The following is a 72,089-nucleotide window of genomic DNA, read 5'->3' on the forward strand; positions in this document are numbered from 1 at the left end:
ACAAGTTGGTATCACAGGTCTAGGTTCATAGGTGTCACGAATCACAAGCCTATTTATTAAAGTCTCGTGGATCGGTATGGAGATGTTTGTACTTATCTGCGAGAGGCTATGTAACCGTTAGGAAAATTTCACTTCATTTGATCTCCCTGTCGTGCGATATTTTTGACATCACAATCCTAAACCTCTATCTTCTACTCTCTCACAGATGGTGAGGACACGTACTACCTGAGGTGATCCGGCACCCGCACCCCCTACTATAATTTTCAGAGGTCGGGGATAGGGTAGAGGCCTAGGACGCACACATGATGCAGCTAGAGCACCTGCGCAACCTGCCGCCGAGGTACCACTAGCAGATCCAGCCGGAGTCCAGGCACCTGACACACCTACTGTTACTACTACTCTATCCCTTTAGGATACTTTGGCACAGTTCATGAGCATGTACACATCTTTGGCTCAGGCGGGGTTGCTTCCCCTTGCTGCAGCCACATCCTAGGCCCCAGGAGGAGCACAGACTCCCGCCACCCGCACTCTTGAGCAGCGAGTGCATGTCGAGCAGGTCCTTGAGATTATTCCTGCACCGTCTGCAGTACCAGTTCAGCCCGAGGGCATGGCAGCAGCTTCCGAGCAGGAGCAGCTGAGGCTTGAGAGGTTCAAAAGGTACAAGCCTCCTAAGTTTAGTGGTCAAGCATTGGAGGATGCTCTGGGATTTCTTGATGAGTGTTACCGCATTCTCCGTACTATGGGTATCTCAGGATCGAGCGAGGTTTCTTTCACTACTTTCTAGCTTCGAGGAGCCGCCTATGATTGGTGGAGCACCTATGAGTTAGACAGTCCAGACGAGGCAGCTTCACTAACCTGGACCCAGTTTTCAGATATGTTCCTGAGAGAGTTTGTCCCTCAGAGCCTCAAGGATGCATGGCGCGCGGAGTTTGAGCATTTGCGCTAGGGTACTATGATTGTCTCGGAGTATGTTGTTCGTTACACCAGCTTGGCTAGGCATGCCCCAGCCTTGGTTTCTACTGTCCGCAAGAAGGTTCTCGGTTCATTGAGGGGCTTATTCCTAGCATCAGGTCTAGCATGGCTCGTGAGTTGGAGATGGATATTTCTTATCAGAAGGTGGTGAACATTGCTAGGAGGATAGAAGGTATGCATGCTAGGGAGAGAGAAGACAGGCGGGGTCATGAGAGAGAGCAGATGAGATCAGGAGAGAGAGTTCGAGGAAGCGAGGAGATCTCGTAGACCGGGGAGATATAATGGTCCTTATTTTGGAGGCAGGGTGCATCATGGTAGAGGTTTTGCAGGTCAGCCAGTTCAGTTCGCGCTTCAAACCTTGCATGGTGACTCAGGTGTTCATGGGTCTCGGAGTACCCGTACCGCACAGTTCCCACCGCCTCGTCAGCAGAGAGGGTTCTTTGAGTCACTACAATATTTTTGGCCTATAGCCACACTAATCATAGACAACACTCGAAAAGTGTTGCCAAAAGTAGGTGCCCAAGAGGGGGAGGCCCGGCTCGTTGACGTATTTCATATAGTAGGCTTGAGGCTGCTACGCCAGTTGAATGTCATACATGTATGAATTTGGTCTGTTATAGAGGGGCATTATCTGTAGTTCATTACAGTTCTGCTTAACGGGGTGAGTTCCCTTATTTGTTCTCCATTTATGGGTGCGTTTCATGATTTGCACTCTGTTTATGTGATTATCCTGTTGGGAGGTGCTATGAGTGATAGCCGTGTCTATCGTCTGTTTCTAGCCGTTGTCGGGAGTTATGAGACAAGTAGTAAAAATTCCTGTCGTCCGTTCCGGTAGGTTTGATGTGATTTCGGAGTATTCTTGGTTGCGAGCTGTGATTTGTTTTTATGCTCCACCGTTGTGGGAGCCAGTCCGTGTTGTAATTTTGTCGATGGAATTGATCTAGTGAGAGTTTCTAAATGCCTTGATGTGTACCCTACTTTTGATTTAGAGTGGAGGGCGGGACCCTCGTGATTTCATGTGTTTTGATGTGTCGAGACCAGGTTGTGTACCGCGATGGGATCCTTGTGATTCTTTTATACACTTCCATTCTTTCTTGTTAGATTTTTTTGTAGATTAGTGTATTAGAAAATTTGTGCTTGTCCGACTTGTTTGATAGTCCCTTTATGTGTTTCCATTCCCATATTCAGTCATTTTCGTTCTGTGCTTCTTAAGTTTTCGTTTGTGGGGTGTGTACCCGTTGGTATTAGCTGAGATCTATTGATTCGGGTGTTTGTTATGTGGCTTTCTTGGTTATTGTATCATCGCTAGTATCGTGGAGGTTTGAAACGAGTTCCTTCTGAATATGAGGCTTATGGTCGGCGCTAAATTTGATTTCCGACGAATATTCTGATCAGGAATATTACTGTGGGCCTATTTATGATGTGTTGTGTTGTAAGGTTGCACTATATGGGCGTTGGTATGAATTGATGCAATTGGTTGAGACTGATACTGGGTATGGATTTAGAATCGGGTCTTTTGGAAATGGATGGGAGGTGAGAATTCTGGTTCTAAGGCTTATTGGTATTGCTAGGAAGGCTAAACTTCAGTTGAGTTGATGTCGTCAGGTTTATGTGGAATAGGGTGACGCGGGAGCACCCGCGGGTGTATGTTGGGAGTGTGCATTCAGTGACTTGAGGACTTCGACACGAATCTTAGCACGTTCGAGGGCGAACGTTGGCTTTAAGAGGGGGAAGATGTAATGACCCGACCGGTCGTTTTGAGAAATTAAGCTCCGTTCAGTGGCGTAAGGTCTGGACAGCTTCAGAATATGAGTATCGACTTACGTGCATGGTGGAATATAGTTAACGGATGGTTTAGAGTCAAATTGGAAGAAGGAATCTAGTTTTGGAAGTTTGAACGGTGAAAATTTGACCGGAGTTGGACTTTTGAGTAAATGGCCCCGGTATGGGTCGTGGATGATGTCAACAGCTTTGTATGGTGATTTTGGACTTAGGCGCGCGTCCAGATTCAGATTTGGAGGTCCATAGGGTAAATTAAGGCATTTCGGCGAAAGTTAGAAAAATTGAAGTTTGGAAAATGAAGAAGTTGACCCATAGTTGACTTTTGTGATATCGGGGTCAGAATGCGATTCCGAGAGAAGGAACAGCTCTGTTGTGCCATTTTGGACTTGTCTGCAAAATTTGGCATCATTCCGGATTGATTTGATAGGTTTCGGCACGAGTTTAGAAATTTGAAGATTTGAAAGTTTATAAGTTCGATTTATGGTTTGATTCGTTGTTTCGGTGTTGTTTTATGTGATTTGAAACCTCGAGCGAGTCTGTGTTAGGTTATATGACTTGTTTGTGTGATTAGATGGGGTCCCAGGAGCCTCGGGTGTGTTTCGGATGGGCTACAGATCATTTTTCTCCTATTTTAAACTGTTGTTTCTGCTTCTAGTATACCTCTTCCGCGATCGCGAACCTCATGTCGCGTTCGCGATGTGTTGTTGCTGGTCGCCTCTTTTCCCTTCACTGTGTTCGCATATAATCTCTCGCGATGGTGAAGGTCTGTTTTCCTCTACTTTGCGATCGCATCTGTATTCCCACGTTCGTATAGTAGAAATTAGGAGTTGGGGGCGGTTGGCTATTTTTCTCTTCGTGTTCGCATGAACCACCCCGCGATCGCGTAAGCCCTGCCTATTGTTCATCGCGTTCGTGTCCCATTTCTCGCGATTGCAAAGGGTATTTCTTGAAAGCTTCAAATTTTTTCTACGCGATCGTGACTCTTTTCTCGCGATCGCGATGCACAAAAACCTGGGCAGACAGAATATATCCCAAAGTCGAGGGTTTCAACCTTTTCACCATATTTTGACTTCTAGAACTCGGTTCTTTGCGATTTTTGGAGGGATTTTCACCTGGGCGACTTGGGTAAGTGATTCTTACTCGATTTAGACTAAATTCCATGAATCTTCTCTTAAATTCATCCTTTAATTTCGGAATTTGGTAGAAATTGGGGGAAAAGTTCTTAGACCTAGAGACTGGATTTTGATTGGGTATTTGACATCGGATTGGGATAATTTTGATGTGGTTAGACTCGTGAGAGTGTGACAATTCTGAAGATATAAATTTTATCCGATTTCGAGGCATGGGCCCGAAGGGCGTTTGGGTCATTTTACATAATTCCGGATATTAGCTTAGAATTTAATTATAGAATCATTTACTTGAAGTGTTATTTACATTATGAAATTGAATTGAATAGATTTGGGCCATTTGGAGTCGAGTACTCGTGGCAAGAACGTAGTTTCTAGTTGATTTTGAGCCGGTTCGAGGTAAGTATCTTGGCTAACCTTGTATGGGGGACTTCCCCTTAGGATTTGAGTCTTCTCTGTTGATTGTAATCCGTGTGCGCGAGGTGACGAGTGCGTGCTCAGACTTATTTGTGGAAAAGTTGGCTTTTTAGGTTCTTAGGTCCTTATATTCACCGAGTATGAAGTTGTTCTTAATATGATTGATTTCCCTATTATTAGTTTCACCTCTACATGTCTTACTTGGAATTAATTGCTTTATGGTTCATTCTTATTACCTAACTGACTCTTAATTTGCTTAACTAAAGATCTTTACCCCTTCTATGGTCACGTTATCTTTCATAACTGCTTGTCTTTACTAGAAATCATTATTATCTCTCATGTAATTATTTAGTCGTAATTGAGGTCTCGATTATCTTCCCGCTGCTCATCCTTAATTAAAATTGTTGTATATCCTTGGTAACTTGCCCAACTTTAAAAGAAATTTAGATATCCTATGTTTAGTTGACACTTCCTTATTTGAAATTATTTGATTCATGTTAACTTCCTTGTTGTTGAACTACATATTATGGAATCGTTGCTTCATATTGTTTTCTCCTTTGTTGGGTTGTTCTTATTACACTTAGTATTCTCTATTGCGGTTATTCCTTATGAGTTAGTTTTACTGTCCCCTGGTGAACGAAAGTTCTTGAGTTGATTCACTTGTCGTGCTCTTGTATTTATTGCCATTGTTGTTGTTGTACTTGTGATGGTGGTGCACATGGTTTTTGTCGTGCGGTTGTTTATATTGTGATGCACGAGGTTTCTGCCGTGCGGTATGCACGAAGTTTCTGCCGTGTGGTTGTTGATATTGTGATGCACGAGGTTTCTACCGTGCGGTTGTTGTTGAGAGGTTCCACGAGGTCTTTGTCGTGCTATTGTTGCTATTAATATATTGCACATGCGGCGTAACAAGGTGGGATATGTTTATATGCTTATATGTGGGTTGCGCATGTGGCGAGATAAGGTGGGAACATTATGATGCACGTGTGGCGAAACAAGGCAGGCACTTATTATGTTATTATTTGCACACGTGGCGGAACAAGGTGGGCTGTGTCAAGGATTGATTGTAAGTTTTGTGACGGCCTGTGGAGGCATTCCTATTTTGTTTAATATTGTGATTGTGGGTTGTTTACCTGTATGAGCTTTATCTCGTGGAAGTTGTGAGGAAACATCGTACGTGCTGCCCGTTCTTCTTCTTACGTTTATTAGCTGGTAGAATTCTTGTTAAAGCACTTGCACAAGAATACACGTAGTTGAACACTCCTATTGGATGTGAAGTCCTCCTGATTTTTCTAAGTATAGACGTACGCCATCGTTTACTTATTTTATATGCGAGAGTGGCCCTAGTTAGCAAGTGAGTTGTCAGTATGATCGTGAGACTGATGGGGCACAGGATGTCAAGTGTTAGATTTCACGTACTGGGACTTGTGAGTTGTAATTTGTCCGAGATTCTGTATTTCGTGGAAATTGTTAGATAAGGCCTGATGTGAAACATTGTCGTAGGATCTGAGTTATTGTTTTGTTTTCCTTTACTGTATTGTGACTTTAGAATTTGGGTTGTGTTTTTGCTCGCTCTTATGTGTCATTACTCGTAGTATTTTCGTTGTTACTTGTTGTTCTCTTCCTTTATTGTGAGTGTAGCATTGTCAGTCATTTCGTGCAGTCTTTATTTAAATATATATCATGTTCCGTTGCTCCTATAATTGTACTGTTTATTAGACCGGTAGGTGCCTTGACTATTCCTCGTCATTACTCTACCGAGGTTAGTCTTGATATTTACTGGGCACTGCCGTGGTGTGCTCATGCTACTCTTCTGCACATTTTTGTTGTGCAGATCCAGGTATTTCTACTCAGTTCCATCAGCCTTGGAAGGAGGCGTTTCTGTAGAGACTTCGAGGTATATCTGCCACGTCCGCAGACCGAGGAGTTCCTTTCGACCTTTCTGTAATAAGTATAGCCCTTTCAGTATTTCCCTTGTTTAGACTTTTTCGGAGTTAGAGCTTCTTATGTATCTCTAAGCTTGTGATTTGTGAGATTTCGGGTTTTGGGAATTATTATTAGCTTCGAGAGTTGTTATTGTATGTACCGAGAGGCACCTTACACACTGTTTTATTTTACTATTTCGGTTTTAATTATTTTTTCCACAATTATTGTTTATATTCCGCATTGTTAGGCTTACCTAGTCGTAGAGACTAGGTGTCGTCACGATGGTTCACGGAGGGCGAATCGGGGTCGTGACAGCTAAGCTCGCATTTGCGAAGTGGGAATTGCGAACAACATGTCGCATTTGCGACAACTGGCTACAAACTGGGCGATTGCATTTGCGATAAATCCCTCGCATTTGCGAGGCAAGCTGGCCTGGGCTATTTTTTGCATTTGTAACAAAGCCTTCGCATTTGCGAGCCAGGCTTCGCAAATGTGAAACCTGCAGGCCTGCAATGCAACAGCTGAAGTCTGCAATTTACCAAGTCCAAAATCCACCCTGTGGCTTATCCAAAACTCACCCGAGCCCTTAGGGCTCCAAACCAAACATGCACACCAACCTAAAAACATCATACGGACTCGCTCACACATTCAAATCACTAAAATAACATCAACAACTATGAATTTAACATCAAAATCATGAAATTTCCTAAGAACTTCAAATTTTCCAATTTCTCAAATAAGGTCCAAATTCGTGTCGTTTCAAGTCCGTTTCTTACCAAATTTCACAGACTAATCTTAAATCACATATAAGACTTGTATCGGGCTCCAGAACCAAAATACGGGCCCAATACCAATGGTTTCAAACACATTTCATTTCCAATTCTCATAAATAATTCCAGAAAACAATTTTTCTTTAAAAATTTTATTTCTCGGGCTTGGGACCTAGGAATCCGATTCCGGGCATACGCCCAAGTCCCATATTTTCCTACGGACCCTCCGGGATCGTCAAATTACGGGTCCAGGTCCGTTTACCTAAAATATTGACCGAAGTCAACTTAAATTTATTTTAAAGTCAAAATTCACCATTTTCACAGATTTCCACATATTGGTTTTGCAGCTACGCGCTCAGACTGCACACGCAAATCGAGGTGATGTATAAAGAGGTTTTTAAGGCCTCGGAACATAGAATTTGTTTTTAAATTAAGTGATGACCTTTTGTGTCATCACATACTCCACCTCTAAAACAACCGTTCGTTCGAGTCCTCGAACGGACAGAAGAAGGAAGTACCTGAGTCAGGAAAAAGATGGGGATAACGGCTCTGCATATCAGACTTGGACTCCCAGGTCAATGCCTCAGCAGGCTGACCTCTCCACTGAACACGAACAGAAGGAAAGCTCTTCGATCTCAACTGACGAACCTGCTGGTCTAGAATAGCTACCGGCTCCTACTCGTAAGACAAGTCCTTGTCCAACTGGACAGTGCTGAAATCTAACACGTGGGATGGATCGCCGTGATATTTCTGAAGCATGGACACATGAAACACTGGATGCACGGCTGATAAGCTCCGCGACAACGCAAGTCTATAAGCCACCTCTCCTACTCGATCAAGAATCTCAAAGGGGACAATGAACCTAGGGCTAAGCTTGCCCTTCTTCCCAAATCTCATCACGCCCTTCATAGGCGGCACTCGAAGCAATACTTGCTCACCGACCATGAATGCCAAATCTCGAACCTTACAGTCGGCATAACTCTTTTGCCTGGACCGAGCTGTACGAAGCCTATCCTGAATAATCCTAACCTTGTCCAAGGCATCCTGAACCAGATCCGTACCCAATAACCAAGCCTCCCCTGGCTCAAACCATCCAACCAGCGACCAATATCGCCTACCATACAAAGCCTCATAAGGAGCCATCTGGATTCTCGACTGGTAGCTGTTGTTATAGGCAAACTCTGCTAAAGGCAAAAACTAATCCCACGAGCCTCCAAAGTCAATGACACAAGCTTTGGAGCATATCCTCCAAAATCTGAATGGTCCGCTCGGACTGCCCGTCTGTCTAAGGATGAAATGTTATGCTCAACTCAACCTGTGTGCCCAACTCTCGCTGAATTGCCCTCCAGAAACGTGAGGTAAACTGCGCACCTCGGTCCGAAATGATAGACATGGGCACACTATGAAGACGAACAATCTCCCGAATATAGATCTTAGCTAACTTCTCGGATGAATAGGAGACTGCCATAGGAATGAAATGCGCTGACTTGGTCAGCCTATCAACAATGACCTATATTGCATCGAACTTCCTCCAAGTTTGTGGAAGTCCAATAACGAAATCCATAGTGATCCGCTCCCACTTCCACTCGGGAAGCTCAATCCTCTGAAACAAACCACCAGGTCTCTAATGCTCGTACTTAACCTGCTAACAATTCAAACACCGAGCCACATACGCAACGATATCCTTCTTCATCCTCCTCCACCAATAATACTGCCACAAATCCTAGTACATCTTCGCGGCGGCCGGATGAATAGAGTAACGGGAACTATGGGACTCCTCTAAAATCAACTCTCGGAGTCCATCCACATTAGGCATACAAACTTAACCCTGCAATCTCAGAACTCCATCATCTCCTAAGGTAACCTGCTTGGCACCTCTGTGTTGCACCGTATCTCTAAGGACACACAAATGGGGATCATCATATTGCCGATCTCGGATACGCTTCAATAAAGAAGAACGAGCGACTGTGCAACCTAACACGCGGCTGGGCTCAGAAACATCCAACTTCACGAACTAATTGGCCAAAGCCTGAACATCCAAAGCAAGCGGTTTCTCACCGATCGGAATATAAGCAAGACTGCCCATACTGGCTAACTTCCTACTCAAAGCATCGGCCACCACATTGGCCTTTCCCGAATGATATAAGATGGTGATATCATAGTTGTTAGTTAGCTCCAACCACCTCTTCTGCCTCAAATTCAACTCCTTTTGCTTGAAAAAATACTGAAGACTCTTGTGATCCGTGAATACCTCACATGCCACGCCATACAGATAATGCCTCCAAATCTTCAACGCATGAACAATAGCTTCCAACTCCAAATCATGAACCGGATAGTTCTTCTCATGAATTTTCAACTGCCGCAAAGCATAGGCAATGACCTTTCCATCCTGCATCAACACCGCACCAAGTCTAATACGAGATACATCATAATAACCTGTATAAGGCCCTGAACCAGTGGGCAAAACCAACACCGGTGTCGTAGTCAAGGCTGTCTTGAGCTTCTAAAAGCTCGCCTCACACTCATCCGACCACCTGAACTGGGCACCCTTCTGGGTCAACCTGGTCATCGAGGTTGCAATAGATGAAAACCCCTCCACAAATCGATGATAGTAGCTTGTCAAACCCAAGAAACTCCGGATCTCTATAGCTGATGCGGGTCTAGGCCAGTTCTTGACTGCCTCTATCTTCTTCGAATCAACCTGAATACCCTCTACGGATACAACATGACCCAGGAATGCAACTGAACTCAACCAGAACTCACATTTCGAAAACTTGGCATACAACTGACTATCCCCCAAAGTCTAAAGAACCACTCTAAGATGTTTCTCATGCTCCTCCTAGCTGCGGGAATAGAACAAAATATCATCAATGAAGACTATCACGAACGAATCCAAGTAAGTCATGAATACTCAGTTCATCAAATCGATAAAGCTGTTGGGGCATTTGTCAACCCCAATGATATCACCAAGAACTCATAATGCCCGTACCGAGTGCGGAAAGCTGTCTTAGGGACATCGGATGCACTAATCCTCAACTGATGGCAGCCAGATCTCAATTCAATCTTCGAAAATATCTTAGCACCCTGAAGCTGATCAAACAAATCTTCAATCCTCGACAATGAGTACTTATTCTTGATGGTAACCCTGTTCAACTGCCGGTAATCTATGCACATTCTCATCGATCCATCATTCTTCTTAACAAAAAACACTGGCGCACCCAAGGCGAAACATTAGGTCTAATGAAACCTTTTTCAAGCAAGTCTTGCAACTGCTCCTTCAACTCTTTCAACTCAGGCGGGGCCATACGATACGACGGGATAGAAATGGGATGAATTCCCGGGGCCAAATCAATGCAGAAGTCAATATCCCTCTCGGGTGGCATACTCGGCAAGTCTGAAGGAAATACCTTAGGAAACTCAGGAACAATAGGCACAGAATCAATAGAAGGAACCTGAGCACTAGAATCATGAACATAGGCCAAAAAGGACAAACACCCCTTCTTGACCATACGCCGAGCCTTCATATAAGAGATAACACTACGGGTAGAATGACCAAGAGTCCCTCTCCACTCTAAACGAGGTAAACCCGGCAAGGCTAAGGTCACAGTTTTGGCATGACAGTCCAAGATAGCGTGGTAAGGTGATTGATAACAACATGATAGGGGATTCAAGAATTACTAAAGAAAAACAAGAAAATCAAGAAACGTGCGGAACCTAAAAGAAAATAAAGAAACGAAAAAAGACGGAAAATTAAAAATAGATTGAATTCAAGAAATGGTTTCTTGAATTCAAGAAGTCTATTCTTGTAATTGAATTCTAACAACAACAATTAGCTAACAAAGAACTAATAGCCTTAGGTAGAGAATTAAAAAACAAGAGATAGATTGTGAAACCCGACCCTTTAGAATAACAAGAACAACAATAAGCCTAAACTTATCACCTTTCTTGAATACCTAGAAGTGATCTAAGATTTCAAAGAATTCATCTTACCACCTTAAGTTGAGTCTTGAAGGTTGAAGAATAAATCCAAGAGTAGCCATACACAAGAGTGCAAGAAAAATCTCACAATTTTTATTGATAATAGTCTGAATAATCTAAGTCTAAAAACAAAAAAGACACCCCTTAATATAGATAGGGGGTCACGAAATTGTACCAAAGAATTAGGAAATAAATTCCTAAACTACTTTGGACAACAATTCCAACTACCTTAGGAAAAGAAAAATACTAGGAAGCAAAAACCAAGTCCTTTTTGGAAAATAATTCCAAAGATCTTAGAAAAAGGAAAATATAACCTTAACTAACTAGGAAAGCAATAAATATAGTCCCATAATATATGAAAATAAGTCCCAAACCAATCTTGGATAGAATTTTGGAAATCTTGAAGGAAATTTACAAGCAACTTGGCACCAACTTGCACTCAACATCTAGCATGACTATTGTACCATTCTTGGACATAAAGTAAGTCCTTTTTATGCTATAACAACGTGGCTTTATGTAGTACTTCATGGGCTGCAAGTTTGGACACATTTTATGTGTTAAATTGGTCCAACAGTGGCCTGATTTGGGACCTTCTTCAGAGGATGTTTATTGGGATCTAATCCACCTCTTGGACATGAATTTGGGCCATAAAATAATTATAACACCTAGATAACTCATATACTTTATCCTTAAGCTCTTCCTCTCAACTAAAACTTTTTTGATCGATCCTGAAGTCCAATGACCTTGTTTTGCAGCTTTTTAGTTTGAGATCTTGTTAAAGGCCCTCTTTGAGATTCCAAAGCTTCATCCTTGTCCTTGAATGGATTTGATCTTCCTAGGATGCTATCAGTGATAACCAGTCCATCCCCAATATGACATCAAAATCAACCATGTCCAGCAGAAGCAAATCTACACGAGTCTCAAGACCCCTAATCACAACTATACATGAACGATGGACTCGATCTACCACGATAGAATCACCCACCGATGTAGACACATAAATAGGATCACTCAAAGAATCACTAGGCATGACCATATACGGTGCAAAATAAGACGACACATAGGAGTATGCAGATCCTGGATCAAATAAAACTGAAGCATCTCTACTACAAACCAGAACAGTACCTGTGATAACTGCATCGGAAGCCTCAGCCTTGGGCCTGGCTGGAAGAGCATAACATCGGGGTTGGGCCCCACCACCCTGAACTACATCTTAGGACAGCCTGATGTTGGCCGGCCTCCACCTTTAGCAACCTGAGCTCCACCTCTAATACCTCTACCTCCACCTCTAGCACCTCTACCCCCACCTCTAGCTGGATGGGCGGGCTATGGAACACTCGGTGCCTGAACCATGGCACGGGAACCCTGCTGCTGAGAACTACTCGGTGCTCGAGGGCGATATTTAGCAATGTGCCTCGTGTCGCCACAAGTAAAACAAGCCCTCGGCTGGTGGGGCTGGCGACCTTGAAAACTCTGAAGCGGCGGTGCACTGATAGGAGTTGGTGGTGCATTATAGGACTGCTGATAAGAATACTGCATATGAGAACCACGGCTACCTGAAGCACCGTGAGAAGCCTGAAATGCTCACTGAAAAGTCTTAGGAGTATCACCTCTACCATACAAATCCCTACCTCCAGACGAGGCGCCACTGAATTTGCCTGAATGACGAGGCCTCTTGTCAGACCCCTGACCACCTCCCTGCGACAGAACTGATAACAACACGATAGGGGATTCAAGAATTACTAAAGAAAAACAAGAAAATCAAGAAACGTGCTGAAGTTAAAAGAAAATAAAGAAATGAAAAAAGACGGAAAATTAAAGATAGATTGAATTCAAGAAATGGTTTCTTGAATTCAAGAAGTCTATTCTTGAAATTGAATCCTAACAACATTAATTAGCTGACAAACAACTAATCGCCTTTGGTAGAGAATTAAAAAACAAGAGATAGATTGTGAAACCTGACCCTTTAGAATAACAAGAACAACAATAAGCCTAAACTTATCACCTTTCTTGAATACCTAGAAGTGGTCTAATATTTCAAAGAATTCATCTTACCACCTTAAGTTGAGTCTTGAAGGTTGAAGAATAAATCCAAGAGTAGCCACACACAAGAGTGCAAGAAAAATCTCACAATTTTTATTGATAATAGTCTGAATAATCTAAGTCTAAAAACAAAGAAGACACCCTTTTATATAGAGAGGGGGTCATGAAATTGTACCTAAAAATTAGGAAATAAAGTCCTAAACTACTTTGGACAACAATTCCAACTATCTTAGGAAAAGGAAAATACTAGGAAGCAAAAACCAAGTCATTCTTGGAAAATAATTCCAAAGATCTTAGAAAAAGGAAAATATAACCTTAACTAACTAGGAAAGCAATAAATATAGTCCCATAATATATGGAAATAAGTCCCAAACCAATCTTGGATAGAATCTTGAAAATCTTGAAGGAAATTTGCAAGCAACTTGGCACCAACTTGTACTAAACATCTAGCACGACTATTGTACCATTCTTGGACATCAAGTAAGTCTTTTTTATGCTATAACAACGTGGCTTTATGTAGGAATTCATGGGCTGCAAGTTTGGACACATTTTATGTGCTAAATTGGTCCAACAGTGGCCTGATTTGGGACCTTCTTCAGAGGATGTTTCTTGGGATCTAATCCACCTCTTATTGGACATGAATTTGGGCCATAAAATAATTATAACACCTAGATAACTCATATACTTTAGCCTTAAGCTCTTCCTCTCAACTAACAACTTCTTTGATCGCTCCTGAAGTCCAATGACTTTGTTTTGCAGCTTTTTAGCTTGAGATCTTGTTAAAGGACCTCTTTGATATTCCAAAGCTTCATCCTTGTCCTTGAATAGATTTGATCTTCCTAGGATGCTATCATTCCTTTCTTCTTGAAGAAAATTCGTCCCCGAATTTCGACCTTGCAAGAAAACGAAGACATGCACTAGTAAATGGCATCAACTAATCTGAAAAAATGGTAAAAATAAAACAAGATAGTGACCATGTGTTCGCTTAACCCAATTAAGTATAATAGGTGTAAATACTCTTTTATAAAGCATATGGACATCATCATCCCAATAAAATTTATGCCTACTTAGATTTGTCCCATAAAAACCTCTCTTAAGATAGTCAAAAAATCTGCATGATAATGAAATTACAAAAGATTGTTCACGCGTCCATTTAAAACAAGTATCTCTACCACATGTATCAAATAAGACACTTTTATGATATAGCCAAGTATCAATTATAAATTTAATGGATTCCTCTACATGTAAGCTATTTACGAAGCACATAAATTCACAAGAATGTCAGAAGAACCCATAATTCTCAAACTAAAAGTTTCAATACATTCAAGCTCATGAATATGACTCTGCCCAATAATATCTCCCACATCAATAGATTCTAAACAATTGCTCAAACTATCACATAAAGAGTCATAGATAGGTTCATGGAAATGTATTTAATCACTAGTGTCACAACAATCATGCATATCCTCATTACTAGTAGAAAACACTTTTATAAACTCACAATCAACATGGCTTAAAGAATGACTCACCATCACACAATAAAAATTTTGATCTAGCAATTTATCATATGAAAGCTCACTAGACACTTGAATAAGAGAATAAAGAACATTTAACTCTTTACCAAGTCTCTTCTCATAAATTTTATGCCACTTTCCACCAAGTTGGAATGCATAATCATCTATGTCATACTAAATTTTAAATGGAAGCAAATTACTCTTGCACTTGAACTTAGATATTACAGCTAATGACTTGATATGCATCAAAATATCATCATCCACAAAAATTATAAAGTCACTAACATAAGAAATTAGAGTATAGTTCATTACCTCCAAAAATACCTTAGGTGTCCTAGAAAGGCCAAGAATTCAAATAAACCAAATATACATACCATACTTGGACTTATTTACCAATGGAACATCTTCACCTTGTATTCTTTTATGCAATGGTTCCAACTTAGCAATGCATTTAGGCAACTCCATGTCATAAACCTGTAAATAAGGATCAAAATAGTCAAAAGGTTCAACAACAAATAAATTAATCAAGTTTTTATCTTCCACCATCCAACAAGAATTAATTTCGCCTAATTTATGTTGGAATCCAATGGGATCCTTTACCACTATCTCTTGCACCTCACCTATTCTTTTAGAAGGTCTTTCAACATGTGGCTGCACAAAAACACAAGAACTAAAACAAGAAAGAGTTAATGGGTTAGGAAGTAAAGAACATGTTTTTTTACTTACACTATCTTTGGCTTTTATCTCAAGACTAACTTTTTCCTCACCCTTAGCCTCTTTTCTCTCACTAAAGTTTTCTTCCTTTTCTTCACTCAAACCCTCATATTTTTCCCTCTCTACCTCACATACTTTTGTTATCTCATTGCCTTTCCTCTTTTCTTTTCCCTCAATCTCACTCTTTTTCTAACTTGACATCCCATTCTCTTCACTTAACACAACCTCTCCTTTTTCCTCTCTTGGGATGTCGACATGCACTCCCTTACTCCTCTCATTATTTTCTCTATCATATTTTTCCATATTCTCTTTAACGGTCTTTTCATCTTCACAAATTTGTGAGGGAGTCAAAGGTCCAAGAATGAATTTTTTCCCGTTAATCTCAAAAGAATATCTATTTTTTCCCATGTTATATGAAGCTCTTTTGTAAACATACCATGGCTTTCCCAACAAGACATGATAATTATTCATGGGAATCACATCACACCAGATTGCATCCTCATACCTTCCAATAGAGAATTGTAATAACACTCTTTTATCTACCTTTACTCCTCCAAAATGTGCAGTTCAATATGCTCAACATAAGGCAAGTTCAATTTCTCAACCATATAAGTGCTAATTGAGTTACAGCCAAACTCTTTGTCAATTCTAAGGGCACAAATTGCAGACATCACTTTAGCTCTTGTTTGAAAAATAACTTTACCATTGTCTTCCTTTCATTCGGTATACTGTAAGTTCGACTTTTCAAGTTGTTGAATCATAGCTCGCCTCCTTTCACAATAACTACCTGTTTAAAACATCTTGAACAAAAATTAGAAGAATTATGTCTCTCTCAAATATTGCTTTTTCCTTCTAATATTCTCACCTCTCTTGCATTTTTCACTCAATGCAACTCTTGGTCATTAATCTTTAGATTTATTAATAAACCTACCTAGTCACAACCCTTAGTGATAAGAATATGGAATTAGAAAAAGAAAGAAAAGTGAATGACCAAATCTAGGAAGAATAGGAATTGGTTAGTAGAAAAAAATTAAAGAATTTTAGGAAACCCAAAACCCACAAGAATAAGGAAAGAAGTTTTCTTAATCTTCAAGAACAAGGATCCCCTCGTCTTGTTTCCTTTCTTGACTTGGAAACCAAACAATACTTGAATTCTAAAAATAATAATAAGCAATAACACCTTTTTTGGGGCTAATTTTCATTTTTTTTTTTTGGTTTTTTTTGTTGTTGCTCAAGAACCTCTCAAGATTATCAAGATTGAAATCTTGATTAGTCTATGCTCTGATACCACTTGATAACAACACGATAGAGGATTCAAGAATTACTAAAGTAAACCAAGAAAATCAAGAAACGTGCGGAAGCTAAAAAAATAAAGAAACAAAAAAAGACGGAAAATTAAAGATAGATTGAATTCAAGAAATGGTTTCTTGAATTCAAGAAGTCTATTCTTGAAATTGAATCCTAACAACAACAATTAGCTAACAAAGAACTAATCGCCTTTGGTAGAGAATTAAAAAATAAGAGATAGATTGTGAAACCCTACCCTTTAGAATAACAAGAACAACAATAAGTCTAAACTTATCACCTTTCTTGAATACCTAGAAGTGATTTAAGATTTCAAAGAATTCATCTTACCACCTTAAGTTGAGTCTTGAAGGTTGAAGAATAAATCCAAGAGTAGCCACACACAAGAGTACAAGAAAAATCTCACAATTTTTATTGATAATAGTCTGAATAATCTAAGTCTAAAAACAAAAAATACACCCCTTTATATAGAGAGGGTCACAAAATTGTACCTAAAAATTTAGGAAATAAAGTCCTAAATTACTTTGGGCAACAAGTCCAACTACCTTAGGAAAAGAAAAATACTAGGAAGCAAAAATCAAGTCATTCTTGGAAAATAATTCCAAAGATCTTAGAAAAAGGAAAACATAACTTTAACTAACTAGGAAAGCAAAAAATATAGTCCCATAATATATAGAAATAAGTCCCAAACCAATCTTGGAAATCTTGAAGGAAATCTACAAGCAACTTGGTACCAACTTGCACTCAACATCTAGCACGACTATTGTACCATTCTTGGACATCAAGTAAGTCCTTTTTATGATATAACAATGTGGCTTTATGTAGTACTTCATGGGCTGCAAGTTTGGACACATTTTATGTGTTAAATTGGTCCAACAGTGGCCTGATTTGGGACCTTCTTCAGAGGATGTTTATTGGGATTTTATTAGACATGAATTTGGGCCATTAAATAATTATAACACCTAGATAAACTCATATACTTTATCCTTAAGCTCTTCCTCTCAACTAACAACTTTTTTGATCGCTCCTGAAGTCCAATGACCTTATTTTGCAGCTTTTTAGCTTGAGATCTTGTTAAAGGCCCTCTTTGAGATTTCAAAGCTTCATCCTTGTCCTTGAATATATTTGATCTTCCTAGGATGCTATCAAGAACCATCTTCACTCTCCTAGCAACATTGGCCGCCTCCTGGAAAGAAATCTCACTCCCCATGTCCTTGTCCATCTGAAGTGGAATAGGCTGGATAAGTCCCTCTCGGTGGAAAGTATGATAAGAACATGACGAGTCAAGTCGATGAATCTGGTCTCATACTGAGTAACGGTCATAGAACCCTCCTAGAGACGCTCAAACTGCCTCTGATAGGCCTCTATCTGAGTGATAGGGAGAAATTTCTTCAGAAATAGTTGAGTAAACTACTCCCAAGTCAAAGTTGGTGATCCGGCTGGTCTATCTAAGCAATAATATCTCCACCAAGTCTTGGCAGAACCAGACAAGCGAAAAGTAACAAAATCGACCCCATTGGTCTCCATTATCCCCATGTTCCTGAGAACCTCATGACAGTTGTCTAGATAATCTTGGGGATCCTCAGAAGATGCACCGCTGAAAGTAGTAGTAAAGAGCTTGGTGAACCTATCCAATCTCCACAAAGAATCGGCAGACATAGCTGCTTCATCACTGGTCTGGGCTACCACACCCGGCTGAACTGCTCCAACTGGCTGAGTTGCTGGAGTCCGAAACTGGGGATCCATCTGCTCCGGAGTGCGAGTAGCAAGAGTTTGGGCTCCTCCTCCAGCCTGAGAGATGGCTGGTGCTACAGGGAGCAAGCCTGCCCGAGTGACACTCTCCATAAGGCCCACTAAACGGACTAGAGCACCCTGGAGTAGTGGGGTAGCAATAAACCCCTTTGGGACCAGATCTGGGCCCACCGGAACTGTCTAGGCCAGAACCTCATCATCAAAGTCAACCTGAGGCTCCGTTGTTGGTGCTGCTGCTCTAGGATAAGCTTTGACCCTACCTCGGCCTCGCCCTCTGCCCCACGTGGGAGCTGATGTTGGGGGCTTGGGCTGCTGATCGGTAGATGAGGAAGCGCGTGTTCTCTCTATCTACAAAAGAATAGAGTAGAAATTCAATTAGCATTGAGAAACCAAACCGCACGACAAGAAGGAATAAATGTGAAGTTTTTCCTAACTCCTCCAGGGGATAAATACAGACGTCTCTGTATCGATCCCTCAGACTCTACTAAGCTTGTCTGTGAATTGTGAGACCCATGTAACCTAGAGCTCTGATACCAAATTATCACGACCTGAATTTCCCGCCCGTGGGAGTCGTGATGGCGCCTACTATGTGAGCTAGGAAAGCCGATTTTTTTAACAAATTACCTTTTTACCCATTTTATATCCTTTAATAGCTATGAAGTAATAACGTGTAGACAACGAAATTTACAATAAGCGGAAGTAAAATAATAAACTATCTGAATATATATCCAATACAACCGTTTGAGCATCGCCTACCCAGAACTGGTGTCACAGTTTCATAGATGGTCTAAGAATACTATATACAAAATCTGAAAGATAAAAGGTACATTGTTTCTGAAATAAGTAAATGAAACAGGATAAAGGGGTAGAGGGAGACGCCAGGGCCTGCAGACGCCTGCAGAACTACCTTGGATCTTCGTGTGGACTGAAGGTAGCCACCCAAGCTACGGTCCAAAAGTTGCTACTCCAAGATCAGTATCTGCACACAATGCAGAGTGTTATCAGCACAACCGACCCCATGTGCTGGTAAGTGCCTAGCCTAACCGCGGCGAAGTAGTGAAACATGGGCAGGGGAAACATGCTTCGGGGAATAACAGATAACAACAAAATATCAAGAGAATATAAAGAAACCAAAATCCAATTACTAACAAGGACAAGGAAAACAAATGCAGAATTCACTTTCATTTCACATCTTGTTGCAGGCGTGCAACCCGATCCCATTTTGTGTATCTCGTTGCAGGAGTGCAACCCGATCCCATTTCACATGTCTCGTTGCAGGCGTGCAACCCGTTCCCATTTCATATATCACGTTGCAGGCGTGCAACCCACACCCATTTCATATATCACATTGCAGGCGTGCAACCCGCTCCCATTTCATATATCTTGTTGCAGGCATACAACCCGCTCCCATTTCATATAACTTGTTGCAAGCGTACAACCTGCTCCTTTTTCTTTTATCAACACCAATCATAAAAGGGTCCCGGCAAGGGAACAATGATATCAAAACAAACATCCCGACAAGGTAATAATAATATGACGATAACATCCCGGCAAAAGAACAATAATGATAATAATATCCCGGCAAGGGAACAATAATGATAATAACATCCCGGCAAGGGAACAATAATGATAATAACATCCCGGCAAGGGAACAATTATGATAATTCTCATATGAAGCGCAATAAACCACAATGGAGTTATAACAAGTACAATACAAGACCCACGGGCATGCTCGACACCGACGTATAGATACTCGTCACCATGCCTATACGTCTTACTCCACGATTAACATGTAGAAAATAAGACATGACTCCTAATCCCTCAAGCTAAGGTTAGACCAAACACTTACCTCGATGCCACGAACACAGTTCAAGCCTCAACTATTGCTTTACCCCTTGATTCTACCACCAATTCGCTCGTATCTAGCCATAAGTTACTTAATTACATTAATAAATGCTAAATGAATCGATTCCAATGCATGAAAATAGATTTTCCAAAGTTTTTTTCCAAAAAGTCAAAAATTGACCCCGGGCTCACATGGTCAAAACCCGAGGTTCGAACCAAAACCCGATTACCATTCCCCCACGAACCCAAATATATAATTTATTTTTAAATCGGACCTCAAATCAAGGTCCAAATTCCCAATTTTTGAAAACCCTAGGTTCTACCCAAAACACTCAATTTTCCCCATGAAAATCATTGATTTTGAGTTGAAATCATGTGAAAAGATGTTAATGATTGAAGAAAACGAGTTAAAATTGACTTACAATCGATTTGGAAGAAGAATTGTCTTTGAAAAATCGCCCAAAAGTGTTTTAGTTTTGAAAGAGTGTGAAAAATGAAAGATTTTCGACTAAGTTATAAAATTGCAGGTTGCAGATGTCGCAATTGCGACCAGGGTTCGCAATTGAGAACCCAGAATTCTGCTAAGCCCGCATTTGCGAAGTGGGAATTGCGAACAACATCTCGCATTTGCGACGACTGGCTACAAACCGGGGGATCACATTTGCGATAAATCCCTCGCATTTGTGAGGCAAGCTGGCCTTGGCTATTTTTGCATTTGCGAGCCAGACTTCGCAAATGCGAAGCCTGTAGGCCTGCAATGCAACAACTGAAGTCTGCAATTTTCCAAGTCCAAAATCCACTCCATGGCCTATCCAAAACTCACTGGAGCTCTCGGGGCTCCAAACCAAACATGCGCACCGAGATGATCAGGCACCCGCGCCCTCTACAGCACCTGTTAGAGGCCGGGGTAGAGGCCGAGGAAGCACACGTGGTGCAGCCAGAGCACCTGCGCGAGCTGCCACCGAGGTACCACCAGTAGTTCCAGCCGGAGTCCAGGCACCTGATACGCCTACTACTACTATTACTCCAGCATTTCAGGAAACTCTGGCACAGTTCATGAGCATGTGCACCACTTTGGCTCAAGCAGGGTTGCTTCCCCTTGCTGCAGCTACGTCTCAGGCCGGGGGAGGAGCACAGAATCCTGCCGCCCGCACTCTTAAGCAGCGAGTGCATGTCGAACAGGTCCCTGAGATTATTCCTGTACAGCCTACAGTCTGAGATCAGCCTGAGGACAGGGCAGCGGCTTCCGAGGATGAGCAACTGAGGCTTGAGAGGTTCAAAAAGTACAAGCCTCATGTTTTCAGTGGTCTAGCATCGGATGATGCTCTGGGATTTCTAGATGAGTGCTATCGCATTCTTCGTACCATGGGTATATTAGGATCGAGCTGGGTTTCTTTCACTACTTTCCAGCTTCGAGGAGCCGCCTATGAGTGGTGGCGCATCTATGAATTAGACAGTCCGGATGAGGCTGCTTCACTGACTTGGACTCAGTTTTCATATCTGTTCTTGAGGGAGTATGTTCCTCAGAGCCTCAGGGATGCATGGCATGTAGAGTTTGAGCACTTGAGTCAGGGTGTTATGACTACCTCAGAGTATGTTGTCTGTTACACTAGTTTGGCTAGACATGCCCCAGCCTTGGAGATGGACATTTCTTATCAGCAGGTGGTGAGCATTGCTAGGAGGATTGAGGGTATGCATGCTAGGGAGAGAGAGGAGAGGGAGGCCAAAAGGTCTCGAGAGTTGGGCCATTTCTCTGGTGCCCGTGCCCCAATATTAGGTTGTTACAGTAGGGGTTATATAAGTCGCCCTGTTCATTCAGCTCTTCCAGTAGCCTGTGGTATTCCAGCTCCTCCTAGACCTCAGGAGCCTTATTATGCACCTCCGATATCTAGCGTGCCTCCTGCGCGGGGTGCTTTCATAGGTCAGTCCAGTAGATCTGGCCCGAGCCAGTCACAGCCACCACATCCTCCCAAATCTTGTTTTGAGTGTGGTAACACATGCCATATGGTGAGGGATTGCCCTAGACTTGAGAGGGGTGCACCTCCATAGACTTCTCAGCCACAACATGCCCCGCAGAGTTCTCAGGCCATAGTTACAACTCCAGTTGCTACCCCACCTGCTCAGCCAGCTAGAGGTGGAGGTTGGGGATGTAGAGGTCACCCTAGAGGAGGAGGACAGGCCAGATACTATACCCTTCTTGCTCGTACCAAGGTTGTTGCCTCTGATTCTCTCATCACAGGTATTGTACTGGTTTGTCACAGAGATGCATTTGTTCTATTCGATCCAGGCTCCACTTACCCTTATGTGCCTTCTTATTTTACTCCGCATTTGGGCGTACCTCGGGATTCTTTGAGTTCCCATGTCTATGTTTCTATTCCTGTGGGAGATTCTCTTGTAGTAGACCATATTTATCGGTCGTGTTTGGTTGGTCTTAGTGGTTTTGAGACCTGAACCGATTTATTGTTGCTCAGCATGGTAAATTTTGATATTATCTTAGGCATGGACTGGTTGTCACCCCATTATTCTATTCTTGATTATCACGCCAAAATAGTGACGTTGGCTATGCCAGGTGTACCACATATTGAGTGGAGGGGTACTTTAGATCACACTCCTAGTAGAGTTATTTCTTTTATTAAAGCTCAGCGTATAGTTGAGAAGGGGTGTGACGCGTACTTAGCCTATGTGAGAGATGTTAGTATTGATACCCCTTCAGTTGATTCAGTTCCAGTAGTATGAGATTTTCCCGATGTGTTTCCAGCTGATCTTCCAGGCATGCCGCCTGATAGAGATATTGATTTCGGCATTGATCTGTTGCCGGGCACTCAACATATTTCTATTCCTCCGTATCGTATGGCTCCTCCTGAGTTGAAGGATCATTACAGTAATTGCTTGATAAGGCTTTTATTTGGCCTAGTGCATCACCTTGGGGTGCTCCTGTCTTGTTTTTAAAGAAAAATGATGGTTCTATGCGTATGTATATTGATTATCACTAGTTGAACAAAGTTACAGTTAAGAACCGTTATCCTTTGCCTCGTATTAATGGTTTGTTTGACCAGCTCCAGGGCGCACGGGTGTTTTCTAAGATTGACTTACGCTCAGGTTACCATCAGTTGAAGATTCGGGTGCCAGATATCCTGAAGATTGCTTTCAAGACTCGGTATGGTCATTATGAGTTCCTTGTTATGTCATTTGGGCTGACCAATGTCCCAGCAGCGTTTATGCATTTGATGCACAGTGTGTTCCGGCCGTATCTTGACTCGTTCGTCATTGTCTTTATTGATGATATTCTGGTGTATTTATGGAGTCGAGAAGATCATGAGCAGCACCTGATGACTATGCTTCAGACTCTGAGAGAGAAGAAGTTATATGCTAAGTTCTTGAAATGTGAGTTTTGGTTGGACTCCGTGGCATTCGTAGGCCACGTGGTATTGAGTGAGGGTATTCAGGTGGATCCAAAGAAAATAGAGGTCGTGCAGAGTTGGCCCAGACCATCCTCAGCTACAGAGATACGTAGTTTCCTTGGCTTGGCGGGTTACTACCGTCATATTGTGGAGTGGTTTTCATCGATTGCAGCCCCTATGACTAGGTTGACCCAGAAGGGTGCTCCGTTCCAGTGGACGGAAGAGTGTGAGGCGAGCTTTCAGAAGCTCAAGACAGCTTTTACTACAACCCCAATTTTGATACCGCCTATAGGTTCGGGGTCTTATACAGTCTATTGGGATGCCTCAAGGGTTGGCCTCGAAGCGATATTGATGTAGGACGGTAAGGTGATTGCCTACGCGTCCAAACAGTTGAAGGTGCACGAGAAGAATTATCCGGTCCATGACTTTGAGTTAGCCGCCATTGTTCATGCCCTGAAGATCTGGCACCATTATTTATACGATATGCCTTGTGAGATTTATACTGACCATCGGAGCTTGCAGCACCTGTTCAAGCAAAAGGATCAAAACTTGCGCTAGAGGAGGGGGTTAGAGTTGCTGAAGGACTATGATATCACTATTTTGTATCACCCGGGCAAGGCCAATGTGGTGGCTAATGCTTTGAGTCATCGGGCGAAGAGTTTGGGGAATTTGGCTTATTTACCAGCATCGGAGAGGCCTATGGCGATGGATGTTCAGGCCTTAGCCAGCTAGTTTGTGAGATTGTATCTTTCGGAGCCCAATCGGGTTCTAGCTTACGTGGTTTCTCGATCTTCCTTATTTGATCGTATCAGGGAGCGTCAATATGATGACCCTCATTTTCTTGTCCTCAAGGACAAGGTTCAGCACGGTGATGCCAGAGATGTGACTATTGGCGATGATGGCGTATTGAGGATGCAGGGTCGGATTTGTGTACCCAATATTGGTGGGCTTCGGGAGTTGATTCTGGAGGAGGCCCATAGCTCGCGGTATTCCATTCATTCGGGTGCCACGAAGATGTATCAGGCTTTGAGGCAGCACTACTGGTGGAGGCGGATGAAGAAGGACATAGTTGGATTTGTAGCTCGGTGCCTCAATTGTCAGCAGATGAAGTATGAGCACCAGAGACCGGGTGGATTGCTTCAGCAGATAGAGATTTCGGAGTGGAAGTGGGAGCAGATCACTATGGACTTTGTAGTTGGGCTCCCACGAACTTTGAGGAAGTTCGATGTTATTTGGGTGATTGTGGATCGACTGACCAAGTCCGCTCACTCTATTCCTGTGTGTACTACTTATTCTTCGGAGCGATTGGTGGAGATTTACATCCGGGATATTGTACGTCTGCATGGTATTCCAGTGTCCATCATTTCAGATAAGGGTACTCAGTTCACATCACGGTTCTGGAGAGCCGTTCAGCATGAGTTGGGTACTCGGGTAGAGTTGAGTACAACATTTCACCCTCAGACGGACGGACAGTCCGAGTGCACTGTTCAGATTCTTGAGGATATGCTTCGTGCATGTGTGATCTAGTTTGGAGGGTCTTGGGATCAGTTCTTACCATTGACAGAGTTTGCTTACAACAATAGCTATCAGTCCAGCATTCAGACGACACCGTATGAGGCTTTATATGGTAGATGGTGTAGATCCCCAGTGGGTTGGTTTGAGCGGGGTGAGGCTAGATTATTGGGCACAGACTTGGTTCAGGATGCTTTGGAGAAGGTCAAGGTGATTCAGGATAGACTCCGTACAGCCCAGTCCAGACAAAAGAGTTACGCGGACCGGAAGGTTTGTGATATTTCTTATATGGTTGGAGAGTGGGTTCTACTTTGGGTTTCGCGTATGAAGTGCGTTATGAGATTTGGGAAGAAAGGAAAGTTGAGTCCGAGGTTTATTGGCCCTTTTGAGATATTGAGGCGTGTTGGGGAGGTCGCTTATGAGCTTGCCTTACCTCCCAGCTTGGCAGGAGTTCATCCGGTATTTCATGTTTCGATGCTCCGGAGGTATCACGGTGATCTGTCGCACGTATTGGATTGCAGTTCAGTCCAGTTGGACAAGGATCTATCCTATTTTTAGGAGCCAGTGGCAATATTGGACAGATAGGTTAGAAAGCTGAGGTGTACATCATCGTTAGCTTCTCTGTGATATTCTCCATCGGCTTCTTCATCATCATCATCATCTAAGTGCACAGCATTGTTGAAACTGCCATAAGAATCAACATCGACCCATTCGTATTCATTCAACAAACTATTGTTCGATGCCATCCCTAAATATCTGTACAACTCGTCCCTAACTCGATCAAACCTATTATCTTGGTTGATATTCATGGTTGTTGTATTTGTGTTATGTTCATTTGGATTCATATTTTGTTGCACCACTAAATTTTTTTGGTTTGAATCCATTTTTAGAGAAGGATAAAGTGTCCATTGGTTTAGGGATTGGCAAGGAGGAAAGTGTCCGCTGGTTTAGGGTTTGGTAAGGAGGAAGTATACAAATATACCATATTTGTTTTTAAGAAAGGAAGAAAATGCAATAATTTGTTAAAAATTAAAAAACGTATAATTTGTATAAAATACAATTAAATACAAGGGAAATACACAAGACTCTTCATCTCCCAACATTTAATTTTTGCATACTTCAAGACTTGGAATTTAATTTTGTATTTTGGAGGGAAAAATGTAGGGTAATTAGTTAGAGGATCATTTATGTCTTTTCACTGGTGTGGCCAAAGTTGGGTCACACCAGTGTGGTCGTTTAGCATCACCCTTAGTCTAATTAATTTACTGGGCAAGTTGTGATTGCACAATTAACAAAATCATAAATAAGTAGTAGTGAATGCATTCTGCAATAAAATTATAAAAATAATTGTTTAGTTTGTTGGAAGAATTTTGGTATTCATGCGAAAGAAAGAAAGAAAGACGATCGCATTTATGACTCTTGAGAAGACCCATTAGGTGAGTATCTATCATGCAAATTCAATATACGAGTGGTGGACATATTTTAAATTTATTTTTTAGATCTGACTCTACTAATGATAAGAATAACAAAGCAGGAGGATGGAAAATAGCTAGCGAAGTCTCTTTTTTTTTGTGATAAAGATAAAGTTGCATTAAACATAATCAAAATAGGTACAGGGAGGTAGATGCAGAGGCATCCATTCAAAGTAGTTTGTAATGCAGGAAATAGTAGTAGAAACAACATGTGCCCTATTTTGAGTATCTAGTACAAAAGGTAGGCAACAGCCATGCACATAGTGTTTATGTTTTGATTGCCAAAAGCCTGGTCTTCATCAGTCATATGTTGCAAAACGCAGTGTGTCTTCCTTATACAAGGGACACCAGTTTGGTCCTTATGCAAAAAAGTTTCAACAAAATCCGGTGGTTCCTCAAAAAATAATTGTGTAGCTGTTCTTGATAGATTGCATCCAGCTTTAGCTAAACCATCAGCCACCTTATTACCCTCTTTGTAAGTGTGTTCCACAATGGTATTACGCAATAGCCCCAGGAGGTACCTGCAATCAGTAATCAAGTTAGCATAATGCATATTATCACAATGTAATAGATGCAATACCCGCACAACATCAATGTTAACTTCTAGGGGCACCAAATTGCGTTTAAGTGCCAATTACAGTCCAAAGTATAGTGCACGGAATTTTGCTTGGATGGTAGTGGCATTTTCCAAGTTATCAACAAACCCTACGATCCAGCGACCATGGCTATCACGTATAACCCCTCCCATACCTGCTATGTTGGTTGATGATGACATAGCCCCATCCGTGTTTAGTTTATAGAAATTTGGCTTGGGTGGTATCTAGGTAATATGTTGCACGACATAGTTCCTTTTTGGTGAGTATTTGGCAGCCAAGTAGGTATATTGTAACGCACTATTGGTTATTTGCCTAAAAGATAGAGTCCTTTTCACATAGTTCCTTTTTGGTGAGTATTTGGCAGCCAAGTAGGTATATTGTAACGCACTATTGGTTATTTGCCTAAAAGATAGAGTCCTTTTCACATTGTTAAAGATGTTATGGTTTCTATTTTTCCAAATATGCCATAATGTGTATGCTACAAATGTTTTTGCATTAATAAGGTGGGGCATTGGAAAATTATTTTTGTTGATTAGTGGATCTAGCCATTGATTGGGGTGACTATGAGGGAGTATGAAGTTAGTAATGCTAGTCATGCCCAATTGGTGTCATATGTGGACTATGGTTGGACAATGTAGAAATAGATGAGTAGTAGATTCAGTTTGTGTGTGACATAGTGTACAAAGATCATTTTGAATTATGCTAATATGGTGTAGGTATTTAGAAGTTGGTAATTTATTGTGCAGGAGTAGCCAAAGGAAGGTTTGCAATTTAGGAGGTATTTGTATTTTCCAAATCCAATTGTAGGGAGGTAAGGCGACATGCAAGACAGAGTCATAATGAAGAAGCTTTAAGTACAGGGACTTGGTAGTGAAAACACCCCGAGTTGAAAGGCCCCAATATATAGTGTCTACTGTGTGAGTTTATATTGGAATATGGTTCCTATTAATAGTATTTTTTAGCTTTTCAGGCAGATGGAAGGGGAGGTCTTCCCAATTCCATTCGTTTTGGCATCGATAGGTTGTAGTCTGTCTAGTATGATGTTCTAGAGGAATTGGACCAACTAGAAGAGATCGTAGAGTGATGTTTGGGGCAATTCATGCCGAATTCCAGAAAATTAGAGTAGAATTCATGCCAACTTTCCATTGAATTCCATGTTGATAGTTACCCCAGCCCTTAATAATGTTGTTCCAAGTGTGTGAATAGTTTGGTCGAACACATTTGTCCTTATATTTAGTGATAAGAGTTTGTGAAAGAGTGTAGGAGTGGAATACCCTCCATGCTAATCCTGCCAGAATTGCCTCGTTTTTCAAATGAAGTCATTGGATACCAGACCTCCTAAATGTTTAGGCAAAGTAATGGTTTTCCAATTTACAAAATGAAGTTTCTTTTTTTGTTGTGTAGTACCCCATAGGAAGTTGCGCATATATTGGTTCATTCTATTTAAAATTTGTTTGGGAATAACTATGTATTACATGATGTGGTCAGGTAGAGCAGACAATGTTGATTTAATAAGTGTAACTCTACCCGGAAAGGAAAGGAATTTGGTTTTCCTTCCGGCAAGTTTAGCCTTGAAATTGTTAAGCAAAAATTGGAAGTTAGATTTCCTTGGTCTTTGTTGGAACATTGGGAAACCTAGGTATTTGCCAAAACGAGTTCCTTCCTTCATACTAAAGCAGGAGAGTATGTGGATTTTTGGGTCTTCATTGCAGTTGTTAGAGAAAAAAATGCGCGATTTGTGAAAATTTATAGATTGGCCTGATATTTGGGTAAAAAGATTGAGGATATCAATTATTGCTCTACAACTCTTGTCAGTTACTTTGGAGAGAAGGATTATGTCATCCGCAAAGAAGAGGTGGGAGAGTTGAGGTCCCTTATTGGAGATTTGTATGGGGTTCCATAAGAGGTAATCAATTGAATTGAAGATGTTGATGGAGAGTCTTTCTAGGCACATTATAAAGATGTAAGGAGATAGTGGGTCTCCTTGACATATACCCCTAGATAGTTTGAAAAAAATCTGTGCGTGATCCATTTATTAAAATAGATATGGAAGAAGTTGTAATGCAAGACATTATGAGGCTGATTATTTTTTAAGGGAAATTAAAAAAATGAAGGGTGTCCTTTATAAAGGACCATTCGAGCTTGTCAAAAGCTTTTTCCAAGTCTAGTTTGAGCATCATTTGACCCATTTTCCCTCTCTTATTATATCTAAAATGATTGAGAATTTTTTAAACAAGGATGGCATTGTCTGAAGCATGTTTTCCTTGTTGGAAGCTGGATTGTGTAGGTCCAATGAGTTTATAAAGGAAAGGTTTTAATCTTGCGATAATAATTTTGGTTATCACTTTATAAATAGTGTTGCAAAGACTTATGGGGCGATATTAAGTGATTTGTACAATATTTGGTACCTTTGGAATAAGGCACAAATAAGTAGTATTTATTTCTTCAGGAATCTTCCCCTGAGTGAAAGCATTGTAGCAACAAGTGATTAGCGATTGGCTTATATTTTGCCAATATTTTTGGAAAAATAAGGGTGTAGGTCATCCGGCCCTGGTGACTTGAAAGGTTGAAAGGAGTGGAGAACATTTTTAATTTTCAATTAATCTTAAGGGTTGATTCAGATGAGTTTGGTCTTCAGAAGTTAGATAGTTAAGCACGTGGGGTGACTTTTTATCTTGTGGGAAAGAGAGTGTTGGGTTTGGAACAATGTAATGTAGTATTTGTAAATTTGGTCTTGTATTTCCACTGAGTCGTAAGTCCAGTTTTCTACAGTGTTTTTCAAAGCATTTATACGATTACGTCTTCTTCTTTGTAACGTGGACATGTGGAAAAATTTGTGTTTGCATCACCGTCATTTAACCACTGGATTCTTGATTTGAGTTTCCAGTAGTCTTCTTCTTATCTAAGTATGTTACTAAATTCATTATGTAATTGGATTTCAAGGTTTTGTAAAAAATTACTAGTAGGATAGTGTATTGATTGTTGTATCCCATTTATTGTAGCTAGAAGTTTTCTTTTCCTTGCAAAGAGATTACCAAAAGTTTGTTTATTCCAGTGTAACACATTGGTTTGAAACTTGCGCATGGCCTCAATTATTGAGGGACAATTGAGTCAGGATTGTTTCACTACCTCATAAAGTGAAGGGTCAGAGGTCCAGATTTTTTCAAAACGAAAAATATTCCTCCTAGGTAGCTGTCTGGGGTTTAATGTAACTAGTAGAGGGCAGTGATCGGAATATGTACGGGGTAGGTGTTGGACTATTGTTTCAGAAAATAACTGAAGCTAATCGTAATTTGCTAAAAATCGATCTAGTCTTTCTAATATTGTAGAACCATTTCTTCTCTTATTTGTCCATGTGAACTTACTACCCTTATACCCTAAGTCTATTAAATTACAATAATTAAGGCATTGTGCAAAGGCATCTATCCTAGTATTATTGACAGGGTTACCACCAAATTTTTCAGTTTGTTTAATCACCTGATTAAAATCCCTCCTATTAGCTAGGGGCCCGTATAAGCATCATGCAAGCATTTTAAATTTGTCTATAGCATATCGCGTGCAGTTGTTGAGTTATTAGCATATATAGATGAAAATAGCCATTTAGAAGGGTTAGGTCATACCTGGATCATGCAGTGCATTTCTTGAGAAGTCATTGAGACATCCTCCACAATAACCATGTCTGCATGCCATAGGAGGACCATTCCACCCGACATGCCTTGTGATGCAACTTGGGCCATGTGTGTGAAATTGATATCATTTTATAAAAACAGCATGATCTTGCATACGAGTTTCCAAGAGAACTACGAGGTCAGGCATATAGTTGTCAAGAAGCGATCGAAATTGCCTTCTAAATTCATCATTATGTGTCCCCTACAGTTCCAGACCACTAGATTCATGGTTGGTTGTGTGTTTAAGGGTTCCACATCCCTAGTAGGTTCGCTTTATGTGCATCACATATATTTGACTTAGAGAAACTCCGCACAGGAGTCGGGTCCGTATAAGGCAGGTATCCTCTTTGAGACCATCATGTCCACTTATGTGCTACTTGATACATCATTTGGAAGGCTTACTTGCATTATCGACCGGCTTTAGAAAGTTTAGTGTAGCGGAATTATTAAAAAAAAAAAAAAAAAGGGGGAGTCATTCTCCTAATTTAGCGCAAACTGGCAAAGTCATCACTGATTGGATCGCAAGAATATGCTAAAGGCATTTTATAGAATAGTCTAAGGATTCAAAGAGCAAAAAAAATAGAAGCCACTCACAGAGTTGATGCTTCCCAGGTACCAGTATATATACTAATTAATTTCCAGAAATTACGTCACTTGCTTCCCTACCAACATGCAATTTCTTTTCTTGAAAATAATAAGAACGTAACGTTGTATGGCATTCTGGTGAAAAAAACAAGAATAGAATATTAAGTCTAGTTCCTGTTTTAGGTTTGTTCGCATAAAAAAGAAAAACATTTCCCAATCTGTAATTCGCATAAAAAAAGAAAAACATTTCTCAATCTGTAATGATACACCCTAAAACATCTGACCAAATTATGTACTAGCTGAAATGATGAGGGTAGATTCAAAAAAAATATTTTCTTAAAACGATCAAATATTACTTCCTTCAGTTCACTTTAACTGTTTTTTTTTTTTTACTTTTTTTGTGGTCCACAATATTTGATTTTTTCATATATCAAGAATGAATTAACTTTTCTTTTCCAAAGCTGCCTATGGAATAAAGAGTCTAGGAATATTTATTGTATTTTCAATTAAAAATTAATTAAGGTTAATACTGTCAATTTTATTATTAATTAATGCTAAAAAAGTGAATTTTTTAATATGTGTAAAAACAACTAAAAAATCAACTAAAGTAGACTGGAATGAGTAATATCTATGCCTCTCGACACCGAATTCATCTGAATTTAATATTATTTGCGCGGTGCATAAATTTTATGTAAAAATCAACTAAATAAAATTACAATAACTAGTAAATATAAATCCTTGATTTTAAAGATAAAATGAGTTCAATTAATACTAAGAAACTTAAATATCTAACCTTTAGAACTTAAACTCTACATCAACCTATGCTAATACGACTACAATTTGGTATAGATATAATGAAAAAGGGAAAGAGGCCCCACCCTCGTAATAATAAACATCATCCAAAGGACCTCACAATCAAGTTGTTCAAATCGTTTGTTTGTATTGAATGAATGTATGAATCTTAATCATTCAGATCTCAGTCATTAAGTACGTTTGGTTTTTAGATTTGAATCTTGATAATTAAGATGTCTGTTTGTTTTTTTCAATTTTACAATTACTTAATGGGTCTGAATAGATTTTAGTGATTAAGATCTATAACAGAGTCTTAAAATCATTAACATGTTATACATTTAAGAATTTATGTAATGATATTTTACTCTTACTCCTACATTTTCACCACTAATCACTATCACCACTCGTATCGATGTCCCCCACCATTATAGAGTACCACCACTCACTACCCACATCCATTACTACTATCCTTAGCCACAACCATCATCGCTGCCAAACAAGAACGTCAGTAGTCATTACCACTAGCCATCATTTACAACCATCACTACCAACCACCAATCATCGTTACCACAATAATACGAATCACCACTATTTATCACCCATCACTGTTAGCAGTCATCACCACCATCAACCACCACTGTTAATTAGTATTATCATCCATCGTTACTATTCATATTCACCACTATCAACCAACACCACCACCGGCCACTACCCAGTCGGCTCCCACAACCACCACTCTTAGCTATCACTGTCACCAACCACCCTATAATTTTTAAAAAATAATTTATTAATAAATTATTAGATTAATTAGTACTATTTGATTTGAATTTATGCTTATTAAAACAAAGACAGGTTTAACACATTCAGATGTAGAGAAAACAAACAATCTTAATTATTTAGTATTTAGATCTCAATACAATATCTTAACATTCAAATGTGTATTCAAATTCAGACGTTTTAAACACATTAATTTTTAAATGTGTATTCAGTTTCACACGTCTTAATCTTAATAAAAACAAGTAAGGCTTGATACTACTTAAACTCCTTTATATTACTTTCAATAAGATACATCAGTTCAGCTAAAAAAAAAAAAAAAAAAAGGTATATAGACCAACGAAGTGGTTTCGATGTGTGTATCTTCCAAAAGGCGCACATCCAATCACAGTCCCACAGGTATATAAAATGGAAGCTCGGTGTATAAGGTATTTTGTGTTTACGCAGGATTCGGGAAACGATCGCATTTCAAGAAATTATGTAATGTGGATAGTTTATCCTAATACAAATATTAGTGGCTGCTTCAACGATTAGAACTCGAACTCGATTGTGATCTATAGGTTTCAGAGACAGATTAGGATAAGCATGGACATAATTGGCTTAATCTTCTCCAATTTAATGAAGCTAGCTAAGCTAAGGACAAAATAGCATATACCAATCTTTTCTGCTTTTTCATTCTTTATTATTATTGTCCTTTTTCTGCTAGAGTGAGTACATGGAACCGAGTAAATTATTCGCCAATGGTTCCAAGATATAGAGCTATCAGTCATACGATTGGGTGAAGTTATATTTTCTCCATTTGCTAATTGCCATGACAGAAGCAACAGTAAAATAAATATCATAAGTTATGGTTTCTACATTTTCTACTACATTGTCCGGATCTCTCAAAGAATAAACTCTAGAGCGAAATAGTATTCGCGGACAAAGGGGATTTTATGATAACTTTATGATTACAAATTTCATGTCAATAACTTTATTTAAAAATCTTGTCGGTCGTTCTTTTCTTTCGGATATAAATTCCAACAGTACTTTGGTTCGAATTAAATACGTTAGTTTATGTCAGTTTGAATTAATCATCAATTCTTAATTGTATATCAAAATAACGAGAATATTTTCAGTAACAATAACTAAAATATGAATCTTAAAATAATAAGAAACAATACTTAATTGCGTGCATGGTGGAATAGATTATCTCAGCAAGGCTCTTAATTAATATTTGCATGCCGATGTTTTTCCTCATTGGAGTCTTTTAATTATAATAGTCAAATGTCCAAGCTGACGACTGCTGCCGAGTATTGGAGAATCCAGCTATACATGATCAACCTTAATCCTCTCAAAGCTACACTGCTGCAAGTTTCAAATTTTATTTTTACACTATACTCTGGTTTACCAACTACAATGCAGGTTTAAGGCGGAGGTAATACATTTTGAGTTTATGGGTTCTGAATTTCAGAAAAGGCTGTTTATTGGATTTTTGATAGAAATTATCTATACATATTAAATGAATTTTTTAACCAATAATACAGGTCTGAGCCAAAATTATTGAGTTCTGTCGAACCCGTACGCATGCTAGTGGCCCTAACCCTAAGCGCACGTTTTTTTTTTTTTGGCAACTTTTCAACTTACAATTTCAGACTCTTATTTCATAGTTATCAGTAATTTTAGGTCAAGTTATTTTAATAACATAAATATACTATACACTTTGAATAAGTATAAGTTAAATTCATACATAATGATAACAACAATAACAAACCCAGTTAAATTGCATAAGTGAAGTTTGAGAAGGGTATTGTATCCGCAAACCTTACCTCACCTTGTGAAAATAGAGCTAGAGACTGTTTTCGATAGACCCTCGGCTAAGAAAATATTAAATAAAAATCGACAGTCATATCCGCGACGTATAGTTCGTCCACCTGGATCAAGTGGGTTCCTATGGGTCCTAATGCTGCACTTTATAAGAACAAACAATTCGTTGCCACAAAAAATCATAGGACGAAAAAGCCTAGTTGAGTGGAGAAATTAGTCTTAGAAAAATATAGTTGTAAAAAAATGACCGGAAATGCGTCTAAAATCCCGTTGAACGGCCAGGAATTAGGTCATGACTTTGTCAAAAAATCCAATGAAACTGAAGGCATATGTGAATTGATATTTGACTTCTTAGACGAAGGCCTCGAGTTTCACTCGTCGGAATGTTCGTTGGATTCAAGCATTAGCTATAGTAGTGGAGAGATAATAAATGAAGAGGACGATGAAAATGTAAACAATAGTGAGGAGAACAAGGCGTTTTGGGCATCACAAGGAGAGCTTCTTCAGGTAAGATCCTTAGTCAATTTGACTACAACTTTCTTTTTTTGGGGGAAAATTCCCGGGAAAACCCATACCTGTTATCCTCGGGTGTTCATTGAGTAACCTGTTTACTGTGCAATATCTCGCAAACTACACATGAGATGAGATGTAAACCGCACTAAGCAAGCTCGGTACAACGAGACTGAGGAGACTGCTAGTGAGTGGAATCGATCTAGGTGTCTTCTTTGGGATACCAATCATCCAACTAACTTAGTCAACCCTAAGAGCAAACTTTTTCTTTTCACTATATAAATGTTCTTGGTTTTTAATATTTGTTTGTTTTTGTTTTTAGACAACATTGTGTAGGACAACTTCTTTTGAATCAAGAGTCAGAAAAGCTACAAAGGAGGCTCTAAATGAACTGAAATCAACAGGCATCAATTGCAGCTGCAAGAAAATGGTAGCCGATAGTTGCAGGAAATGTACGCAAAAAGAAATCTCCCAACGCCTTAGAAACGCAGGTTATAATTGTTCCATTTGTAAGTCCAAGTGGAAAAGCTCACCCGAAATGCCTTCAGGTACGCCGTCTCAAACACTTCACATTTCTTTAAACTACTAAAAATACAGGAATTAGCGACAGACAAATTATGTAGTAAACAGAAAATCATTCACTAATCCTATTCGGATTATCAAGAACTTCTGTGCTTGTAGCGATGGATTTGCGACGAAATTCATAGCTAACTCATCTCAGTTTTTTTAAGATAGAAAGAAGGAAAAACTGAAATATGCCGAATTAATTATATTTCTCTTTTGTGCTTAAAGGTGAACACACATATATGGAAGTAATGCAAAGCCAAAGTTCAAAAAAGGGAGAAATAATGAAGGTGATCATAGAGTTAAATTTCAGAGGAGAATTCGAGATGGCACGAGCTAACGAAGAGTACAATGATCTAGTGAAAAAATTGCCAGAAGTATACGTAGGAAAAATTGAGAGGCTTAGGAATCTAATAAAAATATTATGTTGTGCATCTAAGAAGTGTATGAAGGAAAAGAAGATGCACATGGCTCCGTGGAGGAAGCATAAGTACATGCAAGCTAAGTATATCGGCACGCCGGAGATGAAGCCGGAGCCATTTTTTCCGGCGGTGAACAATTTACAACGGTTAGTAGCAAGACCAAGAGCTTATTCTATGCTCACTTTCGATTTGCTGGATAGCTTACCGCCGCCGCCGCGGGGATTATATTCTACGGCGATTAAAGTTGTTTGATGACGGTATTAAATTTTCTAGAATAGTGGAATGGTACGTAGAAATTAGAATATTCTTATTTTGCTCTTGGAATCTCGAATAAGATCACATGTCAAATAGTGAGAGATATATTTAGAAATATGTTTGCCTATGTATTTTGCCTCGAGGCTGGTTTTCTTGAGGCTGGTTTTCTTATTAGTGTAAGAATAGTCAGTTAGGTAGTTATTTTTAGAGTGTTTGTTTATGTATTTTGCCTCGAGGCTGGTTTTCTTCTTAGTGTAAGAATAGTTAGCTAAGTAATTAGTTTATTTAGGCTACTAATTAACAGCTTATTTGGATGGTTGTTACCGGTTAAATTGTATCGTATTATTACTTTAAACACAATATTTATTTTGATTGTAACTTAAATTTTATTGTATCGTATCGTTAAATATGTCATTACGTAACGATTAAAAGTGTCACTTTATAGAATAACCGTGGTGTGGAACGTCGTTTTCTTATTTTTTCTCTCATCTTGTTTTTTTTTAAATTATTAAATAATCTCAATTTATCCTTTACCCTACCTTTTTATATAATAATATTACCTCATACCTTACTTTTTCTTTATAATATTGCTAGTTTATTCTTCATATTGTTGGTACATGACATCATGAAACGACAACAAACAATACAATCTATCTAAATATTGTATACATCAAAACGATACCGTACAATATAATATTATTACAATATATTATGAAACGATACATAAAAACCATCCAAACAAGGTGTAATATTATTTTACGGTGTCTATAACAAGTTAATTATTATTTTTACTATGCTACGAACCAATTATAATATGCATAAAGAGATTTATCAGTAATGCCTCGTATACATCAAGCAGGCGAAAAGTTGAAATTGAAAAAAAAGGTCAAAAGTTGGAAAACCTTATCTGATTAAGCTTAAGCTAATAAAAAGATATAAAAGTGACAAAAAAGTGAAAGAAAAGTGATAAAAAGATATTAACAAAAAGCTAGGAAGTGATAGGTTATTCATAGATATTTAACTGTGACAATGCCTTTGGATAATTATTTGGAAAATAGAACTTTATTTTCCTCCTTTTCTGCTGTTTCTTTCATGGAAACCATCGTGTCATCCAAATAGAACCAAACAAACTTTATGTATAGTCTGATGATACACAGCTATTGTACACTTAAAAGAAAGAAAAAACAAATCGTTTATTTTAATAATCTATATTATTTTGATAAGATAGTAGGATCTAAAATGTTTTCCTAATAAATTAAAGCAAGTAGTAAGAACTAAGAACCATTAATATATTATAGAGAGAAAGTTCGAGTTCACTACACAAATGGTCACTCAATTATCCCAAATTATCTTCTAAACTCACTTTACTATCGTTTGTATTTGTAACAACAAAATCACTGAACTATGCATATTGCACTCAGAAGGTCACTCAACTAGATTTTCCAAATTTTGGATTGCCAAATACATATTTTACCCTTTAAATTATAAATATTTATCTTCTTTTTATTTTTTTAAACTTTATAATATTATGATTTTTCCATTTTAATTTATATTATGGACTTACTTATAGAATAAATAAATATTATTTATAAATTAAAAAATAAAAAATATTTAAGCATATATAATGCTGGAATAACAAAATAATGAGTATAGTAAAAAAATTAATTAGAATAATTTGTTAATAATAATAATTTTAGTATTAACAACAAAAAATTCAAAAAATTATTTACACAATCCAGAATGAAAGAAAATAAAGGTGGTAAAATATATATTTCATGCACGTAATATGAAAATAATTATTTCAATAAATGTATTTTTATAATATACATAATGCATGTATTTTTATATATATTCTTGAAGATTATGCTCAATTATATTACTATTTTGTTTCTACCAACTTTCCGACGACACAAAATTATGTCACCCGAAAGCAGGGGGACTATCTGTATATGGTAAAATATGCTATGTTAAGTCGTGCATGGAATATATATAATATAATTGAGCATAATTTTCAAGAATATATAATGTATATTATAAAAATATTTTTATTTAAATAATTATTTTTATATTACGTGCATGGAATATATATTTTACAACTTTTATTTGTTTTCATTCTGAATTGTGTAAATAAATTTTTGAATTTTTGTTGTTAATACTAAAATTATTATTACTAACAAATTATTCTAATTAATTTTTTTACTATGCTCATTATTTTGTTATTCCGGCATTATAGATGCTTAAATACTTTTTATTTTTTAATTTATAAATAATATTTATTAATTCTATAGGTAAGTCCATAATATAAATTAAAAAGAGAAAATCATAATATTATAAAGTTTAAAAAAATAAAAATAAAAGATAAATATTTATAATTTAAAGGGTAAAATAGGTATTTGGTAATCTAAAATTTGGAAAATCTAGTTGAGTGATCTTCTGAGTGCAATAAGCATAGTTCAGTGATTTTGTTGTTATAAACGAAAGTAAAGTGACTTTAGAAGATAATTTGGAATAGTTGAGTGACCATTTGTGTAATGGACTTGAGAAAGTTCCAGTTTTAAGAAAGCTGTGAGCATAATTAATTAGGGAACAACTTGGGACACTATTTTAAAAATTGATTAGCTGACATCATTAAGCCACTTATAATTAAATTAAAGTTAAGCCGAGTGGCAAGTCGTAGCCTATACCAATCAATATTTCAATAAATATCATGAGCAGACGATCAAATCGTTGGGCAAGAAGTCAAGAATTACAAAAGTACTAGCATTTATTTATAATTGGATTAATTGTGCCAATTTTAGAAGGAAAAGAATAAACAATATTATCATGATTCTAGTATATATCCAGAAGAATTCCAGAGAAAGAGATTATTGGCTAGGTTGACATGGCAATCTGTTGCCCTTAATCCGGCATCGCATTTTTTAGAACATATCATAAAATGCCACGTGGAACAAAGCATTCGCGGCGATTCGTCAATAATATGTTGGGCCTCAAATCCCATGTACCCCAATAATATATTAGTTGAGAAAGTTGTATTATTAGTGCCAAGAACATATAATATGATATGAAGACAAGTATAATTAATCTACTGGACAAATTGCGATTGCTAAACAAGGATATCAAAATAACAAGTAGCTAGTACATATTATTAATTAAGTAGCTGTTTTCTTGGAAGGAATTAGGAATTCATGCTGGAAAAAAATATGATACTTAACAATTCATTATGACTCTTGGGAAGACCCATTAGCCGAGGATCTTAAATTAGTTATGTGAGGGAGTATACGAATGGACAGATTCAATATATATACAAGCAGTAGATGATAAATATTCACTTCTTGAACTTGGACTATACGTATATAAAAATCTGAATGAAAAAATGTATTCTAAAAATGTATAATATATTTATTAAAAGGGTCATCTGAGTTCTTAAGCTTTATATTTTGTTTAGAATATTTTTTTTCCTTCATAGGGGTCAGCTTGCTTGGATTTTGAATATTTCATCGGATACTTACTACCTCCACTAATATTGATACTGAATAATTCTATCCATCAAAGCTTAAGCAGATACAAAAATATTAATTACTACTCTCTCCGGTTCACAATAAGTGATCAATTTGCTTTAAACACACTCATTAAGGAAATACTAAATTCTAGACGAAAATAGTTAGTGTGACTAAACTATTCTTCATTAAATGTTGCACCATAATTATAGTAATATTTACTTCTTGTCTCAAGTGAGGAGTAAATGATTTTTTGAGCCACTATGTTACACCCAACCAAATCTTAATTAAGTTCTGTCTCAACAAAAAGAATAAGAAAGTAGGTGGAAGGAAGTGTAGTTGGTGAGCCATCATTTATTGGACCATATAAGAATATGCTAAAAGCATTTTATAGAACAACCTAAGAAAAACTAGAGGCCGCTTAGCGTTAGATGCTTCCGAGATGCTAGTATCATAGTGAAAATAGCACGGGCTATTCAATTTTCGGATTGATAATTAAAAAATAATTAGTATTTGTAAAGTCGTTGAAAAATAGCTGTTATTTTGCTGTAACATTTAAATTTCCAGCATAATATACTGTAGATTAATGCACCTATGTATGAACTTCCCGCATATTATGCTGGAGCTCTAGCACACAAAAAGTTCTAACATAATATACTGGAGATTGAAGCACTTGTGTTTGAATTTTCTGCTGTATATTATATTGTAACTTCAGTATATTATGCTAGAAGTTTAGTATATTATGCTAGAAGTACTCCAGTATATTGTGCTGAAAGTTCATATGTAAAAAATTCGAAATCCAGTATATTATGCTGAAATATTTTTCTGGATTTCGAACAATGTTTTCATTTAGATTTATCTTTACATGAAAAGTGACAAAATTTCGATTACTTTTGAAACTGTGACTATTTTTCAATTACCACTTGTAAATTTGGATATTTTTGAATTTCATATCATACTTGTCACGACCCCAGTTCGCCCTCCGTGAACCATCGTGACGGCACCTAATCTTTACGACTAGGTAAGCCTAAATTGCAGAAGAAAACCAAATTTGCGGAAATAAAACAATTTAAAACAGAAATAATATAATAAAACAGCGTCTAAAGGTGTCGCTCGGCATACAAAATATAACTCTCAAATCTAATATATATATATATATATCACTCCCAAAATCCGAAAACTCATGAATCACAAGCTAAAGGATACATAAGAAGCTCTAACTCCAAAATTTGTCTAACAAAAAGGGAAATACTGAAGGGCTATACTATTACAGAAAGATAGAAAGGGACTCCTTGGTCTGCGGACGCGACAGATCTACCTCAAAGTCTCTATAGAAGTGCCTCGCCTCAAGGATGATAAGACTGAATGAGAGTACCTGGATTTGCACATGAAAAACATGCGCAGAAAGGGCATGAGTACACTACAGCGGTACTCAGTAAGTGTCAAGCCTAACCTCAGTCGGGTAGTGACGAGGAAGGTCAGGGCCCTACTGAAGTTAAATAAAATACAAAATATAACAGTGTAGAACAAGGCAGTATAATTAAGTGCAGCAGTAAGCAATAACGTAGAATAGAAAGAGTAACAACAACTAGAACAGAGGCAAAATAATCACGGAAAGGAAATACAACTTAACACAGAAATAACAACCGGGGTACCTTTCACGGAAAGGAAATACAACTCAACACAAAGATATCAACCGGGGTACCTTCTAGGATACCGTCCTGTAGTCCCAATTACATCTATCCAGTAGATCTCCCAGGATACCGTCCCATAGTCCATCATATATATCCGAAGGATCTCCCAGGATCCCGTCCCGTAGTCCAACTATCAGTGCACGGGGATCTACCGGAATCCTGATCCGTAGTCCCAAATATAAATACCCAGTATCGGGGGAATCTACCGGGTGCATTCCCATAGTTCCATATAACTATGCAGGGGGGATCTACCAGAATCTCACATACATAGTCCCAAATAAACAGACAAGGGGAATCTATCGGAATCACACATTCATAGTCCCAATGTAAATACACAACAGCAACAGGAAAATATTCAGAAATGGCAAATTTCATATTAAGGAAACAAGTAATTCTAGCCTAGCATGCTGCACAGAATTCAGGTAAGGCAGTTTGAGCAAATAAAGCAATTAAATCACTTAGACATGCTTTCCTAAGCTAACGACAGGCTTAATAGTGCGAGTAATAAAACAGGAAAGGAAACATACTAGGAATTACTTAATAAAAACCGGATTTCCAATAATTAGCACAAGTACGCACTCGTCACCTCACGTACAAGGTATTTCAATTACCAAATATACCAAATCCTAAGGGAAGGTCCCCTACACAAGGTTAGACAAGCCACTTACCTCGAACCAGCTCAAAATCAACCCGAGACCATGTTCTTGCCACAATACTTGACTCTAAATGGCCCAAATCTATTCAATTCAATTTCATAATGTAAATAACACTTCAAGTAACTGATTCTACATAAATTCTAAGCTAATACACGAAATTAGGTAAAATAACCAAAATGCCCCTCGGGCCCACATCTCGAAATCGGGTAAAATTTATATTTCCAGAAACCTCGCACTCTCACGAGTTCAATCATATCAAAAGTACCAAAATCGGACCTCAATTTGTCCCTCAAATCATCACTCAAAAGTCTCCAATTAGACAAGCCCTAACCTCCCAATTACCACTGATTTTCCTTAATTTTTCATGCTTAAATTGATAAAAATCATTCCAATAACGAGTTTATGGACCAAAGACCTTACCCCAATGAACTCCTCTGAAAATCCCTCTTGAAAAGTGCTCCCCAAACTTCTTCCCGTTTTGAAAAAAGATGAAAAATGGCTAAATTTTGCGAAGGCAAGAATTTATACGTTCTGCCCAGTGATTTTCGCATTTGCGGCCCTGGGACCGCATCTGCGGAGCCAAGGTCGCACTTGCAACATTTCATTAAAGAGGGACTTTCCGCACCTGCGACTACCTTATCGCATATGCGGTGCTGCTGTTGCGGTTACCTGACCGCATCTGCGGTCGACTCCCTACTTGCCTCAAACCGCTTTTGTGGTCTCTCCGCCGCTTCTGTGGCGCCGCACCTGCACGACCCAAACCGCATGTGCGGTTATGACAGAGTCAGCAGCTGAAGCTGCAACTTTAACTCCAAAATCTTTTCGTCAACCATCCGAATTCATCCCGAGGCCTCCGGGACCTCAACCAAACATACCAACCAATCCTAAAACATCATTCAAACTTGTTCCAACCTTCGGAACGCTCAAAACAACATCAAAACACCTACTTTCATCGAATTCAAGCCTAAGAATTCCAAAAACTCTAAAAATACGCTTTTGATAAAAAAGTCTATCAAACCTCGTCCGAATGATCTGAAATTTTGCACACACGTCACATTCAACACTACGGAGATATTCTAACTTCCAAAATTCCATTCCAACCCTCAGATCAAAATCTCACTATCGGACCGAAAACTTCAAAAAATTCAACTTCCGGCATTTCAAGCCTAAATTAGCTACGGACCTCCAAAACACAATCCAAACACGTTCCTAAGCCCGGAATCACCTAATGGAGCTAACGGAACCATTAGATTTCCATTCCGAGGTTGTCTTTATACAGTTCCGACTGCGGTCAACTTCCCAATACCTAAGCTCTCATTTAGGGACTAAGTGTCCCAAAACTCTTTGAAACTCAAAGCCGAACATCCCGGCAAATCAAAATAGTAGAAATAAACTCGAGGAAAGCAGTTAATAAGGGATCGAGGCGTAAATTCTTAAGACAACCGGCCAGTTCGTCACATCCTCCTACACTTAAACATTTGTTCGTCCTCGAACGAGCATAAAGACATACCTGAAGTAGTGAAAAGATGAGGGTAACGGCTGCGCATATCTTGCTCGATCTCCCAGGTTGCCTCCTCGACTGGCTGGCCCCGCCACTAAACCTTTACTGATGCAATGTTCTTTGACCCCAGCTTTCTAACTTACTTGTCCAATATAGCCACTAGGATAGATCCTTGTCCAACTGGACTGAACTGAAATCCAACACGTGCGACGCATCACCGTGGTACCTCCGGAGCATCGAAACATGGAATATCGGATGAACCCCGACAAGCTGGGAGGTAAGGCAAGCTCATAAGCAACCTCCCCAACATGCCTTAATATCTCAAAAGGGCCAATAAATCTCGGACTTAACTTTCCTTTCTTTCCGAATCTCATAACGCCCTTCATAGGCGAAACCCGAAGCAGAACCTGCTCTCCAACCATATAGGAAACATCACGAACCTTTCGGTCCGCGTAACTCTTCTATCTGGACTGGGTTGTACGGAGTCTATCCCGAATCACCTTAACCTTCTCCAAAGCATCCTGAACCAAGTCTGTGCCCAACAATGTAGCCTCACCCGGCTCAAAACAACCCACCGGGTATCTACACTGTCTCCCATATAAAGCCTCATACGGTGCCATCTTAATGCTGGACTGATAGTTGTTGTTGTTAGAAAACTCTGCCAATGGCAAGAACTGATCCCAAAACCCTCCAAACTCAACCACGCACGCACCGAGCATATCCTCAAGAATCTGAATAGTGCGCTCGGATTGTCCATCCGTCTGAGGGTGAAATGCTATACTCAACTCCACCGGAGTACCCAACTCATGTTGAACGGCCCTCCAGAATCGTGATGTGAACTGAGTACCCCTATTTGAGATGATGGACATTGGAATACCATGCAGACGAAAAATCTCTCGGATATAAATCTCCGCCAACCGCTCCGAAGAATAAGTAGTACACACAGGAATGAAATGAGCGGACTTGGTCAGTCGATCCACAATCACCCAAATAGCATCAAACTTTCTCAAAGTCCGTGGGAGCCCAACTATAAAGTCCATGGTGATCCGCTCCCTCTTCCTCTCCGGAATCTCTATCTGCTGAAGTAACCCACCCGGTCTCTGGTGCTCATACTTCACATGCTGACAGTTGAGGCACCGAGCTACAAATCCAACTATATCCTTCTTCGTCCGCCTCCACCAGTAGTGCTGCCTCAAATCCTGATACATCTTCGCGGCACCCGGATGAATGGAATACCGCAAGTTATGGGCCTCCTCTATAATCAACTCGCAAAGCCCATCAACATTGGGTACACAAATCCGACCCTACATCCTCAATACCCCATCATCACCAATAGTCACATCTCTAGCATCACCATGCTGAACCTTGTCCTTGAGGACAAGCAAATGAGGGTCATCATACTGCCGCTCCCTGATACGATCAAATAAGGAAGACCAAGAAACCACGCAAGCTAGAACTCGATTGAGCTCCGAAAGATCCAATCTCACAAACTGGCTGGCTAAGGCCTGAATATCCATCATCATAGGCCTCTCCGATGCTGGTAAATAAGCCAAACTCCTCAAACTCTCCACCCGGCGACTCAAAGCATCAGCCACCACATCGGCCTTGCCCGAGTGATACAGAATAGTGATATCATAGTCCTTTAGCAACTCTAACCACCTCCTCTGGTGCAAATTTGGATCCTTTTGCTTGAACAGGTGCTGCAAGCTCCGATGGTCAATATAAATCTCTTAAGGAACCCCGTAAAAATAATGGTGCCAAATCTTCAGGGCGTGAACAATGGCAACTAACTCAAGGTCATGAATAGGGTAGTTCTTCTCATGTATCTTCAGCTGTCTAGATGCATAGGCAATCACCCTACCGTCCTGCATCAACACCGCTCCAAGGCCAACCCGCGAGGCATCACAATAGACCGTATAAGACCCCGAGCCTGTAGGCAATATCAAAACTGGGGCTGTAGTCAAAGCTGTCTTGAGCTTCTGAAAGCTCGCCACACACTCCTTTATCCATTGGAACGGAGCACCCTTCTGGGTCAGTCTAGTCATAGGGGCTGCAATCGATGAAAACCCCTCAACAAAACGACGGTAGTAACCCGTCAAGCCGAGGAAACTGCGGATCTCTGTAACTGAGGATGGTCTGGGCCAATTCTGCACGACCTTTATCTTCTTCGGATCCACCTGAATACCCTTATTCGATACCACGTGGCCTAGGAATGCCACTGAATCCAACCAAAACTCACATTTTGAGAACTTAGCATATAACTTCTTCTCTCTCAGAGTTTGAAGCACAGTCCTCAGGTGCTGCTCATGATCTTCCTGACTCCGGGAATACACCAATATATCATCAATAAATACAATGACGAATGAGTCAAAATACAGCCGGAACACACTATGCATCAAATGCATAAAGGCTGCTGGGGCATTGGTCAGCCCAAATGACATAACAAGGAACTCGTAATGACCATACCGAGTCCTAAAAGCAGTCTTCAGGATATCTGGCTCCCGAATCTTCAACTGATGGTAACCTGAGCGCAAGTCAATCTTATAAAACACCCGTGCACCCTGAAGCTGGTCAAACAAATCATCAATACGAGGCAAAGGATAACGGTTCTTCACTGTAACCTTGTTTAACTGGCGATAATCAATGCACATATGCATGGAACCATCATTTTTCTTCACAAACAAGATAGGAGCACCCCAAGGTGATTCACTGGGCCGAATAAAACCCTTATCAAGCAATTCCTGTAACTGATCCTTCAACTCCTTCAACTCAGGAGGAGCCATATGATACGGAGGAATAGAATTGTGCTGAGTGCCCGGCAACAGATCAATTCCAAAATTAATATCTCTATCAGGCGGCATGCCCGGAAGATCAGCTAGAAACACATCGGGAAAATTCCGTACTATTGGGACTGAATCAACTAAAGGGGTATCAATACTGACATCTCTCACATAAGCTAAATACGTGTCATACCCCTTCTCAACCATACACTGATCTTTAAGAAAAGAAATAACTCTACTGGGAGTGTGATCTAAAGTACCCTGATAACTAGGGATTTTGATACATTTTATACTCCTTCTTGCTTATGTTTTTATTAGAAATTTGTACAAAATAGTCCCATAAAGGCTCACAAGTTGTGCTTGATTGCAGGTTTGATCAACAAAGTGATAAGATGTCAAAGATCGGCTTAAAAAGGAGTGAAACTTGCACAAGTACCAAGACACGACAAGCTCAGGCAAAGCAGGCTCAACATGGCCGCACACCATTCTGTGCGGTCCGCACAAGTAAGAGGTGGACTTCCAGGGCAACAGGCAATATGACCGCATGAGATTTAGTGTGGTCCGCAAAACCAAGGATTAGAGAAGTGCCAGTTTGGAGATTGAAGCTAATGCGGTCCGCGCTCCATTTCATGTGGATCGCACTAGAAGCTACCGCGGCCGCACTCGATTCTGCGCGGTCCGCATTGCCGAGTTCAGAGAGTTGAATTTTAAGTCAAGAGCCTTAGTGCGGCCGCACGTGATTTTGTGCGGTCCGCGCTAGCCCCCCAGGGGTATTTTTGTTCAGATTTTTCAGCTTAGTATAAATAGCTTCTTTTCTCATTTTTAGGTTATCAGATAGTTTTGGTACAGGGTTGCGCTCGTGACTTCGAATATTATAGCTATTTTGAGTTATTTTAGCTTCATTTCAACATTGAATCTTCTAGTTTATCTTAGCAATTAATATATATGAGTTTTTCTTCATCTATTTCTTTGTTTTCTTCTCTAATTATGAGTAGCTAGACCCATAAGCTAGGGTTGTGGCTCAATCCTATTATGGGCAACTGATGGGTCTTGTGTTTTCGGGCTAGATTGATTATGGGTGTTTGATATTTGGGCTAATTTCATGTTTAATTACTGAATTGGTGGTTGCAAACACTAGTTTGTGTTTAGTTGACTTTGGCTTTTCTTGAGAAAGAGAGCCTAAGTCTCTGAAATTGGTCCAACAAGAAATTAGAGCGTACTCAAGAGATTGATAACCCCAATTAAAGGGATAAACCTAGAGATAGTAATACCCGACTTGAACCTTGATTGCTTGTGCAAATCTGCATACCCAATTGGAATTGAGAAAGTCTATTCGAGCAAAATCACTCGAACCACCGAGAGGTGTAGAGTGGGTAAAATCGTGCAACGGTTATATCATACTCCCCAAATATGTCAATCATGCCTTAGACTCAAGTATCCGTCAATTGACCACCTAGGCGAAAGTCGCTACCCTAGTGCCTTTTAACCATTTGAACAACTCGCAATAGTTTACTCTTAGCTTATTCTAGTTTAATTTAGCATTGTAGCTTGATAAAATTAGAAGTAAATCAAAAACCCAAAAATATTAAGAATTGCAATTTGGAACACATACACAACTCCACTTTAGACAAACACCTGACTCCAACTTCTAGCTCCTTGTGGAAATCGATCCCGACCTTAATCGGGTAAAAGCTGCTTCGACCCTCTCTCGCTACTCAATAGTAGTGCAAGGTTGGCCTCGATCACTTTTTGGCGCCGTTTCTAGGGAGCTAACGGTTTTGGCTATCTATCTAAATAGTTTTGTGTATTGTTTTTATTTCCTTATTTGTTACTAATTTTGTTTGTGTCACAACTCAGGTACCAAATGGCAGCGAACAACGCCAATGACCCTATTGGAAATGTGATTATGGGGGGGAGGAGGTAGATGATGTTAGAGATTATGAGGTGCCTCTTGTACCTCAAGAACAACATAGAGGCCACCAGGCTAATGCTAATATTAATGACAATATCCCAGACCCTCCTCCGCCACCTCCAAGAGTGGCTCCTAGAGTGCTTCCGAACCAAGGCTGTGTAAGTGCTATTGCCCACCCTGAATCCGAGCGGGCAATTTTCAAATAACCAATGTGATGTTGACCTTACTAGAGCAACGTGGGTACTTCACGGGCGCTGCAAATAAAAATGCTTACAAACATCTCAAGGGATTCGTGGATACATGTTGGGGGTGCTAGCAAACTAATGTGTCCGAGGATGCTCTTAGGTTGAGACTCTTCCCATTCTCACTTAAAGGGAAGGCATTGGATTGGCTCGAGCGACTTCCCAACCATTCCATCACTACTTGGGATGAGTTGGCGAACAAGTTCATTGCAAAATTTTTCTCACTGGGGCATATGGCTGCATTGAAAGATGAGAACTTGGCGTTCAAGCAAGAGCTCACGGAATCTTTGCATGAGATTTGGGAGCGTTATAGAACAATGGTGAAGAAATGCCCCAACAATGATATGACTAAGGCGATGATCCAACAAACCTTCTACCGGGGCATTAGTACAACAAACCAATGCATAGTGAACCAACTTGCTGGGGGCAACTTCATGAAGCTGTCATATGATGAGGCTTGTGACATTCTTAACGAGATGGCTGACACTTCTTCCACTTGGCAAAGTAGAGACAATGTGCCCCAGGGTGACCCCACGGTTATTCATTTGCACAAGGAATTACATGATCATGGGAAGGCTATAGCTGAGTTGACAACCACGATGAACCAACTAGCGAAGACACAATTGCAACAGGTTCAAAATTCTCGCCAAGTGAATGCCATGGAGGGTGTTAACATGCTTGTCAACAATAGAAGACAAAGAGGGCAATAGAACCAAGGGAATTCGGAGCAATTTGACAATGATTGTGGTGGATTTCAAAATGATGGTTATGATGAACAAAGTGAAGATGTGCACTACGTGAATAATTATCAAGGCCAAAGAGGCAATTCTTCCAACCAACAACAATGGAGACCCCAAGGCAATTGGGGCAATCAATAACAAGGCAATGGTAATTGGGGGAACAACAACCAAAACAACAACTGGGGCAATTAGAACAACAATCAAAACAACCAAGAAAATTGGAATGGTAATAACAACAATTGGGGTAGTAATAACAATAAAGGTGGATGGAACAATGAAAACCAAGAAAACCGGGGGCAAGGCTTTCAAAGTGCCCCGATGTACTAACAACCGAACAATCCACCCCCATTTCTATCTCAAGGTCCTAGTTCTTGTAGCAATGATATGGGTAGAATTGAAATGATGTTCGAACAGATGATGAAAAAGAATGCGGATTCGGATTCTTAGTTGGCTTCCCACAATACCTCTATAAAAAACTTGGAGGTGCAGTTAGGCCAAATCTCACAGTTTATAAATACTCGCCCTAAGGGTGCGCTACCAAGTGATACGGCGGTGAACCCGAAGGTGGGAACAATCATGTTATGGCGGTAACAACAAGAAGTGGGAGAGGCGGTGATATGCATGCCTCCAAACAAAAACAAATTGTGGATAATGATGTTGAGTTGCAAGAAAATGAAGTTCCTTTGGTGGTTGAAAATGTGATTGATGAAAATGTGAATGAAGAAGTGAGGATTGATATTCAAAATGTCGAGGTGGAAACCCAAAATGATGTGAACCTGTCTAGCGAACACATAATAGACATACCGGAGCCGGTTGTGCCTAAAGCCAAGGCTCCTTCGCCAAGGCCACCTCCACCTTATCCTCAAAGGATTACGAAGCAGAAAAATGAGAATCAGTTCAAAAAGTTCATTGATATGATGAAGAGCTTATCCATCAATGTGCCTTTAGTGGAGGCTCTTGAATAAATGTCGGGCTATAATAAATTCATGAAGGACTTGGTAACAAAGAAGCGGTCTATGGATTGTGAAACTATAAAGATGACTCACCAAGTTAGTGCAATAGTGCATTCAATGGCCCCGAAGCTTGAAGATCCCGGTGCTTTCACCATTCCTTGCACCATTGGGAGTGCGGATTTTGCTAAAGCTCTATGTGATTTGGGGGCTAGTATCAATTTGATGCCCTATTCCGTTTTCAAGACTTTGGGTATTGGGAAACCTAGGCCGACTTCCATGAGATTACAAATGGCGGATAGAATGATGAAGAGATCATTGGGTATTATCGATGATGTGCTTGTCCGGGTGGACAAATTTATCTTGCCAGTTGACTTTGTGATCTTGGATTGTGAGGTGGATTATGAAGTTCCTATCATTGTGGGGAGACCTTTCCTTGCTACGGGGAAGGCCTTAGTTGATGTGGAAGTAGAGGAACTCACCTTCCGGGTGGGTGACAAAAAAGTGGTCTTTCATGTTTGCAAATCAATGAAGCAGCCTAACAGTACCGAGGTGTGCTCTTTTGTGGACCTCATCACAGCAGTGATAATTGATGACACCAGTGCAATGATCAATGTGGAGGACCCTTTGGAGGCCGTATTGTTGAATCTTGATGTCAATGATGATGAGGGCTGAGTGGAGTGCGTGAATGCTTTACATGGAATGGGAACTTACTCTTATGAGCCTAGGAAATTGTCTTTGGACCTCGAGAATAGAAAGACTCCACCAACTAAACCTTCAATTGAGAAGCCTCCGGTGTTGGAGTTGAAACCACTGCCTCCACCCTCAGGTATGAGTTCTTAGGCTCAAATTCTACTTTGCTAGTTATTCTTTCTTCTTGCCTTACTAACATGCAGGTTGATGCCACATTGGCGGTACTTCAAAAGCGGAAAAAGGCAATTGGATGGACTTTAGCTGATATTCGGGGGATAAGCCCCGCATTCTGTATGCACAAGATTATTCTGGAAGATGATGCAAAGCCCTCCTTGGAGCATCAAAGGAGGTTGAACGAGGCAATGCAAGAAGTTGTGAAAAAGGAAGTGATCATGTGGTTGGATGCCGGGGTTGTGTACCCCATCTCTAATAGCTCTTGGACTTCACCGGTGCAATGTGTACCGAAGAAGGGTGGCATGACCATGGTTTCAAATTCACAAATTGAGTTGATTCCTACCAGAACCGTCACCGGTTGGAGGGTATGCATGGATTACCACAAGTTGAATAAAGTGACCCGCAAGGATCACTTCCCTTTGCCTTTTTTTGATCAGATGTTAGACTGACTTGCTGGGCGTGCCTTCTACTATTTCTTGGATGGGTATTCTGGGTACAACCAAATCTTGATTGCTCCGGAAGATTAGGAGAAGACCACATTCACTTGTCCATATGGCACATTTACCTTTTCGAGGATGCCTTTTGGGTTGTGTAATGCACCGGCTATATTTCAATGGTGTATGATGGCCATTTTCACTGATATGGTAGAAGACATTTTGGAGGTGTTCATGGATGACTTTCATGTTGTGGGAGACTTATTTGATGAATGCTTGAAGAATCTTGATAGAGTTTTATCTCGTTGTGGAGAAACCAATCTTGTTCTCAATTTGGAGAAATGCCACTTTATGGTGGAAGAGAGCATAGTCCTTGGGCATAAAATTTCAAAGCATGGTATTGAGGTAGACAAAGCAAAAATTGATGTGATTTCAAGGCTCCCTCCCCCTTCATCTGTCAAGGGAGTTCGAAGTTTTCTTGGGCATGCGGGGTTCTACCGGAGATTTATCAAAGACTTTTCGAAGGTGGTGAATCCCTTGTGCAAGTTGTTGGAAAAAGATGCTAAGTTCGTGTTTGATGAAAAATGTATGCAACCCTTTGAACTTCTCAAGCATAAGTTGACCACCACTCCAATCATTACCGCACCTAATTGGAGCTTGCCCTTTGAGCTCATATGTGATGCGAGCGATGTTGCAGTTGGGGCAGTTTTGGGTCAAAGAGTGAATAAAATGTTTCATCCGGTGTACTATGCGAGCAAGACAATGAATGACGCTCAAGTGACCTACACGGTGACCGAGAAACAACTTTTGGCTATTGTGTTCGCAACGGAAAAATTTCGATCGTATCTTATGGGTGCTAAAGTTATTATTCATGCCGACTATGCCGCACTCCGGTACTTAATGACGAAGAAGGGTTCTAAAGCTAGACTGATGCGATGGGTCTTGTTATTTCAAGAGTTTGATTTGGAGATTGTGGACCAGAAGGGTAGTAAGAACCAAGTGGCGGACCACTTGTCCCGCTTGGAGGAGGAGGGGAGGCCTCGTGATGGCATAGAGATCAATGATTCATTTCCCGACAAACAACTCCTTTCGGTGTCAATGAATGATATGCCATGGTTTTCCGATGTTGCTAATTTCCTTGTGACTGGTATAATCCCGTGTGAGCTCTCTTCTAACCAAAGGAAGAAGCTCAAGAGGGATAATTTAGATTTCTATTGGGATGAGCCATACTTGTTCAAGATTTGCACAAATGGTATGATCCGAAGGTGTGTCCCGGAGGAAGAGCAATTGAGTATCTTGGAGGCCTGTCATTCCTCTCCCTATGGTGGCCATCATGGCGGGGTGAGGACGGCTTCCAAAGTTCTTAGTTTTGGGTTTTATTGGCCAACTTTGTACAAAGATGCAAGTGAACTATGATGAATGTCAAAGAGCGGGTGGAATTTCGAAGAAAGATGAGATGCCTCTCAATACCATTCTTGAGGTTGATATTTTTGATGTGTGGGGCATTGATGTTATGGGCTCGTTTGTTAGCTCATGGGGGAACACATACATTCTTGTGGCGGTGGACTATGTTTCAAAGTGGGTTGAAGCCGTGGATTTACCCAACAATAAGGCTCGGAGTGTTGTTGCATTTCTCAAGAAGAGCATCTTTACAAGGTTTGGTACTCCTCGTGCAATCATAACTGATGGGGGTCTCATTTTTGCAATAGAGCTTTTAACACTTTGCTTTCAAAGTATGGTGTCAATCACAAAGTTTGTACTCCCTATCATCCTCAAGCAAGTGGTCAAGTTAAAGTCTCCAACAGGGAAATCAAAAGCATATTTTCAAAGACGGTCAATGCAAATAGGACCGATTGGTGAAAGACGTTGGATGACACTCTATGGGCTTATAGGACTGCTTACAAGACTCTAATTGGTATGTCTCTGTATCGGTTGGTGTTTGGGAAAGCTTTCCATCTACTGGTCGAGTTAGAGCACAAGGACATGTGGGCTTTGAGGAAGCTAAATCTTGAATGGGATGTTGCAGCAAATCTTCGTGTGGAGCAGCTTAATGAACTTGATGAATTCCGATTCCATGCCTACTCCAGTTCGTCCTTGTACAAGGACAAGATGAAGTACCTTCATGATAAACATGCTCGTAGCAAGGAGTTCAAAGTTCGTGATTTGGTTCTCTTGTTCAACTCTCGGTTACGTCTGTTTTTGGGAAAACTTAAATCAAAATGGAGTGGACCTTTTGAAGTGGTGTGTGTGACCCCGTTTGGTGCTCTTGATTTAAAGAACAAAAATAGGGAAGTTTTTAGAGTGAATGGGCATAGGGTCAAGCACTACTTGGGAAAAATTGATGACAGCCACGTGGTGGCACTTCTTTATCTCAAATGATTTGATGGTAACCTGTGTAGTGCCGCGATGTTAAATCAGGCGCTTCTTGGGAGGCAACCCATGTGTTTTTCTTCTTGTTTTTCTTTGATTTTCATAATAGTATAGGATTTATTTTTGGACTAACTGGTTGTGAGATGCTACATGATTGTGTTGATGCAGTGCAAGACATAGTGGAAAAAATGTCAGGTCTCTCAAGTTTTCAATACAAACGCATTACATTTAGTGCGTACCGCACTGATGAAGGATGAAATGTCTAAATCTCTGAAGTTTGCCACCACGGTCATATTACATTTTGTGCGGTCCGCGGTGGACCACTGCGGCCGCATGGCATTTTATGCGGACCGCAGTAGGTTGCGTTCTCAAACTTAAAACAAGCTATGTGGTGCGGACCGCAGTCCATTATGTGCGGTCCGCATTAGGTTGGTAAGACTGGGCCCCAGGTCCTTTTCTATAAATAGGGCCTGAGACCCTCTTGTTACACTTTTCGATCTCTTGACTCTCAGAACTTATAAATCACTATTCATCTATTCTTTTACTCGCACCTAACTGCTTGGAATTGTTCATCTTCATTTCTTCTCATCTGGTAACATCACCTTCTTTTTAATTGTTTTTAATTTTGTTATTCCTCCTTTACTTTTTGTTTTCTTGTCTATTATTCTTTTCTTCTCGTATTTTCTGCAATTGGTTAGGTTAGGGTAGTTGATTTCTTGATTAAAGTTGAATTAGGTAGTTAAAATCACTGGGCAAACACTCAGGGACCTTTATTAGGTGTAAAAATAGACTTAAAATCAAAATTTCATAAACCCTAAGTTAGTGTTGCAGCTGGGCACTCAGCGGACCACGGTAAATTCTGGGCGGTCCCCGGTGCCTTTGTGTGGTCCATAATAACATTCTATGCGGACCGTATTGCTAAAAGCCCTGAAATTTGATCTTTGGGGACTGTGGCCGCACTACATTTTGTGCGGTCCGCATTGGTCCCTATGCGGCCGCACTACATTTTGTGCGGTCCACATTGACTGGATATAGAGAGTGGGTAGTCTGAACCCCACCTTTGTGCGGATCGCATTGCCATTTTGTGTGGTCCGCATTGGCCTCTGTGCGGCCACACTCCATTTTGTGCGGTCCGCATTGTGTCACCTCTACAAATGTCTGCAATCTTTTCTGCAACTCTGATCTTAATTGTTTTTACTAAACCTAACAAGCCTATTGGATGATGTTTGCAGACAATGGTGAAACAAAGAGGCAAGGGTTCTAAACAAGCTGGTCGAGGTGAATCCTCCCGGGGAGGGAAATAGAAAATGGTAAGATTGACTGCTCAAGCCCGTCAAAACATTAAAAACATGAGGAAGATGATTAAAGCTGCTGATAGGGCCATTGACATGTCTGGAAGTGAGTACGAGCCCTCCCGGGAGATATCTTCAGACTCAATCCCAGAGTACATCCCTGACTGGCCGGAGAGAAATAGACTAAGAGACACTCCTCCCACTTCCCCCGCTGCCCAAGCGTCAGTAAATGTATATTCTAGGTCGTCTAAGGGCTCAGTTGAAGGCAGTGGGGATGAATACTCCACCTCTCCCACAGCTTCATTATTCGGAGAGGGTGCAGTAGGAGAAGGGGGTGAGCCCCAGGTTGGCAGGGTAGAATGAACTAGAAACCCGGAGGTGTGGCAAGACCGGTTTGTGAGTGAGGTAGTTTATCACAAATTTAGGGAATGGTGGCCGGTGAGGAAGTTGATCCTAGAGATGAGCTTTGTTGATAGAGACTTATTACCTCACAATCCCAATGTGAGGAGGCGGTTTAGGGAGAGAGTTGGCTGGGAGTATTTCTTGAACAATTGTAAGGATGCAAACAAGCACATGGTCAAGAAATTCTATACCAATGTTGCCCACATCAAAAAGGGCATAAAAGTGACCAAGGTGAGAAATCTAAAGGTGTTTTTTGACGGGAAAACAATAAATGATTACCTCGTCTTTGATGAGGAGGATGAGGAACTGGATATGGAAAAGATGGAATTGGGTGAGGAGGTCTGTTCCTGGTTGGCACAGTATCTGGCAATCCCAGGTACCACCCCCGATTGGCTAAATGCGGAAGTGAAAATTTTGAGAAGAAGTATGAATTTTGAAGCCAAAGGGTGGGAAACATTTGTGTGCAGCAGATTGGACCCCACTACTCATGACAACTCCCTCCCTCTTCATCGGGCAGTTTTGGTGGCATCGATCATGGCGGGGTACCCGATTAATGTCGGGAAAGTAATGTCTCGGGTAATTACGCAGGTAGTCAGTAAGGGTGAAAAAAACTACCCCTTCCCCAGCTTCTTGACCATGTACTTCAGGGACCTCAAAGTTGAAAAGAGGCCGTTTGATATAAAGGTAAAAGCAAAGGCCCCGTTCTCATGGTACAGTATGCAGGGTGATGACAACCCAAAGAGCAAGAACTTCAAGGGAACAGCTACTGCTCCAACTGGCCAGTCTGAAGAGCCAGTTGTGGTAGTGGCTCCTACTCAGCCTACCTCCACCTCTGCAGACATTCCTCCTGTTCCATCCACTTCAACAGATCCCGAGATACCCTATTCCCAAGCCTCCCCAGTGACTGCACACCGATTGAGTCTGGCTCTTCTCAGCATCAACAACTGGATGCAGATAGCTTTATCCAAGTTGTCTATCCTCACTACTACAATGGAAGCTCAGTCGGCACTTCTTCCTCCGCAGATCTCGCAGTCTATCGAGGATGCCCTCAAGGAGATTCTAGCCAACCAAAAGAAAATCCTTGACACCCAAAAAGTGCTCACGGATGTTGTTGATTCACACAGCAAGGCTCTCAAGGAGCTTGCTAAGGAGCACAAGAAGTTGAGGAAGACGTGGGCTTCCAAGGAGTCCGTAAAAGCACTGAGGGCTGAGGTTGATAGGATGAAGGCAGATCATCTGCTACTTATTGCTACAGGACCCGGTACCAGCAGCTCATCCCAGCCTGAGTAGTCCCAGAGGCCTCCCAAGAGGAAGAGGATGATTCCCCGAGTAGACGATGCAGTCATCCAGTTGGCAGACCCACCAGAGACTTCATCCAGTCAGCCACAGAATGCACCTCAAGAGCCTGTCCAGGTCCAGGCCTAGGTCCCAGCAACAGAGCAACAGGCTATAGGGAACCAGTCTGAGGTTCCCGAGCATATTGAGGACCCAGGGACCACTCAGGAGCCCATGCAGACAGACGGGCCATAGGGAGTCTCTATATACTTTTACCCTTTTTCTTTTTGGTGCTTATTTGGTTTAGTTGGCATAGGGGACAATGTCAGCTTTCATTTGAGAGGGTAGGCCCTACTTTTATGGATTTGGATTATTGTATATATTTGACAGTTTTTATGCTTTTTTTATTTTTCATCTTTGGTTTGTATATAATTTTAACATTTCGTACATTTCTTGTACTTTTATTTTACTTTGGGTCTGTATATAAAGTTATGTTACATTGTACATATTCATCCCATCTATTGTATATTCGATTAAATCCCCTCTTGTATATATTCATTTTACTTTCCGCAATTTTTCTTTCTTAGCTTCTTATTTAGGTTCGTAGCTTCTTGTTCTAAACATTTGCAATAAACCTGTGGTTTTCTTAATGCCACGGTTCTTTCCAAAGGTGGAGTTTGTGTGAACCGGGTGGTTCTTCCCAATGATGGATGTCGTGACAACCTTCTTAAGGGTTTGAGTCCGTTTTTTTTAGTAGTAGTTAGTGGTAAGGGTACCTTAAACAAAGTTTCACTTGGGCCTAGCACATTTGCCTTTGATCTCATGGTCAAAAACAAATTGTTGTGTTTAGGATGGTGAAAGTCGTGACCTTGAGACTCTTGTGTTGACCGATAATCATCAAGTGATTTTTCGGGACCATTGTGTGCTCAAATCTTATCTAATGTCATTGTGGGCCCCCGAATTTGTGTCTTTAGCAATCTCATAGCTTGTGTGGTGAGAAATTGCATTGCAAGTCCAAGTCCCGAGCCATTGGTCTAGAACTTCCCCTGAATGTTTGTTGAGGCAAAATCCTAAGTGAATTTTGACTTGAGACACGATTATAGGCTCTCCTTGGCCAAATGATAAGCTTGAACACTTCCATAACCTATCAATGATAAGATCCCTAGTCAACCTTTTTGAGCCTTAAAACTTTTTCCTTCAAAGGACCACGATACAAGCCTTTACCCATTCTAAAAGATACCCTCTCTTGGCACCCGATCTTTCCTTTAGCACATGGCAAAAGTATAAGTTTGGGGGGAGAGAGGAGGATAGAAACAAAGTGGTAAAAAGGTACAAAATAAAGAAAAGGAAAGGCAATAAAAAAGAAAGATAAGCAAAAAGACAAAAAGAATGCTCAAAGTAGAATTGAATAAAAAGGGGATTCAAGAAAAGCAAAGAATGAAAGGTGTGGAAAGTTGAGAAAGGAGAAAAAATTTGAAATGTACAAGAAAGAGTGACAGTGTGTCTCTCGAACCCCTTAGAAAGAAGTGAAAAGACTCAAAAAGTCAAATGAATTTGATCCAAAATGAAACAAAAGAAGTGCTTAAGGGAAGATGGAACCTACTTAGACCAAACATTACCTACCCTAAACCAAAAGCCTTCACTATGTCTCCACAAAAATCCTATATATCTTGAGTTGAATGAAACTTACATTAGTGGTAACTCACATAAGGGGCAAGCATATGGTACTTAGAGCCGGACTAGTGACTTTTCCTTGAGAGAGATGAGTGATTTTCCATTAACCTCGTTCTGAGTGCTACTATCCTAAAGGTGAGGTTTGCTTAGGGAGAGTTGAGGATGTGTGAGTTTGGGTTCCACAATGACCAAAGTAATAGAAAGAGTTCTTTAATGTGTTGAGTCAACTTTTGATGCTCTTGTGTCGCACTTAATCCATGGTGTTTCAAATAGTAAAATGTTGTTAATGATTCATTTGTATTGAGGGCAATTGATAGTCCCAATTGATGCTAGATGAGGGCACTTTAGGATAGCTGAATCTTCTTGGAATTTTCCTTAAGGGGTGGGTCTTATTTTGTTTGCTTGAGGACAAGCAAAAGCTTAAGTTTGGGGGAGTTGATAACTAGGGATTTTGATATATTTTATACTCCTTCTTGCTTATGTTTTGATTAGAAATTTGTACAAAATAGTCCCAAAAAGGCTCACAAGTTGTGCTTGATTGCAGGTTTGATCAACAAAGTGACAAGATGTCAAAGATCGACTCAAAAAGAAGTGAAACTTGCACAAGTACCAAGATAAGCTCAGGCAAAGCAGGCTCAATGCGGCCGCACACCATTCTGTGCGGTTCATACAAGTAAGGTTCAGAGAGGTGGACTTCCAGGCCAACAGGCAATGCGGCCACATGAGATTTAATGTTGTCCGCATTGGAGTCACTGTGGCCGCACTCGATTTAGTGTGGTCCGCAAAACCAAGGATCAGAGAAGTACCAGTTTGGAGATTAAAGCCAATGCGGTCCGCGCTCCATTTTATGCGGACAGCACTTGAAGCCACCGTGACCGCATTCGATTCTGTGTGGTCCGCATTGCCCGAGTTCAAAGAGTTGAATTTTAAGTTAAGAGCCTTAGTGCGCCGCACGTGATTTTGTACGGTCCGCGCTAGCTCCGTAGGGGTATTTTTGTCCAGATTTTTCAGCTTAGTATAAATAGCTTTTTTCCAATTTTTAGGTTATCAGATAGTTTTGGTACTGGGCTGCGCTCGTGACTTCGTATATTTTAGCTATTTTGAGTAATTTTAGCTTCATTTCAACATTGAATCTTCTAGTGTATCTTAACGATTAATTAATATGAGTTTTTCTTCATCTATTTCTTTGTTTTCTTATCTAATTATGAGTAGCTAGACCCATAAGCTAGGGTTGTGGCTCAACCCTAGTGTGGGTAATTGATTGGTCTTGTGTTTTCGGGCCAGATTGATTATAGGTGTTTGATATTTGGGCTAATTTCATGTTTAATTGCTGAATTGGTGGTTGCAAACACTAGTTTGTGTTTAGTTGACTTTGGCTCTTCTTGAGAAAGAGAGCCTAAGTTTCTAAAATTGGTCTAACAAGGAATTGGCGCGTACTCAAGAGATTGATAGCCCCAATTAAAGGGTTAAACCTAGAGATAGTAATACCCGACTTGAACCTTGATTGCTTGTGCAAATTTGCCTACCCAATTGGTCTTGAGAAAGTCAATTCGGCCAAAATCACTCGAACCACCGAGAGGTGTAGAGTGGGTAAAATCGTGTAACGGTTATATCATACTCCCCAAATATGTCAATCATGCCTTAGACTCAAGTATCCGTCAATTGACCACCTAGGCGAACGTCACTACCCTAGTGCCTTTTAACCATTTGAACAACTCGCAATAGTTTACTCTTAGCTTATTCTAGTTTAATTTAGCATTGTAGCTTGATAAAGTTAGAAGTAAATCGAAAACCCAAAAATGTTAACAAGTGCAATTTGGAACACATACACAACTCCACTTTAGACAGACACCCGACTCCAACTTCTAGCTCCCTGTGGAAATCGATCCCGACCTTAATCCGGTAAAAGCTGCTTCGACCCTCTCTCTCTACTCAATAGTAGTTCAGGGTTGGCCTCGATCATACCCCTCCACTCAACACGCGGTACACCTGGCATAGCCAGCGTTACGTTTTTGGTATGACAATCAAGAATAACATAATAGGGTGGCAACCAGTCCATGCCCAAGATAATATCAAAGTCAACCATGCTGAGTAAGAATAAATCGGCTCTGGTCTCAAAACCACTAAGAGCAACCAAACACGACCGATAGATGCGGTAAGATAATCTCTCACATGAGTAAAACATAAACATGGGAACTCAAAGAATCCTGAGATACACCCAAATGTAGAGAAAAATAAGAAGATACATAAGAATAAGTGGAGCCTGGATCGAATAGAACCGATGCATCTCTGTGAAAAACTAGTATAATACCTGTGATGACAGAATCAGAGGCAACAACGTCAGTATGGGCAGGAAAGGGCATAGTATCTAGCCTGGCCTCTCCCTATAGGGGGACCTCTACCTCCCCGACCTCCACCTCTAGCTGGTTGAGCAGGTGGGGTAGCAACTGGAGCTGTAACCATAGCCTGAGAACTTTGCGGGGCACGTTGTGGCTGAGAAGTCTGTGGAGGTGCACCCCTCCCAAGTCTGGGGAAATCCCTCACCATATGACGGGTGTTACCACACTCAAAACAAGCTCTAGGAGGATGTGGAGGCTGTGATTGGCTCGGGCCAGGTATACTGGACTGACCTCTGAAAGCACCTCGCGTAAGAGGCGCGCTAGATACCGGAGGTGCATAGTAAGGCTCCTGAGGTCTAGGAAGAGCTGGAATACCACTGGCTACTGCAAGAATGAACAGGGCGACTCATATAACCCCTACCATGATGACCTGTTGCTGGGGCACGGGCAACAAAGAAATGGCCGGACTCTCGAGACCTCTTGGTCTCCCTCTCCTCTCTCTCCCTAGCATGCATACCCTTAATCCTCCTAGCAATGCTCACCACCTGCTGATAATAAATATCTATCTCCAACTCACGAGCCATGCTATATCAGATGCTGGGAATAAGCCCCTTAATAAACAGGAAAACCCTCTCGCGGACAGTAGAAACCAAGGCTGGGGCATGTCTAGCCAAACTGGTGTAACAGACAGCATACTCTGAGACAGTCATAGCACCCTGGTGCAAATGCTCAAACTCAGCACGCCATGCGTCCCTGAGGCTTTGAGGAACGTACTCTCTCAGGAAAAGATCTGAAAACTAAGTCCAAGTCAGTGAAGCAGCCTCATCCGGATTGTCTAACTCATAGGTGCGCCACTACTTATAGGCGGCTCCTCGAAGCTGGAAGGTAGTGAAGGAAACCCCGCTCGATCCTGATATACCCATGGTACAGAGAATGTGGTAACTCTCATCTAGAAATCCTAGAGCATCCTCCGATGCGAAACCGCTGAATATAGGAGGCTTGTACCTCTTGAACCTCTCAAGCCTCAACTGCTCCTCCTCGGAAGCCGCTGCCCTGTCCTCGGGCTGAACTGGCACTGCAAGCGATAAAGGAATAATCTCAGGAACCTTCTCAACATGCACTCGTTGCTCAGGAGTGCAGGCAGCGGGAATCTGTGCTCCTCCCCCGTGACGACCTGAAGGGTCATCACCGTAGTTCTTCCTTGTTCCGCGCTTTTGAGGCCTTGAAAACCTCGCTTCTAGTTGCCTTGATTGGCGTGCATAGTTCGGGAGCGTAGCCGGAAAGCTTTTATGTTAGAATATGTGAATTATGTGAAACATTTGATGAATTTTGGTATTAATATGCATAATGTTGACTTCGGTCAACATTTTGGGTAAACGGACCCGGACCTGTGATTCGACGGTCCTGGAGGGTCTGTAGAAAAATATGGGACTTATGCGTGTGCCCGGAATCAAATTCTGAGGTCCCAAGCCCGAGAAATGAATTTTTGAAAGAAATTGTTTTTCTGAAATTTGATATGAAAATTTGAAATGAAAAGGAGTTAGAAAATATACGTATCGGGCTCGTATTTTTGTTCCGACGCCCGGTACAAGTCTTAAATATGTGTTAAGCACTATCTGTAAAGTTTGGCTAAAAACGGACGTCATATGACGTGTTTCGGACTAAAAATGGAGAATTTGAGTTATGAAAGTTGAAGAAAGAAAATCATGTGTTTGAGGCTTGATCCTATGTATATGATGTTATTTTGGCAATTTGATCGCACGAGTAAGTCCGTAAGATGTTTTTAAGGTTGTGTGCATGTTTGGTTTGGAGCCCCGAGGGCTCGGGTGAGTTTTGAATGGGGCCCGGGAGGTCTTGGACTTAAGAAAATGCAGGTTCAGGTGTTGCAGACACCAGCGCGGCCGTGGTCATTTCCGCATGGTCCGCTCTGGAGCCGTGCGGCCGCGATGCATTTTTGTGCGGTCCGCGTGGCTGAGTTTGAGGGCTAGGGTTTCAGGTTAAACAGCGCGGCCGCACACCAAAATAGTGCGGTCCGCGCTGGAAGGGTTCAGAGAAGCCCCAATTTTTCTCCCACTCGGCACGGCCGCAACACATTTTTGTGCGGTCCGCGCCAGGTCCTCAGAAAGGTATACAAGTTCGGAAAATCTCAGTCATTTTTCACTTTTCAAAAATCCAAAACCTAAGAGGCGATTTTCCCAACAACTTTTCTTCCCCAAAATGATTGGTAAGTGATTTCTAACTTAATTTCATTATTCCTTAACATCTTTTAACATAATTTCAACTTCAAATCAAAGATTTTCATGGGGAAAATTGGGTGTTTTGGGTAGAACCTAGGTTTTCTACAAATTGAGAATTCGGACCTCAATTTGGGGTCCGATTTAAAAACAAATCATATATTTGGATTCATGAGGGAATGAGTAACCGAGTTTTGGTCCGAACCTCGAGTTTCGACCACGTGGGTCCTGGGGTATTTTTGACCTTTTTGGGAAAAACCTTGAAAAATCTATTTTCATGCATTGGGGATGCTTCATTTAGTAATTATTAATGTGATTAAGTAACTTATGACTAGATTCGAGCTGATTGGTGGTGGAATCAAGAGGTAAAGCTATACTAGAAGCGTGATTTGAGTTTGGAGCATTCGAGGTAAGTGTTTGTTCTAACTTTGGCTTGAGGGAATAGGATTAGGATGATATTTGTTACTTGCTAATGTGGAGTACGGTGTATAGGCATGGTGACGGTTATCTATGCACCGGAGTCTAGCATGACCGTGAGTCTTGATTGCTTTTAATTCGAATAATGTGACACAAGCTCCTTGTTTATTTGATGAGTTTCATATAATGTGAACGGTTGAGGTAAAATTGTGATTGGTGTAATTTTGGAGCGTTAGCTAGAACATGAATGTGTTAGTTGAGGAAGAATGGATTTAAAAAGGAGAATGTGTTGTGAATACTCCCTTGCCAGGATGTGTAGACTGATATATATATTCTCCCTTGTCGGGATATTTTGGGCTATTAGTTCTACCCTTGTCGGGTTAAAGGTATTGAGTTGTTATTCTTCCCTGAAGGGGTCTACTATATGAAGTCAGATATTATGAACTATATTATGGGATCGTGTGGCACGCCGTCCACTTATATATGATATTATGGGATCGTGTGGCATGCCGTCCACTTATATATGATATGAATTGGGATCGTGTGGCACGCCGTCCACTTGGTTATTGGTCTCCGTTGCCGGTGACATTTTGTGCACTGTGATAAAGATGAAATGGGAACGGGTGGTACGCCTACCACGTGGTACATGGAAATAGGGATCGTGTGGCACGCCGTCCACCTTTATATTGTTAAAAGGGATCGTGTGGCACGCCGTCCACCTATATATTGTTAAAAGGGATTGTGTGGCATGCCGTCCACCTATATATTGTTAAAAGGGATCGTGTGGCACGCCGTCCACCTATATATTGTTAAAAGGGATCGTGTGGCACGCCGTCCACTTATATACTATATTATGGGATCGTGTGGCATGCCATCCACTTATTATATGATATTATGGGATCGTGTGGCACGCCGTCCACTATATATATATATCATGGAAATCGGAGTCTCTTCTGTTTATTTTCGATATTTCATTTTTACCTGTTATTCCCCGATAGCATGTCCCCTCCTAGATTTACTTTGTATTATCTTGTTGTTGTTTTTTTTTCTTGCACTTGTATATATATCTGTACAGGTTAATTGTGGTAGGTCATGTTTAGCCTCGTCACTACTTCGCAGGGGTTAGACCAGGCACTTACCAGCATATGGGGTCGGTTGTGCTGATGCTACACTCTGTGCATTTTTGTGCACAGATCAGGGAGCAGCTTACGGACCACAGCAGTAGGATTTCTGGGAGCTATCTTCAGTCCAGGGACTCTCGAGGTAGCCTAGCTGGCGTTCGCAGGCCAAAGTCCCTTTCCATGTTTTTCGTTTGTTCATCTTGTATCAGACAAACATGATGTATTTCCTTTCAGACATTGTTTATAGTATTTTGTAGTAGTCCGTGAGCTAGTGACACCAGACCTTGGGTAGTGATGTGTATTAAACTTCCGCACTTTTGGTTTTCAGTTGCTTTAGATTTAAAGTCTTCCGCTTAAATTTTGTCTCGTTTATTATATTGTTTGAAAGAAAGCAGGAAAGGTGTTTTAAATATTTGGCTTGCCTAGCCCCGATAGTAGGCGCCATCACGACACCCGATAGTGGGAAATCCGGGTCGTGACAAGTTGTTATCAGAGCACTAGGTTACTTAGGTCTCAAAACTCACGGACAAGCTCAGTAGAGTATGAGGGATCGGTACGGAGACGTCTGTATTTATCCCGCAGAGGCTACTGAGTTAGGAAAACTTCACCTTGTTTATTCTTGTCGTGCGATTCTATTTCTCAAGTACTGATTGTCTTTCCACTCTGTTCTTTTGCAGATGGTGAGGACACGTGCTTCCTCTTCTACCGCGCAACAACCTGAGCCCCCAGCAACAGCCCCTATTAGGGGCAGAGGCCGAGGCCGTGCCAGAGGCCGAGGCCGGGGCAGAGCTCAGCCCCGAGCAGCATTTCCAGCGACGGAGCCTCAGGTCGATTTCGAGGAGGAGGTTCCGGCCCCAGCTGTTCTAGTAGGCCCAGCTTAGGTCCCAGAGGGTTTTATAGCCACTCTAGTGCTTCAGGACGCTTTGGTCCGACTGGTAGGCTTTATGGAGGGCATTTCTAGAGCGGGTTTGCTTCCCGTAGCTCCAGCCACATCTCAGGCTGGGGGAGGAATTCAGACTCCCGATACTTGTACTCCAGAGTCGGTAGCTCCTCAGGCTCAGGTTCCAGCAGTTCAGCCAGCCGTGGCAGTTCAGCTAGCTGTGCCAGCCCAGCCAAGTATTGTGGCTCAGTCCAGCGATGGTGCGGCTATGTTCGCGTATGCTTTGTGGAGGCTTGATCATTTCACCAAGCTCTTCACAACCACATATAGTGGCACCCCCTCAGAGGATGCTCAGGATTTCATATTCAGCTGTCATGAGGTTCTACGGACTATGGACATTGTAGAGACCAATGGGGTCGACTTCGCCACTTTTCGCCTGGCAGGATCCGCCAAGACTTGGTGGAGGGATTTCTGTTTAGCCAGGCCAGTAGGGTCGCCATCATTGACCTGGGATCAGTTTTCAGAGTTATTTCTGGGGAAGTTTCTTCCAGTTACTCAGCGAGATGCTCTTCGCAGGCAGTTTGAGCGTCTCCAGCAGGGTCCTATGACGGTCACCCAGTATGAGACCCGGTTCATTGATCTTGCTCGTCATGCCATTGTGATACTCCCCACCGATAGAGAGAGGGTGCAGAGGTTTATTGATGGGTTGACCCAGCCGATCCGTGTTCAGATGTCCATGAGTGCCGGTAGTGAGATTTCATTTCAGGAGGCGGTAGATGGTGCCCGCCGGACAGAGATGGCACTTGCTCAGGGAGGTGGTCATGGGTCTGATAAGAGGCCCCGTCATTCGGGTAGATTCAGTGGTACCTCGTCTGGAGGTTGGGATTCTTATGGTAGAGGCCATCCTTCGAGGCCCTTTCAGTCAGCTCTCCAGGCTTCTCATGGTACACCAGGTGGTCGTGGTTCTCAGCCGCAGTATTCTGACCAGCAGTTCTTCAGTTCACCATCAGCACCTATCAGTGCACCACCACTCCGTTATTCTCAATAGCTGAGGGCTTGTTATACTTGCGGTGATGTGAGTCACATTGCCAGATATTGCCCTCGAGTTTCTAGCAGCTCGTAGCAGCAGGGTCCTTGCCCGATGATCCAGGCACCAGTTTCCCCATAGCCTGCCCAGCCAGCTAGAGGTGGGGGTAGAGGACATAGAGGTGGAGGTAGAGGTCTTAGAGGTGGAGCTCAGACCGCTAGAGGTAGGGGTCAACCAGCAGCAGATCGTCCTAGGGATATGATTCAGGGAGGTGGGGCCCAGCCCCGTTGTTATGCTTTGCCAGCCAGGCCAGAGGCTGAGTCATCAAATGCTGTGATTACAGGTATTATTCTGGTCTGTGATAGGGATGCTTCTGTGCTATTTGATCCCGGATCTACGTATTCATATGTGTCGTCCTATTTTGCACCCTATTTGATTATGCCTAGTGACTCGTTGAGTATTCCTGTTTATGTGTCAACACCGGTGGGTAATTTTATTGTGGTTGACCAAGTTCATCGTTCTTGTATCGTAGTGTTTGGGGGTCTTGAGACCCGTGTTGATTTGTTGCTTTTGTACATGGTCGACTTTGATGTTATATTGGGGATGGATTGGTTATCCCTGTACCATGCTATCTTGGATTGCCATGCCAAGACCGTGACCTTAGCCTTACCGGATTTACCCCGTTTAGAGTGGAAGGGACTTCTAGTCATTGTACCCGCAGTGTTATCTCGTATGTGAAAGCTCGGCGTATGGTCGAGAAGGGATGTTTGGCCTACTTGGCGTATTTCACGATTCTAACACGGAGGCCCCTTCTATTGATTCTGTGCCCGTTGTTCGGGAGTTTCCTGAGGTTTTCCCTTCAGACCTGCCGGGTATGCCGCCCGACAGGGATATCGACTTTTGTATTGATTTGGCTCCGGGCACTCAGCCCATTTCTATCCCTCCATATCGTATGGCCCAGCCAGAGTTGAAAGAGTTAAAGGAACAACTGCAGGATTTGCTTGAAAAAGGTTTCATTAGACCCAGTGTTTCACCTTGGGTTGCGCCGGTGTTGTTTGTTAAGAAAAAGGATGGTTCGATGAGAATGTGCATCGATTACCAGCAATTGAACAAGGTTACAATTAAGAATAAGTACCCACTGCCGAGGATCGATGATTTATTCGACCAGCTTCAGGGTGCGAGGGTGTTTTCAAAGATAGATTTGAGATCTGGCTACCACCAGCTGAGGATTAGGGCGTCTGATGTCCCTAAGACAGCATTTCGCACTCGGTATGGGCACTATGAGTTTTTGGTCATGTCATTTGGATTGACTAATGCCCCAGCAGCGTTCATGGAGTTGATGAACCGAGTGTTCAGACCTTATTTGGACTTGTTCGTGATAGTCTTCATTAAAGATATTCTTATATACTCCCGCAGTCAGGAGGAGCATGAGCAGCACCTCAGAGTGGTCCTTCATACCCTAAAGGATAGTCAGTTGTATGCTAAGTTCTCAAAGTGCGAGTTTTGGTTGAGTTCGGTCGTATTCCTGGGTCATGTTGTATCAGCAGCAGGTATTCAGGTAGACCCGAAGAAGATAGAGGCAGTCAAGAACTGGCCTCGACCAGCTTCAGCTACGGATATTCGGAGTTTCCTGGGGTTAGCAGGTTACTACCGTCGGTTCGTGGAGGGGTTTTCATCCATTGCAGCCCCTATGACCAGATTGACCCAGAAGGGTGTCCAGTTCAGGTGGTCGGACGAGTGTGAGGCGAGCTTTCAGAAGCTCAAGACGGCTCTGACTACGGCACCAGTATTGGTTTTGCCCACAGGTTCAGGGCCATATACGGTCTATTGTGATGCGTCTCGTATTGGGCTTGGTGCAGTGTTGATGCAGGAAGGAAAAGTCATTGCTTATGCTTCGAGGCAGTTTAAGATCCACTAGAAGAATTATCCGGTTCATGATCTCGAGTTGGCAGCCATTGTTCATGCCTTGAAGATCTGGAAGCATTACTTATATGGCGTGACGTGTGAGGTTTACACTGATCACAAGAGTCTTCAGTATTTGTTCAAGCAGAAAGAGTTGAATTTGAGGCAGAGGAGGTGGTTAGAGTTGCTAAAGGATTATGATGTTACTATCTTATACCACCCGGGGAAGGCCAATATGGTGGCCGATGCATTGAGCAGGAAGTCCGCCAGCATGGGTAGTCTTGCTTATATTCCAGTCAGCCATAGATCATTTGCTTTGGATGTTCAGGCCTTGGCCAATCGTCTTGTGAGGTTGGATATTTTTGAGCCTAGCAAAGTGTTAGCTTGCACGGTTGCTCGTTCCTCACTATTAGAGCATATCCGCGAGCGGCAGTTTGAGGATCCCTATTTGTGTGTCTTGAGAGACACGGTGCAGCGTGGAGGTGCCAAGAAAGTAACCTTAGATGATGATGGTGTATTGCGATTGCAGGGGCGAGTTTGTGTGCCCAATATTGATGGGATTCGAGAGTTGATCTTCACGGAAGCCCACAGTTATCGGTATTCTGTTCACCCGGGCGCCACGAAGATGTATTAGGATCTGAGGCAGCACTATTGGTGGCTTAAGATGAAGAAAGACATCGTTGCGCATGTGGCTCGGTGTTTGAATTGTCAGCAGGTTAAGTACGAGCATCAAAGACTCGGTGGTCTATTTTAGAGGATTGCACTTCCCGAGTGGAAGTGGGAGAGGATTACGATGGATTTCGTTACTGGACTTCCGTGACTTGGAAAAAGTTTGATGCAGTTTGGGTCATTGTTGATAGGCTGACCAAGTCAGCGCATTTTGTTCCCGTTGCAGCCACCTATTCGTCCGAAAGGTTAGCTGAGATTTATAACAGGGAGATTGTTCGCCTTCATGGGGTGCCGCTATCTATCATTTCGGATCGGGGTACGCAGTTTACCTCGCATTTCTGGAGAGCGGTTCAGCGAGAGTTGGGCACCAGGTTGAGTTGAGTACAACATTTCATCCCCAGACGGACGGTCAGCCCAAGAGGACTATTCAGATTCTTGAGGACATGCTCCGAGCCTGTGTCATTGATTTTGGAGGCTCGTGGGACCAGTTTTTGCCTTTAGCAGAGTTCGCCTACAACAACAGCTACTAGTCTAGCATTCAGATGGCTCTGTATGAGGCGTTGTATGGTAGGCAATGTCGGTCTCCAGTTGGATGGTTTGAGCCGGGAGAGGCTCGATTATTGGGTACGGATCTGGTTCAGGAAGCCTTGGACAAGGTCAGGATTATTCAGGATAGACTTCGTACAGCTCAGTCCAGACAGAAGAGTTATGCAGACCGCAAGGTCAAAGATGTTGCTTTCATGAATGGTGGGCGGGTATTGCTCCGTGTATCGCCTATGAAGAGCGTGATGAGATTTGGGAAGAAGGGCAAGCTCAGCCCTAGGTTCATCGGTCCATTTGAGATTCTTGATCGTGTGGGAGAGGTGGCTTATAGACTTGCCTTGCTACCTAGCTTGTCAGTTGTGCATCCCGTGTTTCATGTATCTATGCTCCGGAAGTATCGCGGAGATCCATCGCATGTGTTAGATTTCAGCACAGTCCAATTGGACAAGGATCTGTCATATGAGGAGGAGCCGGTGGCTATTCTATACCGGCAGGTTCGATAGTTGAGGTCGAAGAGTTTTCCTTCAGTGCGTGTTCAGGGGAGAGGTCAGCCTCCTGAGGCATCGACCTGATAGTCCGAGTCCGATATGCGGATCCGTTATCCTCATTTATTTCCCGACTCAGGTACTTCTTTTTTTTGTCCGTTCGAGGACGAACAGTTATTTTAGAGGTGGAGAATGTGACAACCCGAAGGGTCATCACCGTAGTTCTTCCTTGTTCCGCGCTTTCGAGGCCTTGAAAACCTCGCTTTTAGTTGTCTCGATTGGCATGCGTAGTTCGGGCGCGTAGCCGGAAAGTTTTTATGTTAGAATATGTGAATTATGTGAAACATTTGATGAATTCTGGTATTAATATGCATAATGTTGACTTCGGTCAACATTTTAGGTAAACGGACCCGGACCTGTGATTCGACGGTCCCGGAGGGTCCGTAGAAAAATATGAGACTTGGGCGTGTGCCCGGAATCAAATTCTGAGGTCCCAAGCCCGAGAAATGAATTTTTGAAAGAAATTGTTTTTTCTGAAATTTGATATGAAAATTTGAAATGAAAAGGAGTTAGAAAATATAGGTATCGGGCTCGTATTTTGGTTCCAACGCCCGGTACAAGTCTTAAATATATGTTAAGCACTATCTGTAAAGTTTGGCTAAAAACGGACGTCATATGACGTGTTTCGGACTAAAAATGGAGAATTTGAGTTATGAAAGTTGAAGAAAGAAAATCATGTGTTTGAGGCTTGATCCTATGTATATGATGTTATTTTGGCGATTTGATCGCACGAGTAAGTCCGTAAGATGTTTTTAAGGTTGTGTGCATGTTTGGTTTGGAGCTCCGAGGGCTCGGGTGAGTTTTAAATGGGGCCCGGGAGGTCTTGGACTTAAGAAAATGCAGGTTCAGGTGTTGTAGACACCAGTACGGCCGCGGTCATTTCCGCGCGGCCGCGATGCATTTTTGTGCGGTCCGCGTGGCTGAGTCTGAGGGCTAGGTTTTCAGGTTAACCAGCGCGGTCGCGCACCAAAACAGTGCGGTCTCCGCTGGAAGGGTTCAGAGAAGCCCCAATTTTTCTCCCACTCGGCGCGGCCGCAACACATTTTTGTGCGGTCCGCGCCAGGTCCTCAGAAAGGTATACAAGTTCGGAAAATCTCAGTCATTTTTCACTTTTCAAAAACCCAAAACCTAAGAGGCGATTTTCCCAACAACTTTTCTTTCCAAAACGATTGGTAAGTGATTTCTAACTTAATTTCATTATTCCTTAATGATATGAATTGGGATCGTGTGGCACGCCGTCCACTTGGTTATTAGCCTCAGTTGTCGGTGACATTTTGTGCACTGTGATAAAGATGAAATGGGAACGGGTGGTACGCCTACCACGTGGTATATGGAAATAGGGATCGTGTGGCACGCCGTCCACCTATATATTGTTAAAAGGGATCGTGTGGCACGCCGTCCACCTATATATTGTTAAAAGGGATCGTGTGGCACGCCGTCCACCTATATATTGTTAAAAGGGATCGTGTGGCACGCCGTCCACCTATATATTGTTAAAAGGGATCGTGTGGCACGCCGTCCACCTATATATTGTTAAAAGGGATCGTGTGGCACGCCGTCCACTTATATACTATATTATGGGATCGTGTGGCACGCCGTCCACTTATATATATATATATATATA

General features: G+C 41.3%; 1 protein-coding gene across 1 annotated transcript; it reads left to right on the top strand.

Moving 5' to 3' along the window:
- The first annotated feature begins 34,940 nt into the window (after positions 1-34,940).
- LOC107810252 (uncharacterized) lies at positions 34,941-36,856 on the top strand. Its single transcript, XM_016635007.2, has 3 exons — positions 34,941-35,258; positions 35,584-35,809; positions 36,054-36,856. Exons 1-3 carry the CDS (start codon positions 34,995-34,997, stop codon positions 36,497-36,499), a joined length of 936 nt encoding a protein of 311 aa, XP_016490493.1. The 5' UTR covers positions 34,941-34,994; the 3' UTR covers positions 36,500-36,856.
- Positions 36,857-72,089: the final 35,233 nt, after the last annotated feature.

Source organism: Nicotiana tabacum, chromosome 10 (assembly GCF_000715075.1).
Source record: "Nicotiana tabacum cultivar K326 chromosome 10, ASM71507v2, whole genome shotgun sequence".
Classification (NCBI taxonomy): domain Eukaryota; kingdom Viridiplantae; phylum Streptophyta; class Magnoliopsida; order Solanales; family Solanaceae; genus Nicotiana; species Nicotiana tabacum.

Coding starts and splice junctions, on each gene's coding strand:
- LOC107810252 (XM_016635007.2), top strand. CDS start 34,995: ATGACCGGAAATGCGTCTAAAATCCCGTTGAACGGCCAGGAATTAGGT. Junction 35,259..35,583: donor CACAAGGAGAGCTTCTTCAG/GTAAGATCCTTA, acceptor TTTTGTTTTTAG/ACAACATTGTGTAGGACAAC. Junction 35,810..36,053: donor CTCACCCGAAATGCCTTCAG/GTACGCCGTCTC, acceptor TTGTGCTTAAAG/GTGAACACACATATATGGAA.